Source organism: Coenobita brevimanus, chromosome 52 (genome assembly GCF_032717465.1).
Source record: "Coenobita brevimanus isolate Jiangsu-jjx chromosome 52, ASM3271746v2, whole genome shotgun sequence".
In the NCBI taxonomy this organism is placed as follows: domain Eukaryota; kingdom Metazoa; phylum Arthropoda; class Malacostraca; order Decapoda; family Coenobitidae; genus Coenobita; species Coenobita brevimanus.
Window position 1 is genome coordinate 34,419,916 of NC_137005.1, and position 72,089 is coordinate 34,492,004.

Genomic DNA, 72,089 nt, shown 5'->3' on the forward strand with positions numbered 1-72,089 from the left:
AGTAAATCAACAGCGACAACGTCCCATGGTTGATGTGGTACTGGGTAATTACCCATCGGTGCAGGTGTGATTGGGTATCCTTTGTGTTTCGCACATGATTCGCATCTATCTATATGATTGTGTATATCTCTTCGTAATGAAGGCCAGTAATATAATAGCTGGGCTTGGTTGAATGTCTTATCCTTTCCAGGGTGTCCTGCATGTGGGCTGTCGTGTATCATTCGTAATACTTGGGGTATCATGTCATTAGGTACTACCAACTGGTTAGTATTTCTTTGGCGTTTTGGTTGTTTAGAGTTAATTTTGTATAATGTATTATTGACCATTGTGAATTGTTCAAGTGGGACATGAAGTTTGGGTAATTGTATGTCATCTCCACTTTCTAACTTGTATATTACTTTTGACCATACTGGGTCAAGTCTTTGTGCCTTTGCGATATCCTCGTGGTTTGGGATATTTCCTTTGAGATCTAACGCCGCGACCTGAATTGTGTTCGGGTTCCTAGATAATGCGTCAGCTACTATATTCATTTTACCTTGTATATAATGTATTTGTACATTGTAGTTTTCAACTGTACATTTCCATCTTGCTCTCCTCCCAGAAAGGAGTTTTTCTTTAAACATACCTACCAGTGGTTTATGGTCGGTGAATAAGTGGATTTCGTAACCATATACCAAATCTCGAAACTTTTGTAATGCAAAAATCACTGCAAGTGCCTCTAAGTCTGTAGTGCTATAATTTTTCTCCGCACCTCTTGTCTGTCTGCTGGCAAATGCAATTGGTTGATTCTTTCCTCTTTTATCTTCCTGCATCAGTACAGCCCCTAATCCTTTAACTGATGCGTCTGTACAAATAAGAAATGATTTCGTGTAATCTGGATATGCTAAACAAGGTGCATTCGTTAGTTTAATTTTTAGATTGTTAAATGCCCTTTTTGTTCTTCTTCCCATTGGAATACAGCATCTTTTTTGAGTAGTTGGAATAGAGGGAAGGCTATATGAGAGAACTGTGGTACGAAGGACCTATAGTACCCAGCCAGACCTAAAAATTGTCTAACTTCGTCAGTCGTAGTGGGTTCAGGAAAATCTCTCACTGCCTGTATTTTGTCATCAGTGGTGTGAATACCATCAGAACTTAATTTGTGGCCTAAGAAATTTATTTCCTTAAAGCAAAATTTGCATTTAGAAAGTTTAATTTTTAATCCAGCATCACTAAGCTTTTGTAAGAGTAAGTCTAATTTCCTGAGATGATCCTTAATATTCTTCGTTGCGATAATAATATCGTCAAGATAAACAAATATTCCTTGTCCTAAAATTCCGGACAATACGTAATTCATAAGACGCTGGAACGTACCGGGGCTGTCCTCAGTCCCATTGGCATTCTTGTATATTGATAATGGCCTCTGTTTGTTGAAAAGGCAGTGTATTTACGTGACTCCTGAGATACCGGAATCTGATAGTATCCGTTTAGGAGATCGATGGTCGAGAATATATTATTCTCAGGACCAATATTCTGTAGAACATCACTTAGCAATGGCATGGGAAATCTGTCTGGGATGGTGTGATTATTTAGTTTACGGTAATCTACTACCGCACGCATTTCTCCATTTCTCTTGGGCACAAAGAAAAGGGAGCGTTCCACGGAGAAACTGAAGGCTCAATAATTCCAAGCTTTAACATTTCATCGACATACTGATTTGCAAGTGTACGTTGGGAGTGTGGTATGCGATAAGCTGGTACGAAAATTGGTGGTGTTTCTGGGTGCACATTAATCATGTGATTAATCAAGTTAGTACACCCTAATTGTTCTCCGGGCAAGGCTACGGTGTCCCTGTGTGTTTCAGCAGGGTTAACAAATCATTTTCTTCGTCAAATTCACCTGAGTGAATTAAATTCTCTTTTATTCTTTCTCTATCCGTAGATTTGATCTCACTTGTTAATCCACCAATATTTATTTCATTCACAGGGTCTAAACATTTTTCAATATTAACTATGCAAGTTCCCTTCTTCAACTGAACTTCCCCATTCATGTGATTAATAATGAATATCTGAGTTAGCCCTTCGTCGTTCGTATGACATAATGCGTTTTCTACTGACAATCCTTTTACTTTACATAATTCTTCTAAGACAAGAACAGTACTATTCCGTAATTTGCTCTTTATGGTAACCTTCATGTATGAATTAGGTGGTATAACCAAATCATTAGTGAGATGGGCTGGAAAAATTGATAAATCAGTACTGTTATCTGAGTCACTAATTCTGGAGGATGGGGTTGCTGGTGTAAGTGGATCTATACACTCATCTGTTTGTGTATGTTTGTTTAAGCCTTTAATATTACCAATTCTTTTTGGCTCTCTTCTACCAATCGGTGAGGGCTCTGAAGTTATTTCCTCTATGAATTCATTATCAAAGTCTATTCCATTCATTTGTGGGAGTATAGTTATGTTCTCAGTTCTCATGGATCTTAAGCCCAGTAACATATGAGCTTTAATTGCTAAGTTTTCAACGATATAGAACAATGCAGAGAATGGTCTTGTAGTTTCTGTGAAACTGAGATTTAATCTTATCATACCTTTTACTGTAATCTCTTGACCATCTACTGTGTTTAATTCTAAATCAGCTTCATCCAGAAAAGTTACTTTCTTTTTATTTTTAAGAATTCTATTTAGTTCTTCATGTGTTATTAAGTTCACTGGAGAGCCTGTATCTAAAAATAAGGAAACGTTTTGATCCTCACATACAGCTGGTATCAAGATACACTCATTTCCCAACATGCCTCCTATGTGAAGTTTAACCTTGTTCTTCTTTACGTTTGTTCGTTTTTTGTCATGACTTGGTCTTCCCCGATTTGAACATAGACACAATTTTTTCTACTGTTTTGCAATCACTAGTCCAGTGCCCTTGGTATCTATGATGCCTACAGTAAGGACCAAACCCTTGTGTCTTTTGATTATCCTCTTTTGCCTTGATAAAGCATTCATACCTTGTGTGTCCTGGTTTTGCACAGTAATGACACAGAATGGACCTATCCCTTGACTGTGACCTACGAGGTGATTTCCCATAAAAAGTGTTGTTTATAGCGCGAGACCTGCTCGGGCTGCGCGAAAAACTTATGAAACTGCCTGTAGGAAGGCGTGTGGGAACGAGGTCTAGGCGTCTTTGTTTGTTTGGGCTGCCTCATTTCAGGTCGCGATCGATTTTGTTCTCTGTTTGGGGTCGGTGTTGATGTTTTCACAGCTGATACTGTCTCAGGTACCCTGATTCTACCAGAATGTGCATGTGTGTCGACCACACCTGCTTTACTGCACTGCATCTCTACCTCGTTCATTAAGTCTAGTAAGCACATTCCCGGGGTGTACGCAATTGTTTTGGCGATCTTCAGGGTTCTATCAGGTAATTTACACAAGGCAGCTACATAACCAATGATGTCCACGACGAGGTCTGGGGACATCTTTCCATCATCTGTTATCCACTTAGAATTCTCCAGAGTAGCTAATAGGGTTCTCTTGATTGTGGAGACATCAGCAGTTATTTCACTGAGCACATGGTTTGTAGTGTGCTCCCTTACAAGATCTACAATTTTATGTAATTCTGGAATTATACCTGGCAAGAAGTTCATACCTCCAGAAAATTTCTTCAGAAATTCAGTTTTAAATTCATCATATGTCCTAGCACGATGTAGCTTATCGGAGCGCAATAAATTGCTTGCTGGACATCTTTCCTGGCTTATGCAAGATGAAAAAATAGCAATTTTCTCTTGTTCATCTAGTATGTGGCGCTTGATGAACATTTGTTCGCACTGACTGATTAATGAAATGACATCAATGCGATCCTTGTCTGTGCCAGAGAATTTTGGGGCAGTCTTATCCTCGTGATACACAAAAACGTGAGGTGTGGTTTTTAGATCAGCAGTATTTGTTTCTTGATTCATATTTAATGATTGCCCTGTTAATTCAACTTGTACGAGTTTATCGTTATGTGAGGGAATGGTAGAATATGTATGACCGGACCGGTGAACCCTGTTAAGTATATTGGCATACGTATTTAAGGCAGCTGCGAAGTCGATACTCTCAACGTCTGAAGGGGTTTCCCACTCATCATCCGAAACTCCCGTATTTGTTTCCTTATCTATAACGTGTGGTGTGGGTTGTACAATGGGTGGGCTGTCTCTTAATTGTGAGTCTGATGTTGTGGCAATTTGTGTGTCATCTGGTATTAACGTGGGTGGTTGCGAAAATATTCCTGTCATTAAGATATGATGTTATGAAATACGCCTCTTGTTTATTTATGTCCTAGCAAACTAGATGATTAAATAAGTTGAATATAGCTAATTTTAGCACTGAGAAGAAATGAGCAAGTATAATTTTACCCACTTGATACAGATCGTAGAGGTGTGTCGATACAAAAGTCGATCTCGGAAGAAAATACAGGTTTGATTGAAGATCTCTTGATAATTCTAGTGGTGTGTTGATGGACGATATTACTCAGGAAACTCCATGGCCTGGTATTTGTAGTGGTTAACGGCTGTCCCAGGCAAACCTCAACATAGAACGTCGAATTTCCAACTTAACTGTGAAAATAAGTGAATATGAGTAGGAGCTATGTGAATAATGAGTAATGAGTAGTGGGTGAGAAGTGCCTGGTGTCAGTCACACGTTGCTTGGCATGGCAGACTCGCGTTGTGATGTCATCTCAGCACATGGTGACGTCGGCTTCCCACACTGGTAGCTGTGGTGAGTGAATGAGTAGCGATGAGTAACTTGAGTGAAGACGAGTGAGTAAGATGAGTTGTAAATCGTGTCTCACTCTTCGTTTGTTTGTTCCCTTTATTCTATGTGGAAGTTTTCTCTGTCCTTTTCTCTAGTGATTTATTCGTTGTGGGATGAAGACTGCCGCTACTTGTAGGTGCGTGTAGAAGATTAAACAGACGACGTAGAGTTGTTAATTGTAGTTGATTGTAGATGGCTGTAGTTGATTGTAGATGGCTGTAGACTTTGTAGAACTGAAGCTAACCTTGTAGTCTCGGTTGCTTTTGTAGAAATTTGCTTTTAATTCGGAGACGATGTCCGCAGATTTGCTGGTTTGTCGTTAAGCTACTTGCAAGGCGTCGAGTGATCTCTTGACCTCTGCATCAGCGTAATGATCTGGGAGACGGAGGGGGCAGGAGCTGATATTGTTGGTTGTTGTCAATCTTGATATTTTGTAGGAATTTAATGTTGATTCGTAGACGAGGTTCGTATACGTTCGCTGCTACCAAATGTCATAAAGACTTTGTAGTTACTTGTAGAGAAGTATATTTTAGACTTGTGGTCGAGCGGCTTTTATATCTTGTAGTAGTTTCCCCACCAGATGTCATGTAGTGACGGGAGAGGTAAAGAATAGTATGGGACTATTTTTATTTGTCTTGGAAATATTAAACAGGTATAATAGTATAAGTCCTGGGTAGCTACCTCCCTGTCTCGCTATCTCTCTCTCTCTGTTCTAAGGCTAATCTCCGTCTCGACCTCTCTCTAGGGTCGCTTGTCTCCTTCTAAACTCTCTTTCCTAAAATCTGGTGTAGTAGGGTGTGTGTGTCACGTATGTTCCTCATGGCAACAGAACTTTCTCACGAGAGGACTGCTGACAGCTAACTGCATCATCTCCTTACTGGCCGCTGTCGTCAGCTTTCCTCCGTGTAAGCGTTTAGCGCTGCTCGCTTCTCGCAAACACAACACCTTCTCATCATTTGACTTCCTGCTTCTATCTGTCTCTCTATCTATCTCTCTATCTATCTATTTATCTATCTATCTATTATGTAGTCCTATAGATGCAGTTCCAGCTTTATGGTGAATATTTCTTTGTTTGGATGCAGATCCATATCAAAGAGTGGGTTGGACACTCACGTTCAAAGGCCTAGGAAGTGTTAAGCTACTACAGTATATTTTCTTGATGGATGGTCTGCAGTGCATTTGTGGACGTATGACTAGCTGCAGTTTGGTGACTATAAGGTTATAGTCTGTGGAGCACTCAACACCTCTCATAGCTCGGGTTATAAGAACTTCTCTTTGATCTTGCTGCCCTACAATGACAGTCAATTAGGTGCCAATGTCAAGATCATGGACACATCCATGTACTCTTGTGTTCTTTCTTGAGTTGGAAGATGGTGTTGGTGATGACTAGATTGTGTTATGAGCATGAGGAAAGCAGTCTAAGACCATTGCTATTCATATTAACAACACCACATTTGCTTATAATACCTTGCCAGTGGAGATTATCTTTTTCTTCTCTGGCACTAAAATCTTCAAGGAGGATCAGTTTGTCATTAAGTTGTATTGAACGAATGCTAACATCCAAAGAGTCATAAAAGGAATATTGGAAAGTGTCCTCAGAAACAAGCAGTGCAGCATAGGCACTGATGAGTGTTGTATAATCGCCTTTAGAGAGTGGTATATATCAGGATATCAGCCTCTGATATATCCACATGTGTTTCTTGGATATTCTGTAGGAGGTTGCTTCGGATTACATAACCAATACCATGGTTTCTCCTTACAGTGTCTGGTTATCCCCTAAAGAAATAGGTAAACCCTTCTTCTACTTCTCTAAGGTTGCCCTCTCCTGAAGGGCGAGTCTCAGACAAGGCAACGGTGTCAATATTATATCTTCTCAGTTCACAGGCAATAAGGGCAGGTTTATGGTGTGGTCTTGTGTAGTGGTCAGTATCAAGGAAGGTTCGTATATTCCAGATAGCAATGCAGTGTGGGATGCATTGACAGAAGCAGTTATCTGCCCACATGGTGCAGAGCAGCAAATGTTCAGGTTACCTTTTCTATAACTGTCTCCGTCAGGGGTAAGCAGTTGGGCATCCGTTTCTGGCCGTTTCGTCGCACTGGATGCTGCTGAAGGCATGACCCGCTCCTTTGCCATCATGCCAGCGACCACTAGGCCAGTGCTGCCTATCTGCAGGACTCAAGCTAGCGACTTCCAGCCACATACATGACCTGTCACTGTCACCCTATCCTGTCGCCATAGGTGTTTTGTTTTGGTGAAAGATGAGATGGGATGTGAGTATAGCAGTGGGCTTGCACAATGGATGGATTTCATGTGATGGTAAGGGTGCACCGTCCTTACCACCAAGTGACTTGGCACTTCCCAGCCTGTGACAGTGGCATGAAGATCCACGACGACCAGCTTCAGAGCAGGGTTGCAGGAGCCTGCCTGGAGCTCTGTCTGCCGAGCCCCACTTTCCGTGGGACTCCACTGACGGATTTTTTCATTCGGGGTTTACTCTCGTAGCCTTGACCCAGCAAAAGGCAATCCACAAAGAAATGGGCCTGGGAACATTTAGTTTGTCCCCTTACTGATGACTCCTCCAGCATGGGTAACCTTGTCCTTCTGCGAGTCCGAGGGAGGTCTCCCTCCGCTGGCACGACCCACCAGATTTGCTGGGCACGCAAGCCCCCCACAACGACAAGGTGGTTCCAGTGGAGGGACACACACACACACACACACACACACACACACACACACACACACACACACACACGCACAGTGGGGAAAGGTTGATAAAAACGAAAGACTAATTAAAAAAAAACTAGGGGAAACGGACAGAAGGTTTAGGAAAGATAGAATAAAATGAATAATAAAATTGGGGAAAAACAAGTACACAATTTTAATACAAATTTGCCAGAAGAGGAAAGCGATGAAAAGTTTGCCAATAACAGCCACAACACAATGGAATTTCAAGGAGGGACAACAGAAGGAAGGCAATGCAATAAATCGGAAGCGGTGGAAGGATATAGAAAAGCCAGAAATGGAAGTTATTAAAAGCAGGAAAAAGGTTACAAGGCCAACATAGAGAGAGAGAGAGAGAGAGAGAGAGAGAGGTAACAAGGGAAATAACTAAAAGGAGACGTAGGAAAGGAAGCTCCATTGATATTTCTCCTTCCTAGTTGTAGGAGCTCGCTTACAATTCCCTTGTAAATTATTTTCACTGACGGGGGTCTTGTTAAGTTCGTTTGTAAACAGGTAATAGTTCCCTAGTTTCTGTCCCTTCTGCTTTTGTCTAGGATTTTTTTTTATTGCTCTCTCTCTCTCTCTCTCTCTCTCTCTCTCTCTCTCTCTCTCTCTCTCTCTCTCTCTCTCTCTCTCTCTCTCTCTCTCTCTCTCTCTCTCTCTCTCTCTCATGTATGTAGGTAGATAGATAGATAGATAGATAGACAGATAGACAGATAGATAGATATAGATATAGAGATATTGTTATATATATATTCTCTTTTGTACCACTCTCCCATTCTCCTCTTCCCCTCTCACTCACTTCTCGTCCCGCTTCGCCTATCCTCCTCACTTCTTCCCTCACCCCTGTCCCTTTGGTTTCCTGTGCTCTCCACATCCCTTTCTCTCCTCTTATCTCTCTCTGGCCTTCCTCTTTTCCTCTTCTTTTCATCCCTTTATCTCTCCTTTCTCTCCGTCACTTCTCCCTACTTTTCTTCATCTCTCCATCTTTTCTCTCCGTTACTGGCTCATTTTTCTTGCCACTTCATTTTGTCGTCATCCTCTTCTTCCCTCTTTCCTTCTTCACTTCCTTTCTTTCTCTCTCGTCTTCCTCTCTCGGTCTGTCTTTTTCCTCCTCTCTCCCCTCTACCCCTCTCACTACCTCTTTTAATTCATCTGTCTTCTCTTTCCCTTTCTCTTTCTTGTCTTCCGCTTTCCCTCCTTCCATCCCTTCTCTTCTCATCATCCCTTCCTCTCTCTCTCTCTCTCTCTCTCTCTCTCTCTCTCTCTCTCTCTCTCTCTCATTATACATTTCATCTCACTCTCCTTTTAGCACATCTTGTTTATCCGCCTTCTTTAACTCCATTTATCTTCATCTTCTCCTTCTCCATGGTCTCCTTTTAGTTCTCCTCGTCCTTTCTCTCTTCTCCTCCCTCATCCCCTTCTTCCTCCTTCTCTTCCTCCTCTGCTCCTCCCCTCCTCATCCTCCTCTCCCCTCATCTCCTTGTATATTATCAATTTCTCTTTTCTCCCTTCCCCGCTTTCCTTCTCCTGTTCCATCCTTTCCTTTTCGTGTCTCCAAACCCCCTCTTTTTCATCTTTGTGCTCCTCAGCTCTTCTTCTTTTTCTTGTTCTTCCTCTCTTCCCCGTTCTCTTCATCCTCATCCTGCTCCTTCTCTATCTTCTCTTGCCTAGTCCGGTTCTCCTCTTCCCCTTCTTACTTCTCCTTTTCTTCTCCTCTGCTCCTTCCACTTCCTTTTCTTTTTCTTCATCCTTCCCATACCTTATTCCTCTTCCTCCTTCTTTGTCTATTCCTCTTCTCGCAATGGCTTCAAATCATTCCTCGTCCTCTCCATCTTCCTACTTGTGGATTCTGTTCTTTCATCCTCGGTCAGCTCTCCTCTACTCCACTCTACTTACTCTTCTTCTTCCTTTTTCTCGTCCACTTCCTGATCTTACTTCCTCATCCTGCTTCCTCTTCCGTTCCCCAGTCCTTCCTAATTCCTTCCTTTCAAACTTTCATTACTTCCTTCTTTGTGCCCAGTTAATCAGTTCTCTTGCACCGTGTTTATCCTTGTGTCTTAATCTTCTCTTCTTTTCTCTTCAAAATCTACTTTTTTTCCTTTCTTCACTTTCTCTTGGTCTTTCTCACCCTTTCTTCTTCCTTTTACCTTCTTCCTCTAAGTATCATTTTGCTCCATCTTCTTCCTTCTCGTCCTCATGTTTTCCACACGTTTCCTCTTCTCACACACTGCTCATCTTCTTCATTTTCCTCTTCCCCTTTCCTGCCATATTTCTACCTCTCATCTTGCCACACCCTCCACTTCTTCTTCCTCTCCCTACTCCTACTCTTCGCTCATCCTTTGTCATCTCCTCTTTTGTCCCTCCTTATGCCTCTATCCTCCACGTTGTTGCTCCTTTTCATTTTTTCCTTCCTCTCATTCTCATCTTTCCTTCTTCTTCCTCACACTACCTCTTCTTCCTCCTCCTTCCTCCCTACCATGGCTCTCATTTCACTTCTTTGATATTCTCATTATTGCCTTGTCTTACCTCCTAATGTTCCTTTTTATTTCTTCTCTTCTTGTTCCACACATCCCTTTATCTTCTTTTCCCTTCCTCTTCTTAGTCTCTCTCAGTCTCTTTTGCTCCTTTCTCTTCGTCTTTCTTCGTTCCTCCTCTTCCTTTTCCTCACTCCTTTTCTTCCATATGATCACACTCTCGTTTTTCTCTTCCTCCTGTTTCTGTCACTCTTCCTTTTCCCTTTCCTACCTCTTGCCTCATCCTTTCTTCTTCTTTTCTTCTCCTCCTTTTCCTCACGCCTGTTCTTCCACTTGATCATATTCTCATTTTTCCCTTCCTTCTCTTCCTGTCACTCATCCTTTTCCCTCTCCTGCCAATTGCTTTCTTCTTTTCCTCTCTTCCCTTTCCTCGCATCTCTTATTCAGCTTGATCACATTCTCATTTTCCCATTCTTCTCTTCCTGTCACTCTTCCGTCTCCCTCTCTTCTTGTTCTTCCTTTCTTCTCCTGCTTTTCTTCTCTTTCCTTTCCTTACACCCTTTTTCTTTCTTTCTTCCTCCTTCTCTCACTCTTCCTTTTCCTCTCCTTGCCTCTCCCCTCCACCTTTCTCTCTCCTCTTCTTTCCTTCCGTCTTCCCCTCAAAGTTTCTCCTCTCCCCCTTTCTCTCACCTTTCTTATTACTCTTTTCCCTCATACCTTCCTATATGTTTCACCTCTTCCTTCCTTTCTTCCCTTCCCATTCCATACGCGCCCTCCTCGTCTTAGCACATCCTCTTGCGTCCGTTACCTTCTTCCTGTCTCATCCACTTCCTTTTTCACATTATGCTTCTCATCACACCATTTTTTCTTCTCCCTGCCTCTCCCTTCCTCTTTCTATTGATCTTCCCTCTATTCTTTCTCTTTCTCACGCCTTTTCTTTCTCTTCCTCATCCTGCTCTCCACGGCAAGGCAGCCAACGTGGCGGTGTATTAAATATGTTAACTTCCTGCCGAGTTTCCTTTATTGTGCTCATTATCCCTCCCTGGCCCTCCCTACACCTTATTCAGTCTCAAATTTCCCTCTTTTACCATTCGAGTATTGTTTCTCTTACTTTTTATCAATCATCATCTCTTTGCTCTCTCTCTCTCTCTCTCTCTCTCTCTCTCTCTCTCTCTCTCTCTCTCTTAATGGTCTCATGTATTTTTTTACCCGTAATCCTTTTTCTTTACATACATTTCTCCCCGTTCTTTTGCTAGCGGTCATATTATTTATTTCTCACTGTTGCTTCTCTTCCCTTTCACCTGATTTTGCTCAACATTTTTATTATACTTTTAGTCACATTCTAAGCTCTGTTATGATCGATATAATTTTAATATTGTATTGCAGTTATGCGAAACGATTAGGTCAAGATACAAATGAGTTGTCGGTGACTTAATGTTAGTATTGTCTCACTGTCTCATGGTCGGCACAAATCTCTTATTCTATTCCAATTAATCTCGCAACATCAGGCTACACAGTCACGCCCCTTCTTTGTCTAGCTTTCTAAGACAAAAGTTAATCAGTACTTTCAGACTCTAAATTATACAACTTTCCAACTCTGTAATTGACTTATATCTTTCTTACGCTTGAGATTAATATATGAAAGGCAATGTGTTAGGCATTGCAGAGGGAAATGATCTTGATTTCTGGCTTCCTTTCTATTCAACGATATCTGAATGGGAGAAATTTTGCAGGTTCTCACTCTTGGGTTATTTTCTTTCCTTACCCAAAAAAAGTTTACTCCTTCCTCTTTCTTCCCCATTTTTCATCCTTTCACATTGACTTTGCTTGTTCCTTCTCTTTCGCATTCTCTTCTTCTGTTTTTCATTTCCTCCGTCTTACTTTCCAGCTTTCACTCTCTCTTCACTCTCTCCTCTCTCCTTCCCTCGTCCAGTCTTCCTTTTCTACTTTCCTACTTTTTTCACAGCCTCCGCCTCCATTCTCATTCATTCTCACATTAACTACCATCCACAAATATCCCACCCTTCCTCTCTCTTCCTCCTCGTCCCTGCCCCCATCCCCGCCTCTCTCTTCCTCCTCCTCCCTCTCCTAACCCTCCACTTCTTTCTCTTTTCGTGGACCAATATTATTTTTTTGTATGCGGTTCATCGCTGGCGAAGTAAACTCTCCCTTTTATAGGCCTTTTTTAACCCTCTCTTCCCTCGACTCCCCATCCCCTTCTCCTTCCTTGACCCTCTCTTATTCTTTCTTTTCCTTTCCTCTTACTATCTCCCCCCATATTTCCCTTTAGTTTCCTTTCCTCTCGTTTCCCTCTTTCCCTCCACTACCCTTACCATATTCCACCATTACAGTGTATCTCACCTCAGTTCTTCCTTGATTCTATACTCCCTTCCTCTATTCCTCCTTTCTCCCCTTCTCCTTCTCTCTCCTCTCACCCCTTCCTCTCACCCCTCCCCTCTCCCTCCCCACTTTCTTTTATTCTCCCTCAAGCCTTTCACTCCCACGCCTGGATATAGCCTAATCTCCTTGATTCTCTCCTTTCGTCTTAGCCCGACCCCAGCCCGTTTACTAACCCTCCTTTCCTTCCTATTCTTTTTCCTCCCTTATTCCTTTCACTCCTATATCTGTATCTCACCTTATTTCTTCCTTGATTCCCTCTTTTACTCAGCTTATTGCTCTTACGTCTCTTCCACCTGCCATTATGTTTTTTTTTTTTTCATTTTCACGTCGTCCTTCCTGCCCGATCCTTAATGGCGTACTTAGTCGCACTTTTGCTTCCGCCCAAAATACGTTCGTTTTATTACTTGACTCCGCCTACGTAAGTTCCTCCCCACTCCCCTTCCCCACCCTCTGCTCGCTTTCTCTCCACCCTCTCTTTTATTTTTCTCCCTCTTTCACCCTGTCACCGACTTTACTTTCTCACACCTCTCACACTCCCATCTCTCGTTTACGTTGTTTTGAATCCTAGTTTTCTTTATCCCTTCCCAATCTTTCATCATCTTTCCCGTTCACTCCACTCAACCATTTCTTCTCTCCCACATCCCCTCACCCTCGTTTACTCCTTCTCCCCATCTCTGTCGCCTATCCTTTACTTCCTTTCCCCTCTTTCATTTCTCTACCTTCGTCCCTTCAACCCATCCCCTCCTTTCTCTTCCTTACATTCTTACCCCTCTCTCCTTTCTCCTTCTCACCCATCCCATTACTTCCATTCCCTCCCATCCTTACTTCTCTCCCTAGCAGCCGTCGTTCCTTAATTCCCATTCCTCCTTTTCTCCTTACCTCATTCTTTTCCATCCTTCTCTCATCTTCCTCAACCCTTCTTCACCAACCCCCCATCCCTTTCACTCGTGTCTCACCCTTTCTCATTCTCAGCATCGTAACGCCTCTCCATCATTACCTTCCTTTTCTCCGTTTTTCCCTTTACCCTTTCCGTTCCCATCCCCACCCACATCACCCCTTCCTCTCGACTCCTTTCCTTTCCGCCCGTTCTCATCTATACCAGACCCAACCTTCCGCCTCTTCTCACTTTACTCCACCCCCTCATTACCCTCTCCCCTCTTCACCCTTTCCTTCTAGCGTCCTTCCTCTAAACCTGCCTTATTCCAGAACCACCACGTACCTCTTTTTCTTCCCCTTCAACCTGCTTTCTCACTCCCCTTTCGTGTCGCCTCCCTTTTCTCTTCATCTCTTTTCTTTTCTTCTCCCTACCCCTTCCTCACCCCCTTACCTTGCCACCTGCTTTGGCTGACTCCCGCCTAACATTCCTCTCCTCCTCTTACCTTCCTTCTCGCTTTCCCCTCCCCCATTTGACCTTTTGCAGCTGATCTTAGGAACTCTTAATCATCTCAGTTCCTTTTACTTCTTCCTACTCGTTCCTCCTTCCTAGACTTTCGTATTATCAGCCCACCCTTTCTGTCTCTGCGATATTTTTTCCTCCTCCCTCTTCTTATATCTTCCCTCTTTCCATCTCTCTATGCATCTCTCTCGTCTTTAGTAGACCTTTTCATCTCTTCTTTTGCTCAGTCATCTCTTCTTTGTTCCCTCTCCACTCTTCTCTTTATCCCTGTCATCTTTCCTATTTCATTCTTTCTCCACGCTTTTACCATCCCTTTACCCTCTCTAAGTCAGCCTGTTCATGTCCGTCTATTTGTCACTCCTGTCTACGTCTCTTTATATTCCTCCTTTCTCAATTCTCCCTATACTTTCTCCATTTTTCTCTTCGCCTGCTTTCCTTTACCATCTTTGCCACATCCTTGTCTTCCATTCTAGATCATCTTTTAAATTCTTGAAAAAATTTTCTGCTGGTGCCGCGCGCTTGTACCACTTCCTTCTTGGTGTTTTTGGTATCACTCTCATTTTGTTTTGTTTGATTCTCGCCAGTACCTATTTTTTCGCTCGTCTTTTGCATCTGTCTGTGTGTGTGTGTGTGTGTGTGTGTGTGTGTGTGTGTGTGTGTGTGTGTGTGTGTGTGTGTGTGTGTGTGTCAATCTATCCCTCCCTCTATCAATCTATCTGTATTCATTCATCCATCCATCTGCAGTATCTATCATCTCTGTCTCCCAGTCTCTGTATATATCAATCTATCTGTCTGCCTCTCTGTTTATATACCTGTGTTCCTTTAGTTTATTTTCTTCCTTCTTTAGGCCCATCTCTTTTCTCCCTTATTTCTCCAGCCCTTTTCATGCTCCCTCTCACTCACTCTCTCTCTCTCTCTCTCTCTCTCTCTTTTGGGCAGACGTTATAAGTGGCTTTTCCAATGATACTGTGTTGAGCCCGTTATTGATTACGGTGAGCTATGTGTTGAGTGAGGAGCCTATTATACCTTTACTTCCTGCAGTGACACCTACTAGTGGTTCTGCACTAAATGTCAAGCCGAAAGTTTTCATGTATTCCATAATCAAATAACCAGTCACTGGGTTATGTAAGAAAGAATGCTGCCTTCCGTAATCCAAGGGACTCTGAGGGCAGACAGAAGGTGTATGAGATTAGAGAGAGCCTTATCTCGGGTCTTAATCTTTGGCAAAGGTTTAAAAAGCCTTGAACATTGGATCCGTACCTGAGCAGAGTCAATGTAAATAGGTAGATTCGTGTGTACATTTTGAACGTAAAATGTGCAAATGAAGGATGTAAGACTGGAAGTAGTGAATGGAAGGTATCGTACACAATTATGGGGTTGTAGGTACACGTACACGTACACGTACACACACACGTACACGCACACACGCACACACACGCACGCACACACACACACACACACACAGATACACACACACACACACACACACACACACACACACACACACACACACGTTCCCACACACACACACACACACACACACACACACACACACACACACACACACACACACACACACACACACACACACACACACACACACACACACGCACGCACACAGCTCAAGTCTACATTAGTGGCCCAGTCTGGTTTTCCTCTGAAGGTGGACTCAGCATAATTGTCTCACTCTCACACACTCTCTCTCACACACACAACCACCTCCCTTCCCAAATCCTTCCCTCACCCCATTATTTCCCCGCTTTTTCCCTCTCCCTCCCCCACCTCCTTCCAACCCCATTCCTTCCTTCCACCCATCGGTTCACCTTCTCAATTCCTTCCCTTCCTCCCACCCCAACTCTTCCCCTCTCCTTTCGCCATTCCCCTCCCCACCAAATCCTCATCCCCGGCCCTTCCTTTCCTCTCCACAACCCCACGCAGTCATGTCTCTCCCTTCCACTCACAGTTCCACTCCTAGTCCTTCTCTTCCCTCATCACCACTCCATAAACATCAGTTATCGCTTCTCCTCCATCCTATAATACCATATATCCATTAACCCTTGCCCCTCCCCATCATCCACACCTCATCTCTTCCGACCTAACCACCCCTTCCCCCGCGGTATCATTATTGTTTTACCCTCGATTTAGCTCCAGTCTCACCAACCCTCCCTTCCCCACAACCCTATCATATTGTGTCACCACCATTCTCTTCCCGCTCTTCCATACACCATCTTTTCCTTCCCTCTCTCACCCACACCACCACCATCCCCTTCCCCCTGGCGCCCACAACGTTCTCCTTCCCCCTGCACCATTCCGTCCACATCACACTACCCAACCACACCGCTATTCCTCCTCCTGAACACTGCCCACACCACATTCACCTCCATCCCCCACCATACCACACCATCCATCTCTACCTTTCCTTTTTCCAACCTTTCCAACTCCTTTCTCCTTTGTACTTTGCACACCACCGCTACCACCCTTCACTAGTCCTATCACTCCCTTTCATCCCACATCACTGACACAGTCTTCACTGTCAATCCCAATTCATCCCTCCCACAGCATTCCACATTATCATGATCTTTATGACCCACCGCATCAGTCATTTCCTTCAGTCCCCTTTTAACCTACACTGTCACCATTCCTCCCTATCCACCGCACATCAACACCACCCTACCAACAACTTTCTTCAGTATCTATCCCTCTTTTTCCACATTCCACGCCACTAAGAACATACCCTCACCACCTTTCCCCATCCATCCATCCATCCATCCATCTCCACCCCAGATTATCAGTACCATCCTTTCGCCCAGCTCAACCTCAAACCACAACCATTATCCCTCCCTTTCGCTCCCTTTTCATTCCACAACACCACCACCATCCAACCATTATGCATCCCTTCTCACCACCCAATACTATCATCGCCTTTTCACCTTCCTCTCCACCCCAGTACCCACAGAAGTTCCTATCCATCAGTCTCTTTCCTTCCTTCCATCCCATCTTGTCAACCTCACTCCATAACCATGACTTTCGCCTCTTATATTCTCGCCTTCACCCTAGAATACCACCACTCACCCCTCTCTCTTCAACCCTTCCTCCACTTCATTCCAACTTCCACAAACTTCCCACGGCCCTGCATATCTCTTCTTTCATGTTCCTTGATTTTGCGCCTAATGGTAACACTTACGGAGGTACTCATACACTTTCTGTGGTTTTCATTTTGTTACCTCTTGCTGTGGTTTGTGTGGCTGAAGTTTAGGACTGTAAAGAATTATTACGCTAATGGGTGTTGCAGTTCGAAGCTTTATATCTGGTCATTACTCCTATAAGTTTGGCATACTTCTCCTGCACCATTTTCTTTTTTGGTTGTTTCTGGTAAGTGAAGGTTCCCATAATTCACAGTGTAATGCCCTGTGCTACTTGCACTACTTTCATGACAGGCACCCCTTCCCATACATACATGGCCAGCACAGGGAAAGGTTCATATGGGGTATCATTGTCTTCCCAAGAAGGTACGATCCTACGATGCAAGTCGTAGTACCGCTGCAGATACAGAAGCAAACAGAATAGCGACTGTGGAATATGCCCTTTTCTTTTTTCCATTGTTTTTCAAAACATTCATTGCTCCCTCACTCTGATTTGTGAGGCTCAGGTAGAGGCAAAGAATAATTAATGAAGAACTGTGCTCTGAAGCCGTGTAGTGATGAATCCTGGTGAAGTGCATTTAGTATACCCTTACTGCTTCATAATGGTTTTGCGCAACTTAGGAAAGGCTCCTCTTGCTGCTGGGTACATCAAACCTGTACAGTTCGAATCAAAGCTATATAAAGTCGTGAGGAGATGGAAAGATTATAACGAAAAATAGATCTCCGGGATCAGTGAGTTAATTTTCACACCAAAAACGGCACGTCATTTTAATGCTATTCATGATGATTTTACTGGACTTCGAAACTACAATGATTATATATATATATATATATATATATATATATGTGTGTGTGTGTGTGTGTGTGTGTGTGTGTGTGTATGGAGTCTCTGTGGTACAGTGGTAGAGTGCGCGTGCGTTTTCGTACAAGAGAGAACGAGGGTTCGCGCCCTACCAGGGTAATAAATTCTGGGAGCGTTCTTCCGGCCACGTACTGCTTTGGCAGACATAAGGAGTGCTGTGCCTGAACCACTATCGCGTACTATACAGTAGTCGGCTTGTACGGGCAGATTACACTTGGTTCACAGACTACACACACATCCAAAGCCACTCCAACACTACAGTCGCACTTACAAGCACTTCTCACCCTACAAACACTCTCTACCAGACAGCCTAAGCCACTTGGTAGAGATACATAGGCTATATCGTCCCCACTTCGGTCAGGATGCGCCCCGGTCCTGCAGTGGACACTCAAACAGCTGATGATTTTTATATATATATATATATATATATATATATATATATATATATATATATATATATATATATATATATATATATATATATATATATATTGTTACGGAACAGAGAAAGATAATGTACACATTAAGTGAGAATACTAAGAGTCACTACTGTCCCGTAAAGTTCCAGGTTCAAAACAAAAGAGTTAGGTAAAATTACAAGTTAAAGTTTAATGCTCAAACTACCAACAAAACATTCAGGACTCATAAGGATAATGTAATGGCAAAAAAAATGGTTAAATATATGGTTAACTGCAATAGCCTCTATTAACACGAAATTAGCAAGAGTAAATTTATCTAAGTCAGCCCTGATAAAATGAAAATACACTGGGTAATGCTCAGTTAATGCAAGATAAATGATTACAGATATAAACTATTATTAATGATGACTGATAGTAAAACTTTACACTAAGCACACAAACCTCACTAGGCCTACAAATTAACATCTTATGTTATACAGTACAAGAACAAAATGTAATAACATATTCAAATTACACAGCAGTTAGATGGCTGGAAACTTCCTGAGCACTCACAACAATAACTGTACAGGGGAGGACAGAGATGTGAACAAAATGAGGAGTAGATCTAAGTGGCAATAATGCAGAGACTGAGCTCATTATATAAGGGCCAGCAGAGCTTGATACAACATGTAAGAAGGACGCGCAAATGAAGCCATAGGGGACAAAGAGCTGACAATCCTACTCTGAACAACAGAAAGGACGACTTACTCTACTATAACGGTAGAAGGGGGGAACTGAGGCAGAACACGCTCGTGATCAAACATGCAGCATACTGTGCGTTAAAATTACACAAAGGATGATGAAATCATAGGCTATGTAACACCTCCCCACAAAGAAAAAGAAATTTACAAAGGAAATTTCTTATTACTCTAAAACAATCTGTCTAAAGTCTAGATAGGCAATCTGCAATAACATTTTCTTTCCCCTTGACATGTTGTATGTCTAATGAATACTCCTGAAGAAGTAGACTCCATCTTGTCAATCTCTGATTTTTATCTTTAAACTTACTAAGGAATTTCAGTGGGTTATGATCGGTATAAATGACTATGGGGTCAAAACCAGAACACAAATAAAATGAAAAATGCTGTAAACCCAAAATCAAGGCCAAAAGCTCTTTCTCAATAGTTGAGTAGTTCTTTTGAGGTGGAGTGAACTTCTTACTGTAATAAGATACAGGGTGTTCAATACCCTGATCATCCTCTTGCAGCAAAACAGCCCCAGCTCCTGTATCACTTGCATCAACAGCCATCTTAAAAGGCTTGGCAAAATTTGGAGTAGCGAGCACTGGCTGACTTAATAGAATAGCTTTAAGTTTGCTGAAAGAGGATTCACAGTTATCGGTCCAGACAAATTTAACTCCCTTTTTCAGTAGGTCTGTAAGTGGTGATACAAGAATTGAAAAGTTAAGAACAAATCTCCGGTAATAACCTACCATTCCCAAAAATCTTTGTAGCTCTTTCCTACTTTTAGGTCTGGGTAGATCACTTATAACCTGAACCTTAGCTCCTGGTGGTGCAACATGTCCATCACCAATTACGTACCCAAGGTACTGAACTTTAGCTTGACCAAACTCACACTTTGATAAATTAGCTACAAGATTAGCCTGAACCAAACGCTCAAGGAATTTACTGACATGGCATAGGTGATCTTTCCAGTTGTCACTGAAGATTAATACATCATCAATATAAACAACACACCCTGCCAAACCCTCTGTTACAACATTCATGAGCTTCTGAAAAGTGGCTGGTGCATTCTTCATACCATATGGCATTACAGAACATGCAAAAGTCTTTCCTAGTGTTACAAAACATGAGATCTCCCTAGCACGTTCAGTCATAGGTACTTGCCAGTATCCCTTTAACAAATCAAACTTACTTATGTACCTAGCCTTTCCGATCTTGTCTATGCAATCTTCCACACGAGGGAGAGGGTAAGTGTCTGTTTTAGTTATCTGATTAACACGTCTGTAGTCAATGCAAAGCCGCTGTGACCCACCTGGCTTAGAGACTAGAGTGACAGGAGAACTCCACTCGCTCTGACATGGCTCAATCATCTTGTGGTCCAACAGGTAGCCAAGCTCCTTCTGGATGAGAGGAACTTTCACTGGGTTCACACGGTAAGGAGGCAATTTAATTGGCTTTGCGTCTCCAACATCGACATCATGCATCAACACAGTGGTTCTTCCTGGAGTAGCACGGAACACTTGCGGGTACTCCTGCAGTAATGCCGAAAACTCCTGCCTTTCCTCGGGAGGTAGATGGGAAAACTTAGTCTGGAGATCATTCATGATATCAGGATTCTTCCCCAAACTATCACTCAGGCTCATACTGCATGGGAGAGCTTCACTTGCAGACTCGGGTGGAACAGCTACAGTGCAGACTGGATTATTTTCATCCTGCCTGTGATATAACTTTAGCATGTTGATGTGACATAGTTGCTTGTTCTTTCTATGATCTGGTGTGGCGATGACATAGTTGACATCACTGAGTTTCTTCTCCACGAAATAAGGACCACTAAACTTGGCTTGAAGAGGTTGCCCATGAACTGGTAGCAGAATCAAAACCTGATCTCCTGGCTGAAAGTGGTGTAACCTGGACTTCTTATCATACCAAGTCTTCATCTTCTCCTGAGCAGCTCCTAAATTCACTCTCGCCAGCTGTAAAGCAGTGGACAGCCGTTCTTTGAACTTCATCACATACTCCAGCAGGTTGATGTCATCTTCCTCCGACAGCCAGCATTCCTTGAGTAATTTAAGGGGTCCTCTTACTTTATGGCCAAACAGTAGTTCAAAGGGTGAGAAGCCCAGTGATTCATTTGGAGATTCTTTTACGGCAAATACAACGAATGGAAGACCTTTATCCCAGTCTTTCTGATGTTCCAAACAGTATTTCTTGAGCATCGATTTGAGTGTTTGATGATATCTCTCCAACGCTCCTTGGGTCTGGGGATGGTAAGCTGAAGACATGATCTGGGTGATGCCCAACTCTTTCAGAGACTGCTTGAAAACGTTTGACATGAAATTACTTCCCCGGTCTGACTGTACCTCCTTGGGCAGACCAAACTTTGTGAAGAACCCTAGCATTTCCTTAACCACGTTCTTTGCTGAGATATTTCTAAGTGGAATGGCTTCAGGATAACGAGTAGCCATATCAATCAGGGTCAACACATAAGAAAATCCTGAAGAAGTCCTAGGAAGAGGGCCCACAATATCCACCAACACACGGGTGAATGGCGCCTCAAAAGGAGGAATGGGAACTAGAGGTGCAACCTTTTCGGTCTTATTACACTTCCCCACAACTTGACAGGTGTGACAAGACTTACAATACCAGGAAACATCCCTGAAGATACCTGGCCAGTAGAAGTGTTTCAAAATGCGTGCCACAGTCTTCCTCACTCCAAGGTGTCCTGCCAAATTGGAATCATGAGCCACTCTAATGATATCCTGCCTACAAACACGAGGGATGACAACTTGATGTACAACCTCCCACTCACAGTCGGCTGATGCTGTTGGGGGTCTCCACTTCCTCATAAGTACTCCTGACTTTATATAATAACAAGTAGAAGCACCAGCTGACTCTTCCTCACTGCAAGCAGAGTTAGCTAGACCTTTCAACTCAGGGTCAGCAACCTGCAACTCAACCAACTCTTGACGAGACAAATTATCAACACTACGGGGTACTGCCTCATCTGGTGAGTGGTCCAAATTAGCAAGAAATGTGTCAGCTAGGATAACATCATCATCATCATTATCCTCTAAATCACCAGTAACTTTAGACTTAGCCCTAGTGACAGCACATGCAGGGAACACATCAGGGACATCACAATCCTGGGTCGCAGCCACTGGCTCACTAGACAACTGAGGAGCTGGACACACTTGACTTCCACCAATATCATTTCCAAGTAAGAAAGTTACACCTGACATTGGGAGTGTCTCAACCAACCCAACCATAACGGAACCATTAACAAAACCAGACTCTAAATTCACTCTGCACAGAGGGACAGAGAAGTAATTATTCCCTACACCTTGTAAGATTACAGTTACATCAGAGGAATTAACATTAGAGCCTAGAACACTGGTCAGCATAAGGGATTGGCAAGCACCTGTATCACGATATATTTTAACTGATTTCCTGTCATTACTGTCCAGAGGACTGACAAAACCATCAGACAGGAAATTAGCACATGAACTCTTGAGAGTGTCACCCACGTTACTGCTCAAAAGAGGAGCTCCATCATGAGAATTTAAGTTACCCCTCAAAGCAGGTTCAGTTAACTCAGTTAAAGAATTCTGGGAACTCTCAAGAGTGGACACTAGACCAATTGACTGAATATTTAAAGACTCCTTTTTGTTCACATCACGCTGTCTCCTGAAACATTTCTCCGTAGTATGACCAAGCTTACTACAATAAGTACATTTACGTTTCTGAAATCTAGAGGTGAAGCTGGTATTTACTTCCTGAGAAACATCATCTTTATTCTCTTTCCTGTTACCTGTACTCTGAGTAGAGGCAACGTACTTACTCTCAGCTTTCCCTCTTTCTGTAGAATATCTCTTGTGAGTGAGAACATATTCATCAGCTAAAACTGCAGCATCAGACAAATTACCTATTCTTCTCTCATCAAGATATAGGCTTACATCTTTACTAATACACCTTTTGAAATCCTCCAGCAAAATCATCTGCTTAAATTTACCAAAATCAGAATCCACATTCTTAGAATTTAACCACTGCTCTAACAGATCTTCTTTGATTTTTGCATACTCAACATGGGATTGCTTATCTTGCTTGTAAGTTGTCCTAAATTTTACTCTATAGGCTTCAGGAACAAGCTCATAAGCCTTAAGAATCAAGCTCTTAACTACATCATAATTATCAGATTGATCCTGAGGCAAAGATGCATAAGTTACTTGAGCTTTACTGGTGAGAACAGTTTGAAGGAGTACTGGCCAATACTTTTTGGGCCAATTAAAACCTGTAGCTACCCTCTCAAACAACTGAAAATACTTTGTTAAATCAGATTCATTAAAAGGAGGGACAAGTTTAACATTTTTAGCCACATCAAAATTATCAGAGCTAGATGATCCAGTTCCACCTTGTTTCATGCGATACTCATGGTCTGCCTGAATCCTGGCAAGTTCAACTTGTGCCTGTATCTGTGCCTCCTGAATCCGAGCCTGAGATTCAGCCTCCTTAGCATTTGCTTGAAATTCAGCTTCCTTCATACGAGCCTCCTGCAGGGCTAGCTGTAACTTAGCTATTTCAATCTGTGTTTGCTCATTTGGAGGAGTTACATTAAACAAGCTTTCATTAATCTTGTCAACAATTTGATCTTTAGAATGATGAGAGCGAACAGCAATTCCCAATTGTTGAGCAACAAGCTTAAGTTCATTCTTTGTTCTGTTTTTTACATCACACACTGTTTGCACATTTGACAAAAAATCTTTGGCTTCATCAAGTGTAGAAATAGTAGACATCATGAATAAATCACAGTCACAAAATATCAAGCAATATCCTTTTGATAATATCCTGAATATCCTGATAAGAGGTCGCCAAATTTATGTTACGGAGCAGAGAAAGATAATGTACACATTAAGTGAGAATACTAAGAGTCACTACTGTCCCGTAAAGTTCCAGGTTCAAAACAAAAGAGTTAGGTAAAATTACAAGTTAAAGTTTAATGCTCAAACTATAGTAGGACTCGCCTACGTTTGCGGCTGTGGTGTAGCCCGCACCTGTGTACAGTGTTGCCACGTTTTCTATACCGTTATCTCTCTCTCTCTCTCTCTCTCTCTCTCTCTCTCTCTCTCTCTCTCTCTCCTGGCGGGAAATGTGAGCCACCCTGAGAACTTTTGATTCTTTTATAAGTTATTTATAATTGTGCTTTCATTTGTTAATTTGGTTTTGTTATATTTAGTGATGCCGACAATGCATTCAAAGCATGCCCCTCTCCTGCCTCTCTCTCTCTCTCTTGCTCTCTCGCCGACTGGGTGTGGAAGTGTTGCCGCTCGCGAGTGAATATTTTTTTTTTTTTACTTCGGTACTGGCATATGCCTACTATTTTCTCCTACATATTAGCTTATGATTATAAATGTGATTATTCCTCGTCCTTAAAATTATGGTAAAAGCCGATAAATGTGAGCATTTTTCCCTAGCAACACCTGTACAAGCTATGGTTGGGTTTACGAAGGTACTTTACCGTAGGCCAGACTGGTAAGTGTTGCCACTCAGAAGAATTACATGAATTATTTCTTTTACTTTGGATATTGGCATATTTCTTCTTTTTTCAGGCTCATTATCTTATATCCATAACTGTGATAGTATTACCCACCCTAAAACTACGCTAAAAAACATTAAAAGTGACTACAATTTCTTTTAGCAACACTGTACAATATGTATGCCATGTTTCTGTGTTACTGTATAAATATTTTATGCATAATAAGATTACTGTTGATTCATCCATCAAAATACACAAGTGTAAGTTTTATTCATCTGAATTTATCGAATTTGTGATGCCTTGTACATAAATAGCTTCCGTTTCACATCGCAAGTTGGGGAAACATGGCACCATTGTACACAGTTGCGAGCCACACCACAGCCGCAAACGTGCGCGAGTCCTACTATTCAGGACTCATAAGGATAATGTAATGGCAAAAAACTGGTTAAATATATGGTTAACTGCAATAGCCTCTATCAACACGAAATTAGCAAGAGTAAATTTATCTAAGTCAGCCCTGATAAAATGAAAATGCACTGGGTAATGCTCAGTTAATGCAAGATAAATTATTACAGATATAAACTATTGTTAATGATGGCTGATAGTAAAACCTTACACTAAGCACAAAAACCTCACTAGGCCTACAAATTAACATCTTATGTTATACAGTACAAGAACAAAATGTAATAACATATTCAAATTACACAGCAGTTAGATGGCTGGAGACTTCCTGAGCACTCACAACAATAACTGTACAGGGTAGGACAGATGTGAACAAAATGAGGAGTAGATCTAAGTGGCAATAATGCAGAGACTGAGCTCATTATATAGGGGCCAGCAGAGCTTGATACAACTTGTAAGAAGGACGCGCAAATGAAGCCATAGGGGACAAAGAGCTGACAATCCTACTCTGAACAACAGAAAGGACGACTTACTCTACTATAACGGTAGAAGGGGGGAACTGAGGCAGAACACGCTCGTGATCAAACATGCAGCATACTGTGCGTTAAAATTACACAAAGGATGATGAAATCATAGGCTATGTAACAATATATATATATATATATATATATATATATATATATATATATATATATATATCGTTTATTTTTTAATAATTTAAAAAAATTCCCAATAAAAGTAAGCGAAAACAATGCAGACTTTCAGCCAGAAATAACGAGCAGATTTCAAGCTCTAGGTAATGCTGGATGTGACATTGATGAGCTGAATGATAAAGGAGACTAACAAAAGCCTCAGAGAATCAGTGGAGACAGTAAGGAAAGCTAATAAAACAAAAACCAGCAAGTATTCGAAAAAGACACTCGAGCTCATGAAAAGAAGAAAGGGAATGGAAGTAAAAGCAAAGAAAAATGAAAGAGAACGAGAGGAATTCAAGAAGCTTATAAAAAGCGAGAGAGAGAGAGAGAGAGAGAGAGAGACATGAATCAGATAAAAGAAACCATCAAAGTGAAATGAAAGTCTGAAACTGGTCATGAGTAAAATGACACTAGGAAAGCAACAAATAATATCACTGAGAGACAAATATAGTGACGTCATTAAATGTTAAGATAAGAAGATGAAGAGAGCTGAAGAATTTGACAAAGAACTGAATGCATCAAAGACAATTGATACCAATAGCTAACTTTTCAGTTGACACAAGTGAAATGATACCTGAGGTAACACCAGATGAGGTAGACATTTCTCTGAAAAATATGAAATGATGGAAGGCCCCAGGAAAAAATGGAATAGTAGCAGATTTACTGTTGGATGGAGGAGTACAAAAGAGGCTCGCCGACTTATTTACTCAGTGTTTAAAAAAAAAAAAAAAGCTGAAAAGAAAATTTCCAACACATTTTGTAATGCAATAGTCATTTTAATTCATAAAAAGAGCAACGCAAAGATCTAAATAACTACCTACTCTTTAGCTTGTTATCAGTTATCTACAAACTTTTCACTAAAGTTTTTATTAACAGAATAACAACAAATCTGGAAGAAAACCAACCTCGTCAACGGGCAGGATTCCAAAGTGGACAGCCGACTACTAATCATCTACACACAATGAATCAACTAGCTGAGAAAACTACAAATTCCAGTAAACCACTGTGCTTACGTTTTGTTGATTATGAAAAGGCTTTTGACTTAAGGGAGCACATAGCAATGATATAACTGCTTAAAAACATGAATAAAGAGGGAACTGCTTCGGTTAAATTACATAATAACTCGGAAAAAATTTTGATTGAAAAGAGCGTGTGTCAGCGAGGTACGATTTCACCAAAATTATTTACAGCATGCCTAGAAAGTATTTTCAGAAAGCTAGACTGGGAAAATAAAGGAGTAAACATAGGTGGAGAAAAGCTTCGGCATTTAAGATTTGCATATGACATTGTCCTAATCTAAGAAACAACAGAGCCGTTGCAAGAAATGTTAAATAACTTGACTAGAGAAAGTCTGAAAGTAGGGCTAAAGATAAACTAGAATAAATGTAATGTTTAATCCACATACGCCAAATAGCATCATCAGAATAAGCGAAGAAATTCTTGAAGAAGTCGAAAAGTACACTTACTTGAGGCAAACACTAAATTAACGAAAGACCATGAGAGCGAAACAAAAAGTCGCATTATGATTGGATGGAAAACATTCTGTAAACATAGAGACATCATGAAAAGTAACTTAGCAATATGTATGAAACGAAAAGCATATAACAAATGTATAATTCCAGCTCTGATGTACTGTTATGAGATCTGGAAACTGATAAAATCGATGGAAAATCAACTAATCCGTTCTCAAAGAGCAATGGAAAGGTCTGTGTTGGGAATATCTTTATGAGACAGGAAAAGATCAACAGTGGGTGAAAAAGCAGACTTACGTCAAAGATATGAAAGAAGTTAAGAAAAAAATAGAAACGGATGTAGGCAGGTCATGTAGCCAGAATAAGGGATAACCGATGGAGTGAGAGGCTGATTGAACTCCAAGAGATTGTAAGTGTAGCAGAAAAGGGTTGAACAGGAGGTGGAGAAGCTTGTAGGCAAAACGCCTGAGTCAGTCAAGGAATTCATGGGGAAGGTGTGAGGAGCCCTTTGTTCAACAGTGGACTTGCAATGGCTGATGATGCTGAAGGTGATACAATTGTATATATATATATATGTATATATATATATATATATATATATATATATATATATATATATATATATATATATATATATATATATATATATATTATTACGATCCATGGGGAGTATTTAACTGTATCTACCCTATGAAGACCCATGGAAAGCAATAAGAAAAGAGAAGGATCATGAACACTATGCAACTAGACAAACTACAGGGTAGATTGATAATGATTTGGTTGATTATTCATTTAATTTAACAAACTAAACATACAATAATTACAACCCTAAACCTAACTAAACCTAAGAAAAAAACAATATAAATACCTAAAGCCATTCACCATCAGAAGATTAATGAACTAATGCAAGGAGAAAACTGATACTCATGGTTTACAGCAAAAGAAGGCGTTGAAGATGGGTTCCCTATAACACAGGCTTCCAGGTAAAGGTCAGGAGTGGTTCACTAAGATATTCCCAGGGCAGAGGATGAGTGTGAACTGAACTTGCGCGGGAAACCAGATAATCAGGCAACCTCGCTTCACACAGAAAAAGGGAGGGAAAGTCAGGTGACATGTTGGGAAACTAGTAGTATCAAATCCAGTCAACAGATGGAGCGCTGGTAGCGTGAGGTGGACGAGTGCTTGACTTCAGTCAAAAGATGGGAGTTCACGAGGGATGAGGCGGAGGAGTAATAATTATAGCCGTAACACCTCCCCCACAAAGACCTACGCAGTGGAAGCACGAAGGAGGTAGATTACTCTGTAGCCTCGATGGGATGTCTCGACAGGGTATCCGCGAGAATGTTGTCAACACCCCTTATATGCTGAACTTGAAGATTAAATGGCTGAACAAGCAGGGCCCATCGTAGAATCCGTTGATTGGAATTCTTCATAGTCTGGAGAAATACAAGAGGATTGTGGTCCGTAAAGACAGTAGTAGGATGAGGATGGTGGCGAAGATAGCACTCGAACTTCTTGATTGCTAGCACGAGAGCTAGAGCCTCTTTCTCAATTGTGGAGTAGCCCCGTTGATGTCCTTTCAGCTTCGACGAATAGTAGGCAATAGGATGGAGAACACCACTCACTGGGTTGGTTTGCAGCAAAACAGCACCAACCCCAACTCCACTAGCATCGATATGAAGATGGAAAGGTTGATAGTGGTCAGGAGTTCTGAGGACAGGTCTGCTGGCAAGAAAAGTTTTCAGACGTTGAAAGGCAGTCTCGCAGGCAGAGGTCCACTTGAAGGGGGTTCGAAGTGCGGTGAGATCAGTCAGTGGAGCTGCAACACTGGAGAAGTTCTTACAAAAACGACGATAGAAACCGGCCATCCCCAAAAACCTCATGACTTCCTTTCTGGTGGTTGGAGTTGGGAACGCTAGAACTGCTTCCACATTGGCCTCCTTCGGTAGAACTTGCCCCTGTCCCACAACATGTCCAAGATATGTTACTGTAGAGTCTCCAAAAGTAGATTTAGCTAAGTTGATGGTAAATCCTACTTCTTTTAGTTTGTTGAAGAGGGCATGGAGACGTGTCAGGTGTTCGTCCCACTGGTCAGCCATCACCACAAGGTCATCCAGATAAGCTGAAGTCCCAACCAAATCCTGTGTGATGAAGTTGATGATCCTCTGGAATGTGGCCGGAGCATTAGATAACCCAAATGGCATTACAGTGTACTGATATAACCCAAATGGGGTTATGAAAGCAGATATTAGTTTAGCTCTGTCTGTCATACCTATCTGGTAATAGCCTTTTTGGAGATCTATTGTGCTAATAAATTCGGAGTTTCCTATGCAATCTATTAAGTCCTCTATGAGTGGTAGGGGATAAGAGTCAGAGACAGTGACCTTATTGACTTTACGATAGTCTGTACAGAACCTGTGGCTTCCATCGGGTTTTGGAACTAAAAGGCATGGGGAAGCCCAAGGAGAAAAACTTGGTTCTGCAAGGTGATTAGCAGTTAAGAATTCAACTTCCTTTTTCATTACTTTCATTTTTAAAGGATTAAGACGATATGCTGGCTGTTTAATTGGACTAGTAGCATCGCTAACCAACCGTATGTCATGTTTTAAGAGACCACAAAACCCTGGTAAATCAGCAGTAACTTCAGGATAAGACTTCAATAACAATTCTAGGTCATCCTTTTGTATGTTGGTCAAACTTGATAGGTAATCACATAGAGATTCCATGATCATGCTGTTAGGTAGGTTACCAGACGGTTGGGGTAGGTCCAATTCTGGGTTTGTCAAGTCTGAAGTCTCTGGCTCTGGCTCTGGCTCCGTTCCCACAAACAGTACAGGGTTCATCTCATTTCTCTCTGCATAGTGCTCCTCTGGGCATCTAGTAAAATAAGGTTTCATTAAATTCACATGAACAAGTTGAGAGTCTTTACGTCTATCTGGGGTGTGTACTACATAATTCAACTTTGATAGTTTTTTGGCAACTACATATGGGCCAGTGAATTTACTCCTGAGGGGACTACCTGGAATGGGAAGAAAGAGCAAGACCTTGTCTCCTGGGGAGTAACTGTGTGCAACAGACGATGGATGTTGAAGTCTTTCCATTTTACACTGAGCCTTTAATAAGGTATCTTTAGCAATCGTTCTGACTTCTGATAATCTAGATCTTAAATTATCAATATAGTGAGATACAGATGGACTTTCTTGAGTAGTGCTGTTAAACCACTGATCTTTCAGAAGCTTCAAGGGACCCCTTATTTGTCGTCCATATAATACCTCAAATGGAGAATATCCTAAAGACTCCTGAGGACACTCCCTTATAGCAAAAAGAAGAAAGTCTATGCCTTCATCCCATTCCTTGTGGTTTTCCAAGCAATACTTTTTCAACATTGATTTAAAGGTCTGGTGGAACCTTTCTAAACAGCCCTGGGATTGTGGGTGATAAGCCGAGGAAGTGACATGTTTAACCTCTAGTTCCTCCATAACTTTTTTGAAAAGCCTACTGGTAAAATTCGTCCCTTGATCCGATTGGATTTCTTTAGGGATGCCAAATGCAGTGAACAAATGAAGCAGGGATTTCATTATAGTTTTAGAGGTGATATTTCTGAGGGGATAGACTTCAGGGTATCTTGTTGCAGTATCCATGATAGTAAATAAGTACTGGTTACCTTTCTTTGTCCTAGGTAGAGGTCCCACACAATCAATAACTACCTTTTCAAAAGGTGCTGTCACTACAGGAATTGCATGGAGTGGAGCAGACTTAAGCTGTTCATTAGGTTTACCAGCCACTTGACAAACATGACAAGTTTTTATAAAAGTAGAAACATCCTTTCTAAGACCTGACCAATAGTAATGTTGTAGGATTTTTTTGTAAGTTTTTAAGACCCCTAGGTGACCAGCTATCCCGTCATGAGCCAGTTTAAGGATGGATTGTCTGACAGATTTGGGAATCACAACTTGGTGGATTTCTGACCAGGTATCAAGATGTTTTAGTTCTGGTGGTCTATAAGCTCTCATCAAAACGCCATCATGGAAGTAAAAACAAGGCAATGTATTTAGGTCTTTACCTTCGACTGCAGCATGTCTCAGGGTAGCAAGTGATGGATCAGCCTTCTGAGCTTTAATTAGGTTTTCTTTTGAGATAGTCTGATCCAGCAGATATTCCTTGGGAGCAGGTGGTGGTAATGGATTGATTTTGTTCTTTTTAGCCTTCTGTGACCTAGTTACAACACAGGAGGGAAATAAGTGGGGAGCAACAGTATCTAGAATCTCAGTTGGGCTCTCAGTTAAAGGGTTTTCAACCACTGAAACCATAGGCACAATGAGTTCTCCTGCCAAATCATTTCCCAATAGCAGATGAGATCCCTTGACTGGCAAAGGGTCTTCTCTGACAGCTACTTTAACATTTCCAGATAAAAGGTCACACTGGAGATAAACTTCAGCTAAGGGATAGGAGGGATTAGATGAAAGGTCAGACAAAATCACCTTCTCCCCAGTGAAGGCACTAGATACACAAGGAATAGCATTTCTGACCAAAATTGATTGAGATGCTCCAGTATCTCTCAAGATAGTAATGGGATATGACTCATCATCTTTATTCAGTGAGACTGTACCCTGAAACATAAAAGGAAGGAAGGAATTCTGATGAGGCTTATTTGAATCATAAGTCACTACTGGCTTTTCAATTTCATGAGGAGATTTTTCTTTGGGGTTAAACATGTTTTTTGAAGTTTTACAATTAGGGTGTTTGCAGGACTGGATAGAATGACCTGGCTTTTTGCAATAACTACAGGATATATTGGAGATATTTTGAGTCCAAGGCATCAAGTGTGAAGAGCTCTGCTTACCACCCACCACACCGGAGCTTATATAGGACTACATAATAGATAGATAGATAAATAGATAGATAGAGAGACAGATAGAAGCAGGAAGTCAAATGATGAGAAGGTGTTGTGTTTGCGAGAAGCGAGCAGCGCTAAACGCTTACACGGGGGAAAGCTGACGACAGCGGCCAGTAAGGAGATGATTCAGTTAGCTGTCAGCAGTCCTCTCGTGAGAAAGTTCTGTTGCCATGAGGAAGATACGTGACACACACACCCTACTACACGAGATTTTAGGAAAGAGAGTTGAGAAGGAGACAAGCGACCCTATAGAGAGGTCGAGACGGAGATTAGCTTTAGAACAGAGAGAGAGAGAGAGATAGCGAGACAGGGAGGTAGCTACCCAGGACTTATACTATTATACCTGTTTAATATTTCCAAGACAAATAAAAATAGTCCCATACTATTCTTTACCTCTCCCGTCACTACATGGCATCTGGTGGGGAAACTACTACAAGATATAAAAGCCGCTCGACCACAAGTCTAAAATATACGCCTCTACAAGCAAATACAAAGTCGCTGCTTTATGATACAAAGTCTTTATGACATTTGGTAGCAGCGAACGTATACGAACCTCGTCTACGAATCAACATTAAATTCCTACAAAATATCAAGATTGACAACAACCAACAATATCAGCTCCTGCCCCCTCCGTCTCCCAGATCATTACGCTGATGCAGAGGTCAAGAGATCACTCGACGCCTTGCAAGTAGCTTAACGACAAACCAGCAAATCTGCGGACATCGTCTCCGAATTAAAAGCAAATTTCTACAAAAGCAACCGAGACTACAAGGTTAGCTTCAGTTCTACAAAGTCTACAGCCATCTACAATCAACTACAGCCATCTACAATCAACTACAATTAACAACTCTACGTCGTCTGTATAATCTTCTACACGCACCTACAAGTAGCGGCAGTCTTCATCCCACAACGAATAAATCACTAGAGAAAAGGACAGAGAAAACTTCCACATAGAATAAAGGGAACAAACAAACGAAGAGTGAGACACGATTTACAACTCATCTTACTCACTCGTCTTCACTCAAGTTACTCATCGCTACTCATTCACTCACCACAGCTACCAGTGTGGGAAGTTGAGGTCATCATGCGTGCTTGCTGAACAGACGCCACGTCAGTCAACACACCACCTGCACCACCACTCACACCATTTCCCACCACGGTAAAAATTAGTAAGTTACATAGTTACTTCATTTATACAATACACAGTGATAGACAATAAGCTTCTGCACAAACATATAAAACGTGCTGTATAGTTACAGTTTAAATACACATACTTACTTCAATTATCTTCATAATTCAATCATTAAATACTTGCACCAACAATAAACATTCTACACAGTATATATTCATTCATTTGTTATAATATTTATTTACTACCAACGAGTGTTACCATTTATACCTACGTAAAATACGTGTTTCATACATACAACTATACATTATTATATCTACAAGCGATAAAGAAGATATACAATCACAGTTTCTCAGTGAGCAATTAAAAGAACTGTATTAAACATTTATTAATTAAAGCTACCTAGTGGAAACTTATAAATTACGTTACAAGGTAAACTAGAAAGGGAAAAAAAAAAAATGGCCAACACAAATGCCGTTAGCAAGAGTGAACATCTTCAACACAATCGTGAAGACAATGATTTCCACACAGTGCTGACACACATATTACCCACGATAGGTACAGGTGAACAAGTCAGTGTGTATAGTTAATACTGTATATATGTATATATATTTTTTTATATAAAATAACAAAATATGGGACTATATAATATCATTTTATAGTATCTGTGCAATATAAACTAAACTTTGAAAAAGTATCCCAAGGAAATTAGCCAGTAATTATGTAACCATGAACAACATGGAAAAAAGCGTACACAAGCAAAGAAAAACAAACTATAGAAAAAAAAAAAAAGAAAAAAAAAAAGAAGAAAGAAAGAAAGAAAAGTAAGAAAGAAAAAAGAGAAATAGAGTAAGATCACATAACAAACAAATGAAAATAAGTGTAAGTGTTACTACATAAGTCAAAATACCACATAAACTACAAACAAAAAAAGCAAATTGTTGTCTCCACATACAAGTGGCACGACACATCATCACTATCATCGACCGCAGCATATGTTAGGACTGCAGTTATTACAATTATGTTACTCCATATTATAATTATGTAACGACAAACGATTGCATTATGTTACACTTTGCCAATTATGTAACAGTTGCATTAACAAGATGTAACTTTTATGTAACTTTAACAACAATTATGTACCTACAAACGATATGTAACAATTATGTAACGACAAACGATTGCATTATGTTACACTTTGCCAATTATGTAACAGTTGCATTAACAAGATGTACCTACAAACGATATGTAACAATTATGTAACGACAAAACAGTTGCATTAACAAGATGTAACTTTTATGTAACTACAATTATAAGGCCAACACAATTATGCATTAACACAATATTTGGTAACAATTCATAAAATGTTACAATTATGTAGTACCACAATGTTAGTACAATATTATAAGTCATACAATTATAGCACAATTCTATATTACCAGTATCATCATACAAGTTAGGTGAAATATTAGACATTACTAAAGTGATAACTCAAATATGTAATGTATAACCTAGCAGTATTACCATTGCACAATTATATGCGTACGTCTGTTGTACATCCACGTCTTACAAAGTGTTATACAACAATCATTGCATTTATTCCAATATGCATTCAACTTATTTAAAATGTAATATTACTGAATAATCACTATTTACTATGAATAATATATGTCTACAATATTCATACAATTATGTTACTTTACAATATTATGTATTTCACTTAATTAGCTTATAAGTTCATTATAATGTGCTTGAAAGGGTACAGCAGGGAAGAAAGGTTGCTGGTTCCTTGAAAGCAGTGATAAGAAATAGGGAAGTGAGCATGGAAGTAAAAAAGTTACTACATGACAGTATTGTGATACCAACTCTAACATACGGAAGTGAAGCTTGGACATTGTTGGAAGGACACAAGTCAAGAGTGAGAGCAGTGGAAATGAGTTATTTAAGAGGAGCCTGTGGAGTCACGTGGAGAGACAGGCTGACGAATGAGGATATAAAGGAGCGTTGTGGTGTGGATGTGGATGTGATAGGAAGCGTTGTGAGGAACACACTGAGGTGGTTTGGCCATGTGGAGAGGATGGAGGGTGAAAGACTGACGAAGAGAGTGTATATGAGTAAGGTGGAGGGTGGAAGAGGGAGGGGGAGACCGAGGATGAGATGGAGGGATGGGGTGGAGAGGTATATGAGAGAGGGGGGTGTGAGTTGGGAGCAGGGCAGTGAAATGGCGGGGGACAGGGCGACTTGGAGGCGATTTGTTTGTGGCCACCCCAAACGGGATTGAGGCGTCTGGCAATAGATAGATAGATAATGTGTATGTAGTATGTATTAATATATTATAACTATTAAATGTCGATGGTACGTCATTTTCGCGCGGCCGAGCAAATATAGGACTACATAATAGATAGATAGATAAATAGATAGATAGAGAGACAGATAGAAGCAGGAAGTCAAATGATGAGAAGGTGTTGTGTTTGCGAGAAGCGAGCAGCGCTAAACGCTTACACGGGGGAAAGCTGACGACAGCGGCCAGTAAGGAGATGATTCAGTTAGCTGTCAGCAGTCCTCTCGTGAGAAAGTTCTGTTGCCATGAGGAAGATACGTGACACACACACCCTACTACACGAGATTTTAGGAAAGAGAGTTGAGAAGGAGACAAGCGACCCTATAGAGAGGTCGAGACGGAGATTAGCTTTAGAACAGAGAGAGAGAGAGAGATAGCGAGACAGGGAGGTAGCTACCCAGGACTTATACTATTATACCTGTTTAATATTTCCAAGACAAATAAAAATAGTCCCATACTATTCTTTACCTCTCCCGTCACTACATGGCATCTGGTGGGGAAACTACTACAAGATATAAAAGCCGCTCGACCACAAGTCTAAAATATACTTCTCTACAATTAACTACAAAGTCTTTATGACACTTACACCAGAGGAGTACTTAACACCTGAGATGGAACCACTCCTGTTATTTAGAGATCCCATCAATAAATCATAGGCGTCAGCCAACTCCGCTGCTTTCATGAGATCCTTCTGTCCTTGCTCCTCCACATGCTTCAGGATGGTGAATGGCAACTTACTCTTCCACTCTTCCAAAACCATGAGATTAACCAGGTCTGAAAATGTTGAGGTGTTAGTTGTTTCAAGCCATTTCTTAAACTGTCTTAATTTATCATTTGCAAACTCCACATAAGTATGAGAAATTGATTTTACATGTTTTCTGAACTTCTGTCGATATCCATCAGGAGAAATTGAATATGCACGAAGAATACTAGTCTTTAAACCATTATAATCATTTTTATCATCAAAACTATTATAAACTCTCTGAGCTTTTCCGATCAGCTTTGGGACCAAGACTGATATCCAGTGTTGTTCAGGCCACTCATTTTTCTTGGCAATGTGCTCAAATGTGTTTAAAAATCCATCCACATCATTCTCATCAAACTGAGGCAATAAAGCAGCTTCCTTGTGTGGTTTAAACGCAGTTAATTTCTCTCTCAATTCAATTTCCTTTTCCCTAAGGTTTGAATTTGCATTTGCTTCAAGCTCTCTTATTTGTAATTCTTTCATTTTTACTCTCTCTTCTTGAGCTAATTGTTCTGTTCTCATTCTCTCTTCTTGAGCTAATTGTTCTGTTCTCATTCTTTCTTCTTGAGCTAATTGTTCTGTTCTCTATCTTTTCTTGAGCTAATTGTTCTGTTTTCATTCTCTCTTCTTGAGCTAATTGTTCTGTTCTCATTATCTTTTCTTGAGCTAATTGTTCTATCTTAAGCTGATATTCTAATCTTAATCTTTCCATCTCCACTGGGTCACTGTGTCCTTGTTTAGTATGAGTTGAATAAGGATTATCAACCCTAGTAGGAAAGGAATAACTCATAGGAGTCAAAACATCAATAGCCTCTGTCCCCAGGACTTCCCTTTGAACTAAAGACTCTATAATTGTGTTTTTTAAGACCTCTTTTGTCATACGAGATTCAATTTCTATTTGGAAGTAGGTAGCAATGCTTTTCCACTCATCTTTCTTTAAGTCTTTTAATTGCTCATGGCTAGGATTTTCAACAAATTTTTGAAGGTCAAACATGATTAAAATGTATGAGAAAATTATGGTAAGTTATATTTTAGACACAGATTACAGGAAGAAAACTCTTTGAAGTCCTGGAAACTTCCAGAGCCTTGACCAAAATATTAACTTACGAAAGTCGTTGTCTATGATTAAGAGCAGAGGATGACGGCTTTTAGCATGATCCGGATTACCCCTGATTATAGGATAAGACAAAACAACTTTGATTCTTGAATAATCTGGGACTTGGAAGAGTGAGTGTATCAAACTAGCCACTTGCCCTATCGCAACTAGCAGATGTAGACCTCACTGGAGCGTGGGATACGGCATTATAAACGATCCGGATATATTCCCCACATTTGATAGAACTTATAACGACCCTGTATTTCGTTAAAAATGAAAGATAAGTTCTATGAAGACTCCTGAACCTATAAACCTATGTGCTGACAAGTTCACACAAATACCAAAATGTTTATTGCATCAAGGATTTTAAATCGAATGGAAACAAGTTTCACACTAATACCAAAATGCTAAATACATCAAGGAAAATTTAAAATCTATGGGAACAAGCAACAGCAACCCCTCAAAACACCATTACTGTAAATGTCTGTCTAGCTGAAATAGGTCCTGTCACGGTCGCCATTTATTACGATCCATGGGGAGTATTTAACTGTATCTACCCTATGAAGACCCATGGAAAGCAATAAGAAAAGAGAAGGATCATGAACACTATGCAACTAGACAAACTACAGGGTAGATTGATAATGATTTGGTTGATTATTCATTTAATTTAACAAACTAAACATACAATAATTACAACCCTAAACCTAACTAAACCTAAGAAAAAACAATATAAATACCTAAAGCCATTCACCATCAGAAGATTAATGAACTAATGCAAGGAGAAAACTGATACTCATGGTTTACAGCAAAAGAAGGCGTTGAAGATGGGTTCCCTATAACACAGGCTTCCAGGTAAAGGTCAGGAGTGGTTCACTAAGATATTCCCAGGGCAGAGGATGAGTGTGAACTGAACTTGCGCGGGAAACCAGATAATCAGGCAACCTCGCTTCACACAGAAAAAGGGAGGGAAAGTCAGGTGACATGTTGGGAAACTAGTAGTATCAAATCCAGTCAACAGATGGAGCGCTGGTAGCGTGAGGTGGACGAGTGCTTGACTTCAGTCAAAAGATGGGAGTTCACGAGGGATGAGGCGGAGGAGTAATAATTATAGCCGTAACAATATATATATATATATATATATATATATATATATGTATATATATATATATATATGTATATATATATATATATATATATATATATATATATATCAATCAATCAATCATTTCCTGTGGCACCCTCGGGGATGCATAGGGCCTCGATGAACTCACACCACCACATCCTATCTTGTGCTAACTCCTCAAGATCTCCCCAACACTCATCTCCAGCTTCCCGTCTCATTGTCCTCACCCACGTCTCTTTTGGCCTTCCTCTACCTCTCCTACCAAGTGCCACCCACCCTGGTGTATCTCGTACTATTCCCTGTCTCCTATACACATGTCCTAGCCACTTCCATCGTGAGAATCTAACATATTCATCGATCGGCTGCACTCCCGTTATTTCTCTAATTCTACTATTTGGTATCCTTTCCCACCACTTAACTCCTAATATTCTTCTAAGTGCTTTATTTTCAAACACCAAGAATTTTTTTTCCATAGTCACTGTGCTGTACCAAGACTCGTGTCCATAAATTAAGATACTCCTAACCATTACCTTATAAAGTTTGATTTTTGTATGCACAGAAAAATTGTTATTATTCCAAATATTTTTAAGCATTCCCATTGCCTGATTAGCCTTCTTTAACCTTTCCTCGAATTCAAAGTTCAAAGAACCATCCTTGGCTAAATAAGTACCTAAATATTTAAACCTATCAACTTGCTTTACAACCATACCTCCAATTACACATTCCTGAGCATTTTCCATATTCATATTGATTATTTCAGTTTTTCCACAATTAATAACCAAACCCACCTTGCGACCTTCACTCACCAAACAGTCCAACACTCTCTGCATCTCTTCTGGCCCATCACAAATCAAAACTATATCATCTGCTTAATCTAAATCCAAAAGTTTCCTATTCTCTCCCCAAAGTATACCTGCACCGGTTTCTGTTCCAACGCGTTTCATAATGTAATCAATGACCAATATAAATAGTAAAGGCGATAGAACACCACCTTGAATTATTCCGGACTTGACTTCAAACGAATCACTCAGACAACCATCAACCATCACTTTACAAAATGTGTCCTCATGCATATTCATAATGACCCTCACAAACTCCTCTGGTATTCCATAATGTCTCATGATCTTCCCCATAGTCTCTCTCGAAACACTATCAAAAGCCTTTTCAAAGTCAACAAAACAAAGACTTAACGGTACTCTCATTTCATTAACTTGCTGCATCAAATGCCTAACTATAAAGATCTGATCATTGCAACCACGTCTCTTTCTAAAACCAGCCTGTTCATCCCTCAGAATACCCTCAACCACCGGCTCCAACCTATTTAACAACACTCTACTGAAAACTTTCAAAGCTATCGGTGACAAAGAGATTCCCCTCCAATTACCACATTCACTCAGGTCTCCCTTCTTCGGAACTTTAACAATTACACCATTCTTCCAAACTGATGGTAGTAACCCCGTCACCCATATCGTACTGAATAGCTTGGTCAAGATCATTATTAATCTATCCCCCTCCACTTTAAACATTTCCGGAAATAAACCATCCTCCCCTGGTGCCTTGTTATTCTTTAACTGTTTTACTGCTTTCTCCACTTTTGCAAGCCTCAACTCTCCTGTTTCTATATGTAAATCTTCCTGAGCAGACGGTATATCCTCTTCTGGTGGTATTGGTCTATTAAGAACTGTCTCAAAATGCTCTTTCCATCTATTTTTAAGATCTCCATCTTTGGTCAATAAATTTCCTACCCTGTCTCTAACTGGTATTTCCTTGCGTTTACCTGCATTACCACTCAGTTCTCTAATCGATTAATATGTTATTCTTTGACTCTGTCCATCATTTTTGTTTATTAAGATTTCAGTCTCTGCAACCTTTTCATCCACACATCTTCTTTTATCTCTCCTAGCTAACCTTCTTACTTCTGAATTCAAACTCCAGTACGCAGCTCTTGCTAATTCAATCTCTCGTTCATCAACGCATTGCATCTCACTTCTCAATTTAGCCTCACCTCTCTTTGTTATCATATCCCACGTTTCCTCTGATATCCATTTCTTTCTCCTGAATCTATGTCTCCTTCCAATCGTACATTCAGCAGTCTCATGCAAAACTTTGTTCACATCCTCCCACATCTCATCTACACTTCTCTCCCCCTCTTCCAACGTTTCCAACACCAAAAACCTATTTCTGAGTTCTAATCTGAATTCCTCCTTTTCTTCTCCTTCCCTTCTAAGCTTAACAATATCGTATCTACCAACACCAGATTTTTCCTTCTTCTGATTTTTAAGTTTAAACCTTATTTTTGCAATGCTGAGTTGATGGTCACTACCAATATCCGCTCCCCGTTTAACATGAACATCTAGCAGAGAACTTCTATGCCTCCTACTGATAGCGATGTGATTAATCTGATTTTTATATTTTCCACACGGCGACACCCAAGTTGTCTTGTGTATATTGCAATGCTGAAAGAGTGTGCCCCCGATGACTAAGTCATTTGCTAGACAGAAGCTTCCAAACCTCACTCCGTTTTCACTCATCCTACTACCAACTCCCATCTTACCCATACATGCCTCAAATCCCTCATTTGAACAGCCCATTACTGCATTAAATATATATATATATATATATATATATATATATATATATATATATATATATATATATATATATATATATATATATATATATATATATATTTATATATTTATACAGTATATGTACAGTATATGTATACAGTATAGACACACACACACACACACACACACACACACACACACACACACACACACACACACAAAGGAGCCGCATTGTATCTTTGTCTGTTCAGTCATGCCCAAACCAATGATCCAGAAACCCCCACACCCATACCGGTATATATTCTGAATCAGGGTTACCCAAGGATGGTTTTAAAGGGGTCAAAATTCAGAACTGGGTCATTTAAGGTCACCGGAGGAGCATTGCCTGGGCCCAAAAAGTGAACACTCCTCCGGTGTGTTCGCCTTTTTGGCTCGGGCAACGCCGGGTACCCCTGCAGCCTAATTTTTGGCATGGAGACTCACATGTCCTCTAGTTCGGACGTAGGCTATATGAGATTGACCTCCGAGGTTATTTGAGGTCACAGATCGGAGGTCATTTGAGGTCACCGGTAATACATGCGCGAACGACTGGACCCAGCAGCCCATTTTTGGTATGGAGAGTAACATGACTTCCAGTTCGGTCACAGGCTACGTGAGGTTGACCTCCGAGGTCATTTGAGGTCACTCGTCGGAGGTAATTTGAGGTGACTGGTAATAGTAAACAAGTGAGCACAAATACTGTGCGTTTGTCTTCGAAAGCTGAAATAGAAAGTTCCTGGACGTCTTATAATACCTCTTCAAAAACATAAGAGAGGTACATGGTCTCTCTGGAGTAGAAAGAAATATTGAACTAGAACAAACAGGATTAGAATATTTGCCTTTTTGGCCCGGGAAGGCGGGATAATGTGTGTGTGTGTGTGTGTGTGTGTGTGTGTGTGTGTGTGTGTGTGTGTGTGTGTGTGTGTGTGTGTGTGTATATATATATATATATATATATATAAATGACGAAGCAACGTGTGGTGTATAGAGAGGCAACCAGCATGAACCGTTGTATTCCATGTCCCCTCGAGATAATAGGTTAGTAGACGGAAGACACTCAGACAGAAACAGATGGGCAATTAGATGTGTAGAACGATAGATCGATAAATAGATAAAGCAGGTGGGGGTGCCTAACATTCTCTCATTTTATGTGGTGCTTCCTCTAGGGAACTCTACACTGAGTGAAAAGTCAACGGGCTTCATGTATGCCATTTACTACATTTGGTAGTAACTGTATGTTCAAAAGTAGGCCTGATGGTATTGTGGGTTAAGGCGCTCCGATAGGGTGCGGTCCAATAAGGGCGGTCCATAGGGGAGGCGGTGGCTCAATCAGTAGAGAGGTGGCCTGCAGTCCTACCGGACCCAGGATCAAATCCCACTGGGGCAGGGAACAGTTTAAGGATTTGAATTTCATAAAATCAGACTTTACTGATCTACCAGAAGACCCGCCGACATGTCGTAAAAATACCCCCGCTAATACCAGTACACCAGGCTTGTATGAGAAAGCCCTAACATGTATTCAATATGGACGGTGGGTGTTAACGCCGAAGTGGTGACATGTAGAGGTGTATGGCATGTCGGAGGACTACTGGGCATTGAGAGCAGGCTGTTAAGCCTATGCACAGAGTCGGACACATAAAAAAAATTATAACATCTGGGGAGTGGTTGAGGCTTACTGCACACGTAATGCAGTCAGAGGGGTCGACTGATCACCCTCGCCTTAAATGGCGGAAGTGAATGGCATAGCTCCTGACTCTGTACTCCTGCTGGGACAAAGAATAACTAAATGGTAAATTGACAGACAGACAGCTAGATAGATAAACACATAGATAGATACATAGGTATATGGACTAATGGGTAGACAGACAGACAGACAGATACATAGATATGGCACCCGTCTATCAGCAAACTCTCATCCCTTTTCTGCCCAGCTCTCCAATGGAAGAGTTAACCGCTACTCCCAGTCCTTCATGTATGCAATAGGTTAACTCTGGAATTGTCTCCCTCTGTCTGTTTTTCCTACTGCCTACGATCCCCAGTCCTTCAAACGCAGTGTGTCCAGGTATCTCGAAAAGAATGGATCTTGAATTTGGCTCTCTGTTATCTTGCTTTTTTTTTTTCCTTGGTGAGAGCAATTTGCAGGCCCCTTAGCCTTTTGTTCTTTCTTCCTTGCATTAAAAAAAAAAAAATAGAAAGATAAACTGATACAGACGGACGGCCAGATAAAAAGAGAGACAGGCCGGTAGATAGATAAATAGACAGATAGGTAAAGAGACACAAGATAGAAGAACATAGAAAAAGATCCAGGTAAGTAGACAGGCAAACATATAAAAAGACAGATAAACAGGCAGGCTGATAAATAGCTTAGGTATACAGATAGACATATTTAGTTACTGACAGACAGAGAAACATACTGAATGAGGGATGATGTACAGTAAGTCAGAGTAAAAAATCGAGACTTCCTCTGCTGGTTAACCAAAATACGGTGCTTCATGATCCAACCACTGTCTGAAATTAACTGTTCCCATTGCATGATTGGATACGCTAGACGATTTTATTAAGCTTTAAGAAAGACCACCAGTAAAGACAGGGATTTCAGAAAGGTTCAGGACAACCCGATCTAGCCTCTCTATCAATTGGTGTGTCAGTATAAGGCGGTCAAGGTTAGGGCCATCAATTCAGGGATGGGAATGACTGTGCGAAAGGAAAGTTAGATTGTCAGTGACAGGGTTATCCTTGGCTGACTGGCGTGTGCTGGAACTGGGATAAACCCTGTCCTGTCTCTCAGTTAAGGAGAGTAAAGTGATTGCTTTCCGTGGACATCCAGTCATAACAGACTTCTTTTCATCCATTCTTTTTCTTGTATGCCTCTTACTTTGTTCAGTTACCTGCCTATATGAAAAAAGGCGTCTACTTTCTCTTTGTTTTCTCTAAAGTGTTTTTACCATGGAAGTGAAGCCTATCTGAGTAGAGGTTATTGTCTCTAAGAATATGTAGCTTAATATCAGTGTTGGGTTGGGAGAAGTGTGTGTGAGGTCCCAATAAAACTTCAGTGAATGCATGATGGAAGTTATGAAGTAACTTTTTACTCGAGCTGAGGAAAGGGGGAGAATATAATAACTGATTGCGAAAGTTAGACTATGTCATATCTGATGTATGGTGTTGCTGTGTTGCTTGATAAGGGTGACCGGTCCTTTGAAGCCTGGTGCCGTATCTTGTGAATGTTTGTGACTGTAGTGGATTAAAGGTAATTACATGTTTTACATTAGTGAGAGAGAGAGAGAGAGAGAGAGAGAGAGAGAGAGAGAGAAGAGGGGGGGGGGAAGTTGGGAAGGAAAGGATGTCGGGGAGGAAAGGTGGTGTTAGAGTGAAAGTCGTGGTGGACGTAGGGTGGAAAGGTGGGGATGAAGGAGGTGGGAAAAGAAGGAGTTTGGGAAGGGAAGGAAGTGAGAGAATGACTGAGGTGGTGAAGGATGGAGTGAGAAGTGATAGTTGGGGGGGGGGAAGGGAGGAAAGTGAGATAAGTTAGAGGTGGGGTGCAGAAGGAGGAAGGAGGTAAGAGACGAGATAGAGAGGTGGGGTGGGGCGCAGAAGGAGGGAGGTGGGAGACAAGGTAAAGAGGTGAGGTGGGGCCTGAAATTGGACGAAAATGGATCTGACCAAAATAGAGGAGGGCAAAAAATTACAAGAACGTGGTGAGACAATTATTGAAGAGAATACCTGAAAAGGAGAGGAAGAAATGGAGGAAGCGTGTTTCATAAATTGAGGAGGAGATAATGGAAGATTAGAGTTTAACTGAGTCAATAAGGTGATGTCTTTTCCAATATATTTTTTTTCTAATTCCATACGATGTTCAGCTTAGGAGAGACTATTCGAAAAGTAGTAGCATAATATGGCCTACATTAAGCCCCTCATTGCTGGAGGTTTTTACAAACTGCACAGTGCTGTCGGGTAGCAGCACCAAAATGAAACTTATATCTTCGGACTAATGAAATGAAGAAATTGAAGAAGTCAGGACGGAAGAGATTTAATATAGGTGCAGTGAGAAAAATAGAAGAGCCTAAGAAATAACGACCAATAAAGGAGTGCAGGGATAAGTACAGCAGAAAGGACAAACCAGAAGGGTTGGAAGGTATAAGGAAGTGGATAAGAAAAGAGATGGAGAGAGAATGGATAAGGAATGGAAACAGAAGATGACGACGAAGAAGTGGTTGTAGCCATTTCGATACGGTGATGTCTTCATTATATACAAGTTACCTCCTTATGACATTTCCTTTACCATCCCATGGGCAGACGTAGAAACGCCAATGTCACTGAGTTCCTTACTAACTGAATGACTTACTGAGAGACCAGTTTGAAGTGACCCCTTTGCAGCTCCCTTTGATCCTCCAGGATATTTAATGGAATCTTCTTAGGATCCCGTTTGATGATCCCCAGAGGTTCATTCTATTAGGGTTTTGAGGTCCTTTTGTGGGTCTTTTTAATTTAATTGCTTTTTTTGGCTAAATGTCACATGAAATGCAGTTAAACTTTCCAGCATTTTGATTACCCGTCCCTGTCCCGAAAGGGCTCCAGGACGGGTATCGTTTTCACTCGGTTTGTCTGTTTGTTTGTCTGTCTATCTGTCTGTTAACAACTTTATGCGAAAACTACTGGTGCGATTTTGACTGAAATAACGGGGATGGTGGCCTATGACTATCTGATCACCCGACAGATTTTGGGCCAAATTGGGCCAAGGCCCAGGCAGTAGGCCCTAAAAATGTAAAAAAAGAAAAAAAAAGAAAAAAGAAAAGAAAATAAGTACACATTTTTTTTCGTTTTTCCACCATAGCTCCTTTCAGATTAATCATATCCATGTAATCAAAACCTAAAGGTGCATCTGTCAATCTGCATCCTATAACATGCTTCATTACATCAGCGGGGTTGCCGCCCAGTTAGCGTTGGGGGGGGGGGGTCAATGTCCTGTGGGTCGGACCTAAAATTTCAAATTTACATCAAATCAATTTTCACCCGATATTCCAAATTTGATATGCGACATCTTTGACTCTCTGTTGTGTTTATACGTCAGCGCTAACATGACTGTCGGGGACTGGTTTGCTGTGCCTCGGCACCGCTTCTTTTTAGTATTATTTTACTCGTACATGTTGTCTTCTTCGTTAACATTGGTTTGGGTAAGCCCTTTCACCGAGGGTGCTGTAACAGGACTTTTCTAGTTTTTAAAGTCAGATAAGATCTCACACTGGATGGGTTAATGAAGGATGTGTCTGACCCCTACAGATCAAAAACTCTCTCCAAAGCTGAATAAAATTATCTGCTGAAAATAAGAACACAATACGATGAAGGAAATGAGGAAGTCGAATCAGAAGAAAGGCGAAAAGAATCACTGTCAACAAGAACGAGGTGGGGGAAAAGGGAGAAGGGAAGAATAGAAGAGGTAGAGAACAAGTGAAGAGGGTGGAGAGGGGGTGGGGGAAGAACAAACGTGGGGAGAGGGACAGGAAAAGAATAGACAGGGGAGGAGTGTGAAGGAAGAGTGTAAAGTTTAATATGATGGAATGTTATTGCGTGTAGTAATACAGTACTGTGCAATCCTTCCAACCTCGGATTTTCTCTCCCTCGTTCCCTTCGCTCTCCATTCTTTTCTTCCTCCTTCTCTCCTATCACCTAGCCTTCCACATCCACTCAGTTCCCTGTCTCCCGTCTTTTATGACTTTTCCTCCTTCACAATCCCTCCCACATTCTTTTCTTTCTTCATTTTCCCTGATTCCCTCAACCTTCCTCTCCCACCAGTAAAACCTGCAACCATTGCATAAATTGTCACTGTTCTATAAGTTTTGTATATGTAACTTATTCTTGTTCCAATATCTCTTCCACGTACTGATCAATATTACCGGATTCTTTTTCTCTGATAAATCCTTGCAGTAACCTTGGATTTCAGAATGCCGCGGAACACTGTTTGCGTAACCTGCTCTGGTAGTCTCACTGGATTCTTTTATACAGACCGCACCTTTGTTTGCAGGATGTGCAAACTACGTCAGAGCCTGGAAGACAAGCTGACCGAGGCTACAAACAAAATTAAAAGCCTGACCCGAAAAGTTGATGTTGAAGGAATTCATTGCGAGTACTGTCGGACACACTGCAGAGGATAATGTCACTGCTAGGCCAACTGCAGTCCAGGTTGACCATTCTCCTCCTGCTGTAGTTACTTCCCCCACCGTACAGAATGAGTTCCAGCCAGTGCGGAATGGTGCAAGGCTTGCAAGGAAAAGGAGAATCATTCCGGTAACAACATACAAGTTTCAGATTCTCGCAGAAGTAGAGGAAGAGCCCCTTGAGGCACGGGTTGTAGGGGACTCCATCATCCGTGGTCAGTTGGTTGAATTTTGCGACAGGGCATCCTCTAAATGAAAGCGTTTTTGTATCCCAGGTGCAGGAGTAGACGACGTGACGGAGGCTGTGAATAATGTCTTTGAGAATGCGGAATATGACAGCCTAGTTATCATTCATACAGGTACAAATGATGTCATACGGACCCTATCAGAGGAGCTGATAGAGAAGTACAGGAGGATGATTCAACGCTACAAGGAGAAAACTAACAACATCTTAATTTCAGGAATACTCCCAAGGATTGGTACAGGAAATGCCTTCTTCAGTAAAGCTTTCAGTATAAATAATAGGGTCAGGTTACTTTGCCTGCAGGAAGGAGTTGAGTTCATCGTCACATGGAACCAGTTTTACGAGCAGCGAACATTATCTGTGAATGATGGAATACACTTGGATGCCATTGGTTTTGCCCATCTCGGTCGTTTGCGTAGTGATACAGTAAGTTTTTTCTGGAGAGAAAACAAGCATCAAGGGAGGCAAATGTAGATGTCATACGATCTGATGAATCAATACGTAATGGAAGCTTCACACATCGGAAAGGAAAACGCATTAAAGCTCTTCTTGTAAATGTGCATAGTCTGCGTGATAAATTTTCTGATTTAGAGGCCCTTGTCTTTACTGAAGCTTATGATGTAATTGGTATAACAGAATCGTGGCTAAATACTGAGCAGAGAGAGTCTCTAGCAGAGTTTAATTCACCAGGCTATCACATTTTTAGTAGTGAAAGGAAGAATCAAGCAGGGAGTGGTGTGTTGTTATATATTAAATCAGGATTTCATTCAGTTGTAATTACCAAGCCATGTACTGAAAACATAGACACTATTTATATTCAGCTTAGGAATGGATCTTGTCATGAAATCACACTTGGGTTATCGTCCACCTGGTCAGCCACGCAATATCGATAATGAAATCTACAATCAAATTGCCGAAATATCTTGTATGCAAAGCACTGTAATATTTGGTGATTTTAATTTACCAGTTCCAAAATGGGGAGAAGCGCTATCCTCACACACCGGGTTAGACCTATATACAAACTTGCAGGAAACTTCTCTGTATGAATTTGTAAATTATCTGACACGTGTAGCTAACATCCTAGATCTTGTCTTAGCCACATCAGATAACGCAGTGAGTAATGTTACCGTAGGAGATGAATTTAGTACAAGTGATCATCACACAGTTACATTTAACATTAAATTCAGTGAAGACAGTGTCAGGGCCAGTTGTGGGAGAGGGCTTGACTTTAAGAGAGCAAATTTTAAGAAATTAAAGTCAATTGTTGGTGCAGGTAACTGGCATCCTATTGCCGAAACTTTAGATATCAATGATGCGTGGAATTATTTTACAGAAACCCTCAATAGTGTTGTCAGGTTATGTATTCCAATGCACAACAGAAGGCCTGCCAAAAATTTCTAAACCCAATTGGTGGAACTCCAATGTTAAACATTGTCTGGAAGCAAAAATCTTGCATATAATAATTATAATACCACAAAGAGTCAGCATGATAAAAATAAATACGATGGCCTTCGATGGAAAGCAAAAAAATTAATTAAATGCAGTAAGAAAAACCTTGAGGCGCGTATTGCAAGTATCAGTAAATCATATCCTCCCAGACTGTTCAGTTACATATGAAGCAAAAAGGTAATAACTCCGACAATCGGTCCCTTAATCACAGATAATGGAGAGCACACTGATGATGAAACTATGATGGCAAAAATTCTCAATACTTTCTTTGCATCAGTATTTACAAAAGAAAATATACATATGATTCCTGCTGTTTCCTCCATTCCTACAGAAGAGAACAACATAATCACTGACATTACAGTTAGTGATCGCAACATACTACTTGCAATTAGCAAATTAAAAGAGAATAAAACCCCAGGACCGGACAAAATATTTCCATGTGTTTTGAAGGAACTACAGAATGAAGTTGCAAAGCCTTTTTCTGAACTTTTTAACTTATCACTTAAAAGCAGTAAGGTACCACATGAATGGAAACTTGCTAACGTAGCCCCAATATTAAAAAAAGGCAACAGAGCACAGCCAGAAAACTACCGCCCAATTAGTTTAACATCGGTGATTTGCAAATTGCTTGAAACTATTATCAGAGATAAGTTTGTGAAACACTTAGAATCAAACAATCTCATCAAAGATTCTCAACATGGTTTTCGTAATAATCGCTCTTGCCTCACGAATCTGCTGGACATTTCAATGATATACTGAGCATGTATGACGACACTAAATCTGTTGATGTTGTGTACCTTGATTTTCAAAAGGCTTTTGACAAAATTCCACACAAAAGACTCCTTCAGAAGCTAAAGGCTCATAGCAGCAGTGTTCTCAGGTGGGTTGAAGATTGGCTCACAAGATAAAGGCAAAGAGTTGTAATAAATGGAAGAGAGTCAGACTGGATAAATGTTACAAGTGGAGAGCCGCCAGGTTCAGTGTTAGGTCCTATTCTTTTCTTAATATATATCAATGATATTGATGAAGGATTATGTTGTAAAATTTTAAAATTTGCTGATGATACTAAAATAGGTAACAGAGCAGATACAGCATTGCAAAGGCAGGCAATTCAGACAGATCTTGATCGACTGTTCAACTGGGCCCAAGTTTCGCAAAGGGATTTCAATATTAATAAATGCAAAGTGCTAAACATTGGCAGTAAAAATGTAAGAGCTAGTTATGGCATGAATAATGTCCAACTTGATAGGGTAAACCATGCAAAAGACTTAGGAGTTATAATAACAAACGATTTGAAACCAAGCGAGCAGTGCACAGAAGCTGTGAAAAAAGCCAATAAATTGATTGGATTCAGAGGTAGAGCATTGGAATATAAATCCGATAATATTGTCCTCACTTTGTATAATTCCTTAGTACGCTCACACTTGGAATATTGCATTCAGTTTTGGTCACTGTATTTTAAAAAGGATATGGAAAAGCTTGAAAGAGTGTAGTGAAGGATGGCAAAGATGATACCTAGACTGAGAAATAAACCATACTAGGAACGTTTAGAAGCCCTGAATCTATTTACCCTAACTAAACGGAGGTTATGAGGAGATCTAATTCAAGTATTCAAAATAGTCAAAGGACATGATAACATGGCTGTTGATAAATACTTCACAGTTGTTCACTCGAATTATACTAGAGGCAATGGGCATAAAATAATTGGCAAACGGTTCCAGTTGCATGAAGCTAAGCATTTCTTCATCAATAGAATTTATGGAATAAATTGCCCTTCAATGTAGTAAAATCTAATACAGTATCGACCTTCAAAGGTCGCCTGGATAAGTATTTGGCATCTAACCCCCAGCTTAATATGTTTACTCCTGAATAAAACACTTGTGTATGTATAATTTTTTTTTATTTAATTTTATTTAATTTTATTTTTTTAGAGTCTGGATCAACTTATTGAATGCAGATATAGTATATGCACAGACTAGGATATGCACAGATAGCCCTGAGTTAACGGTCACTACACATACTTTCGACCTGTGATGGGCTGTGGATCACTGAGGGTCCCTGTTAGTCAAGTGACCACCATGGGGATTTTTTTTAAATGTACCAGGGGTCTCTGCTTCAGGAGGTGACTTGTGTGCTTGTCCCACATGGGAACGCTCCTAGTCTCAGTGGAATGAACGGAGCTGGGGCCTGATTGACTGCTGCCTACCTTAATAGCGCCAGGCAAGGCTGCTGCACCACCCCTGAACATCCACACTGTGCACTGTGCAATTTCCACGCTGTGTCTGCAGACACCCCGTTAACTCAACGTACCCGTACATGGTGTCATGCATTATTTATTTATTTGATTATACATTTTACTTTACTGCTTTCTGTTTCAAGTTATTCATACTGGTAGCTTATAGATAAAGTATTATAGAATGTAACTTTTCCTTCTCAGTCCTTCCTATGAAATTACCATGTCAGTTTTTCCATGCTGCATGGTGGTTTTTCTCACTTTTTATTACCAGTTTTAACTGGAGGGTTTGGAAGTGGGGGGAGCCTTCTTGCTTTACTATCCTTATCTTTCAGCATGTAGAGTTAGACCTCATAGTCATAGTCTACTCTGTAACAAACAGCCTCGAAAGGACCATAAGGTCTGTTGCTATTTGCTTTCCTTTGTACTCCTTTGTACACTCCCCAGTTCACCAACCACTCCGGTCTGTCTTTTCTTCTTCTCCCCATTATCTCTCTCTCTCTCTCTCTCCATCTCTCTCTCTCTCTCTCTCTCTCTCTCTCTCTCTCTCTCTCTCTCTCTCTCTCTCTCTCTCTCTCTCTCTCTCTCTCTCTCTCTCTCTCTCTCTCTCTCTCTCTCTCTCTCTCTCTCTCTCGTTCCCTATTTCCCCTCTCCCCGTCTATCATCTTTTCTATTACTCCCTCTCCTCCTCATTTTCCCATCTTACTTCTCTCGCCTTTCTCTTATTTCACCCTATCCTCTCCTATTCTCTTCTTCCTACCTTCCCCATCCTTTCCTTCTACCCTTCTCTACTCTCTCTCCTCTCCTTCCATCCCCTTTCCTTCGATTTCTGCTTCCCTCTCTCTTCCTTCCTCCATTCTCCCTCTTTTCTTCCTGTCACCTCCTCTCTCCTCCCCCTCCCCTCTCCGAGTCCTCCAACTCCCTCCTCCCTCAACATTTCCTCCTTTGTTTCCCTTTTCTTCCCTTTCCAATTCTTTGCCCTCTTCTCCGCTTTTCCTTCTTTCCTCCTATCCCCTCCCTTACCCCTTTCTTCCTCGTCCCCTTCCCCATTCAACTCTCTCTTTCTATATCCTCCATTCCTTTCTTTCTTCTCCCTCCCATTCTTCCTTCTCCCGCTCCTCCCATCCTCTCCCTTCTTTTCCTTCCCGTCTTTTTCGACTTCCTAATTACCCTCCCTCCTCATGATTACACATTCCTGACCTCCGTTCATGATCATTTGCAATTATCGGGCAGCTCATAATAAACAGATGGGAAGGATGGCGCAAGAGTGTGTGGGGAAGGGGGAAGGGAGGGATTGGAGAGAAGCAAAACCGAGCAATAGAAAGAAACACCATGAAAATGAGATATAGTGGTAGCAGTAGTAGTAGTAGTAGTAGTAGTAGTAGTAGTTGTTGTTGTTGTTGTTGTTGTTGTTCTTGTTGTTGTTGCAACTCCAGGTTCATCTGAATGTGAAAACGGTGGACTGTAGGCTGATGTCGCCCTATACTTTTTTCTTTTTTATGCGAGGAAGAAGGAACCAAAGGCTGAGCTCGCAAGACAGTTCCTTCCAAGAAAAAAGAAATACAAAAGAGAGCCAAATTCAAGATCCGTTCATTTCGAGATGCCTGGACACACTGCGTTTGAAACACTGGAGATTATAGGAAGTAGGATATTGGAGGTATGGTTGTAAAGCAAGTTGATAGGTTTAAATATTTAGGTACTTATTTAGCCAAGGATGGTTCTTTGAACCTTGAATTCGAGGAAAGGTTAAAGAAGGCTAATCAGGCAATGGGAATGCTTAAAAATATTTGGAATAATAACAATTTCTCTGTGCATACAAAAATCAAACTTTATAAGGTAATGGTTAGGAGTATCTTAATTTATGGACACGAGTCTTGGTACAGCACAGTGACTATGGAAAATAAATTCTTGGTGTTTGAAAATAAAGCACTTAGAAGAATATTAGGAGTTAAGTGGTGGGAAAGGATACCAAATAGTAGAATTAGATAAATAACGGGAGTGCAGCCGATCGATGAATATGTTAGATTCTCACGATGGAAGTGGCTAGGACATGTGTATAGGAGACAGGGAATAGTACGAGGTACACCAGGGTGGGTGGCACCTGGTAGGAGAGGTAGAGGAAGGCCAAAAGAGACGTGGGTGAGGACAATGAGACGGGAAGCTGGAGATGAGTGTTGGGGAGATCTTGAGGAGTTAGCACAAGATAGGATGTGGTGGTGTGAGTTCCACGAGGCCCTATGCATCCCCGAGGGTGCCACAGGAAATGATTGATTGATTGATTGAGGATATACAAGCAGAGGGAGACAGTTCCCGACCTAACCTGTTGCATAGATGAAGGACTGGGAGTTACGGTTAATTCTTGCATTAGAGAGTTGGACAGAAAAGGGATGAGAGTTTGTTGCTAGACGGGTCCTATGCACTCGTCGTAGACGTGGAGGGATGCAAGCAGACGGTTATGAAGTAGCGATAGAAAAGAGATAAAGAGGCAACAGTGCTGGGAAGAGACAGAGGTTGAAGGGAGCCAGTAAGAGGAGAAGGGTTCATGAGACGAGAAGCCTTTGACTCTACCCTATTGAGAAGAGATGTATGTGGGGAGCCTTCCCACACATGAGAGTTGTACTCTAAACAGGGGCGAATAAGGCCTGTGTATAAAGTCAACAACTGTGCAGGGGTAAAGAAGGCATAGAGTCGGCTTATCACACCTAAGCTCTTGGAAGCAGATTTTACAACAGATTCGATATGATCTTTCCAAGATAAGTCAACGATAGTTAGAGGGTTGGGATTGGTCACCCTTCTTTGGGACTGGCTGAATGAGAGCAAACTTCCAGCAAGAAGGAAAGGTACAAGTTGAAAGACAAAGGCTAAAGAGTTTACCAAGGCAGAGTGTCAGCACAGAAGCACATTTCTTGAGGAAAACAGGAGGGACTCCATCAGGCCCATGTGCCTTGTTAGTATTGAGGCCAGTGATGACAGAAAATACATCAGCTGAAGAAATTTTAATGTCAGCCATGAGGAAGTCAGAGGGGGGAAGTGATGGAGGAACAGCACCGGAATCGCCTAAGATGGAATTGGAGGAGAAAGTCTGAGCGAAGAGATCAGGTTTATCAGTAGAAGAAATAGCTACAGAGCCATCAGAGTAGAAAAGAGGAGAGATGGATGATGAGGTGAAGTTGTTAGAAAGGGTTTTGGCAAGGTGCCAGAAGGAGCAGGAAGAAATTGATTTGGAGAGTTGAGAGCATTTAGTACAGATTAATTTATTTTTAGCAGAGCGAAGAACAGACTTAGCACAATTCCGGGCAGAAACATAAACAAGATTTGATTCAGGGGTGGGTTGGCTCCGGTGCCTATTATAGGTCCTCTCCTTGTTGTGGAAAGCATTAGAACAAGCGTGGTTAAACCAAGGCTTTCTTTCGTTAGTCAAAGGATTAGGGAAAGGAATATATGCTTCCTTGCCCAAGAGAATAACATCCATAATGCGCAGGGCACACTCAGATGGCTCCCGGCCATGGAAGCAATAATCATTCCAGGGAAAATCAAAGAAGTACTGCCTGAGGGCCTCCCAATCCGCAGCTCCAAAGTGCCACAGACAACGTTCCTTTGGAGGGTCCACAGGCTGTACTGGAGCGATAGGACAGGTTAAGGTAATAAGATTATGATCGGAGGAATGCAATGGAGAGATAAGGTTAACAGTGTAAGCAGAAGGATTAGTTGTAAGGAAGAGGTCAAGTATGTTGGAGCTCTCTCCAAGGTGGTCAAGGGTACGGGTAAGGTGCTGTACAAGCTGCTCTAGGTAATTAAAGATAGAAAAGATGTAGGCTTATTCACCAGGTGGATCAGTGAAAGGAGAGGAGAGCCAAAGGTGGTGGTTTACATTGAAATCTCCTAGAATGGAGATTTCAGAGAAAGGAGAAATGGTTAGAATGTAAAATCTGTTTCCAAGAGATTAGATGTGCTAAGCCAACTCTGTACCTTCTTTACCTCTGCACAGTTGTTGACTTTATACACGGGTTTTATTCGCCCCTGTTTAGAGTACAACTGTCATGTGCGGGGAGGCTCCCAACATACAGCTCTTCTCAATAGGGTGGAGTCAAAGGCTTTTCGTTTCATCAACTCTCCTCTTCTCACTGGCTCCCTTCAACCTCCGTCTCTTTGCCGCACTGTTGCATCTTTATCTCTTTTCTATCGTTACTTCCATTGTCACTGCTCCTCTGAACTGTCTACTTGCATCTGTCCACCTCTACGACGGGTGTGTAGCACCCGTCTAGCAACAAACTCTCATCCCTTTTCTGTCCAACTCTCTACTGCAAAATTTAACCGTTACTCTCAGTCCCTCATTTATGCAACAAGTCAACTCTGGAACTGTCTCCCTCTGTGCGTATTTCCTATTTCCTATGATCTCCAGTGTTTCAAACGCAGTGTGTCCAGGCATCTCGAAATGAATAGATCTTGAATTTGGCTCTCTTTTAAATTGTTTTTGTTTTTTCTTGGAGGGAACGGTTTGCAGGCTCCGGTCCTTGGTTCCTTCTTTTTTGCATTAAAAAAAAAAAAAACAGCACAGATATATTTAGTCAGAGAATGACAGGAGAGTCGAAGCCAGAGAACAGAGAATTCAGAAGAATCAAGTTCAGGAACACAAGAGCAAAATAGGTCGTTGCATACATATACACAACAGCCACCTTTGGCCTTGGAATGAGTATAGAGAAAGTAGGAGGATACAGAAAAGGGTTTGCTGTCATTTACCTCAGACAGCTGAGTCTCTGTTTAGAAGAGGAGGTGAGGTTTAGAGGAGGAGAGGTGATGTTCAACAGAGAGAAAGTTAGAGGAAAGACAGCGAATGTTGCAGAAATGAAGTAGAAGTGAGTCAGACAGTGGTCCCATGTAGGTAGAGTCATCATTGGCAGAGGGGCGGATGGTGGGGGCATTTATGGTCCTCCCCCCCTCTGGGCACTCCTAGGCATAATTAATTGTGACTATTTTACTCTTTTTAATTTTGAAAAAGGTAATGTAGTGTGTACTGTGCATGTAGACTAGTGTTGACAGTTAGAGAAACTTGTATTGGAGAGCATGCTGGCCTACTTTCTGTGTAACTGAAACATTGAAAAAGTTCAGCAAAGGGGGATGGTCAGTAACAAGTCCCGAGGGCTGATGAAACAGGAGCTCCAGTTCTCCCTGTCATCAGCTTTCCATCCACGTTGTGAGTAGTGCCCTGTTCGACTGGTTCTCCAGTCTACTCCTGCAGTCACTTATATTCCTTTCGAGGAAGAGAGAGAGAGAGTTGAGGGATGTTTGTATGCCCAGGCAGTGGTGCCACCTGGTCATATCGCTGACACCACGTAGAGACGCCCCTCCACAGCACTAGGAATAATTTAAAGAGTATGTGAATAGCCTTAGCATGAGGGTATAGTAGAGAATTCTAAAGCGTGGACAGAAGAAGCCTTGAGAGAGACACCGGCATATGTAGAGAGAAGATGTTATTGCAAAGCAATAGTAACGAATATCAAGAAGAAAAAAAAATAAGTGAAAGATAATGAAGGTGAAGGATAATAGAAAGACACACACACACACACACACACACACACACACACACACACACACACACACACACACACACAAAATATCCTAAGGCATTTTTATATCCCAACAGATTCTCTTCCCTGTAAATAGCTGCTGGCCTAAGGAAATGTCCTCTTCCATGCATATATAATATAAAAAATAGTAAATTAGATAAAAATTTAGACAGTTACCAGAATCGAGGATCCGATGGGTGTAGAAAAGACAGGGAATATTGATTTTGGTGGAAGGGTTATACAAATGCACGAAAGGAGCCGTTAAGCAGCGACTGACAAGCAGGAAATAATGTGATAAATATTTAGTGAAGGAGACCAGCATCAATCATACTCGTATGAACAGTTTAGGAGAAAGTTAGGAAAACAGCAGTAAGCAATTTGAAAACGGTTAAATCAGAACTGGATGAAAGTACTGAAGAGGCGGAATGATATCTGGGAAAAGAGGTAAAACATTAAGCAGACTGGGATATAACTCTGTACTAAGTAAAAAAATCATTGCATATTACTTGAAGAGAAGGATAATAATCAAGAAAGTGAATACCAAAGGAGTATAATTAATGAGCTAAATTTGAAATTTACTAGTAATAACTTAGATGGAAGGTGGCAATAGTATAGGGAAAGAAAACTGTAGCCAGATATTTAACAACTGAATGAACAACTGTTACATTGCAAACATCTGATAACCTACATTTTCCAACATGTTCTGCTGGTCGTGGGTGGATGAAAGCTGTGGAAAGAAATTACTGGAAAAAAAAAAAAATGGAGGAATGTTATTCCATCTTTCATGTGTTGGTCCAGCGGTGAGTATCACCTTTTAACCAGCTTTGTACAGAAGAAAAAGTAGTCTCCACGCTAAAAATATTTCTTGAATAACTATGCATTTACATCTTGCAATATAAATTTAGGACCATAAGATGAACTGCTACAGGAGTAGAGGCATAAATAATCAGGATAAGTTGCTGAATAGTTCCTGATTGGTTGGCTGGCAAGAAACATACCATGGAAGTCTCTGAAGTATTTTTTTATGGAAGCGAAAAGGAACCAAAGACCAGGAGCCTGAAAATTGTTCCCTCCAAGGAAAAAAAAAAGAAAGACAAGAGAGCCAAATTTAAGAACCGTTCATTTTGAAGATGAAGTAATACATTCACTTGGCTTGAATAAATTCAGCTCTAGATATTTTCAACAGTTATTTAATGCAAGCAATGGCATAAGGAGACTAAATCATAATTTATGCCTAGCCCATGCAGTATACTGTATATTGCTCGTAAATGCATTCTCCAATGCGTTCTGCCGTCATTTATTTTTTCAGTTCTGGCACATATATACCGGTACATATTTCCCAAATAAACCCTCTGAGGCACAGGTGGTTTGGGTCGTTAGATTGTTTAACAACCTGTAAAGCGCACCATGACAGGAATCGGATAAAAAAAAAATATGACACATCGGCGGAAAACTTGTGTCCTTTGTTTAACACGACGTGCGTCGTGGTGCGTTGTACAGGATGGTATTTAATGACTCGATTCGAGTTCGTGCCTGAAAGGATAAATATAACAACTTAGAATGGGTGAGCGATGTGTCTGGTTAGTTAAGAAGAAGAAACAGTAAAAATTCACGCGTTGTTAGTACTCATGCAGTGTATTCTCGACCAATCCAGTCGATTCTCCTGGCATTCAAACTCCTGAGCTGGGTTTCGTCAAGGCCGGCGATCCAGATTTTTAATAATAAAGATGACTAACGCTCAGGAACTTATGATGACTGAACTTCGCCGTTCGACCGCCTGAACTCATGATCTTTATGGTACAATTCTTAGAAGAGTAACAGTCTATCAGTCAATCAGGCGTAATATTCATGTGTTACAGTCTCTCTCTCTCCCTCCCTCTCTCTCTCTCTCTCTCTCTCTCTCTCTCTCTCTCTCTCTCTCTCTCTCTCTCTCTCTCTCTCTCGTTTTGATTTTATATACATATATATACATCTGAAACTTTTTGTGTTGCATCAAAATCGAATGGACATTTCTGATGATACTGTATAAAGTTGCCAGTACTGAGACATAACTGTCCAGAAGCTCAGCTTTAGGGGTAATTTCATTACTTTTGTAAGTACCGCTTCCAGGGAGTGGTACAGGAGATAATAATATTGAGAACATTTTTAGAACGATGTAGGAGAATGAGAGAGGGTAGTGTGTTGTGTTGGGAAGAGGAGTCATTACTGAACAGGGGTATATACGCCTGGGAATGCTTTGTCGGGGAGGCAGCCCTTCAAAGGATGCGATGTAGAACAATAGATAGATTGAAAACATGCAAGGCTGATGAAAAGAGGAAGGGATCACTAAAGAATGAGGTGCAGTAATTCTAAATTATTCAGGAGAATGGTAAGAAGAAGGGAATGGGAGGCAAGGAGGGATGGGGAAGGAGAGGGGAAGGGGAGTATGGAATGTAGAGAGTGGGAAGATCAGGGAAGGAGAGGAAAAAATAAAATGGTTGGAGAGGGTTGGAGAGGGGAAAGGGAGTATGGAATGTAGAGAGTGGGATGCTTGGGGAAGGAGGGGAAAGAATAAAATAATTGAAGAGGGTTGGAAACAAGAGGGAAAGGAACGAGCAATAAATGAATGAATGAATCGGTGTGTGATATTCCGAGAGGAAGAAAGGGAGCTGAAGAGAGAGAGATTGAAGATGATGTGGGAGGGTTACGGAGAGAAAGGTGTGTTGGAAAGTGTAAGAATGCCGCACAGAGAGAGAGAGAGAGAGAGAGAGAGACAGAGAGAGAGAGAGAGAGAGAGAGAGAGAGAGAGAGAGAGAGAGATGTTACAGATGGTTTAATGATTTGTTACTCGTTTACTGTCAGGACTGGTTCAAATGTCCACTGGGTTTTCATGTCTTTATTATGGATTAGTTAATAGCAAGCAACGCCCGCTGTGAGCTCCAGTGCTGCACTAACTGGAAAAGCCGGCGCACTCCTATCTCCCTCTGAACCAAGACGACAAAGTCAACAGAACTGTACTGGTGCCACAAAGCTCAGCATGCATTCTATCACGTAGGTCTATTATGGCTACACATGGCTATACAAGGCTATACATTACACATTATTATACATACACTAGCATTTATATAAGAATGAGCAAGGTAAACAAATAATGTAATGTGTAATTTGTAACGGATCATCAAATCATCTGTAACAAAGAGAGAGAGAGAGAGAGAGAGAGAGAGTAGAAGCATGGGTAGGTAGATAAAGAGAATTTGGGAAGGTTGAAGAAATGTGAAAGGCAAGAGGAAGGTTGTGAAAGTGTGAGAAGGAGGTTGAAAGTTCTGGAAGTGTGAGAGGGAAGTGGAAGGTTGTGGAAGTGTGAGAGGGAGGTGGAAAGTTAGGAAAGAATGAGAGGGAGGTGGAAAGTAGAAGAAATGTAAGAGCTAGACGGAAAGTTAATGAAGTGTGAGAGGGAGGGGGAAGGTGGAAGAAGTGTGAGAGGGAGGTGGAAGGCATAGCAGGTGTGAGAGGGAGATGAAAGGTTGGGAAAATGTGCTATGGTAAGGGGAACGATTGGGAAAGTTTGAGTGGGAGGTGGAAGATTGAGAAAGTGTGAAAAGGGAGAGGGGAAGGGAAGAGAAGGGAGAAGGTAGGAGTAAAGAAGGGTAGGGAAAGGAGGGATGGAGGGGGGGACATTGGATCGAAGAATATTGTGCCTTCAGTGTGGGTGAAAAGCAAAAAGCGGCCATTTAGCGCACCTGCCAATGACGGGCAGGCATGATACGCTTTTTCTTTCGTTTTTTGTCCTTTCACCATTTTATTACGGTGGCTTTGTTTAATAATTTACTACTACTACTACTACTACTACTACTACTACTCCTACTACTACTACTACTACTACTACAGTGCTACTACTAGACGACTTTATCTTTTTTTTATTGTTTTATAATAGGAGGATGTAGATAGAGTCTTCATTACTCTCTTCGCTGTTGAATGTCTATCATATGTTGAATAAAATAGTCCGGCCGTTGCAAGGGGTAAATAAAGAAAAAAATAACGGATTTCGTGAGCTAACTCCATCAATCCAGTGATGTCATATATAATTTTAGTATTGTTGCTAATAAACAGCAATATTCGCCTTTGGACAGTTCGTAAATAGTGCTCTATGCAGTTGGAGACGTTTTTCCTAATGTGACTAAAATCGACTAGAGATAGCAAACAAAAGTCTGATCTCTGGGTTGACTATGAGATCTTTGGGTAGAGTCCCTTTTACTCCCGTCTTTTCGCATGTAAAGTGAAATAAAGACCTGAAATTGTAAAGTGATGATCGCACGTCATAGTCTGTTGGAATGTTCAAGAGATTCTTTCCTTGTCAGTCAAACCTATACAAGTTCGAGTATGCCCTACCCACTTAATTCTACTTAAGCATGTTAGGTTTATCCCAACACTTGTTCTTTCTCCTGAAATTCACTTCCTCATCATCTCACCCTTCCTCAGTCCCTCTCCTTCCTCCTTACTTAATGGCAAACCTCACAACACTTATTAATTAATGCTTTCGTTGTTAGATATGCTATGTGTATAGACGCATGTTAATATAGCTCTCTTTTCTCTGAATAATTCGGTTAATTAATAACCGATATGATAACTTCCTGATGAGAGGCACAATTTTACTGGATATCCTGTATATAGTCGAGTCGGGTGACGCTGCGTGACGAAACCTCCTTGCAATACCAGCTTTCATTTTTCACCAAACCAGAATTACAATATATAGTTTTCATTATTATACACCTGGAGAGTTGACAGACATGGTTGCATTATATGTGATGAAATGCTCGGATGTTAAGGATGTACAGTGCCCACAAAAAATGTCCTAATTCAGATGGTGCATGGTTTCACAATGAACTCCATTGCTGTTCGCTTTCGTTTCGTGAAGAAAAATGTCCGAATTACAATCTGTCTGTCCATCTATCTATATATCTATCTATAGCCAGGCGTTTTAATCTCGGAAGAGGTGGCCAAACACGATTCGCTTACATGTCACTCTATCCACCGCCATCAGACAGCCCTCTCTCCAGCTGTTTCCCTCTCTCTTCTGTCTCCATCTCATACTGTCTCCTCTTTCACTTCGCCCACTACCTAACTCACGAACACTCCCCTAGTCAACCTATTATTTTCATTCTTCCCGCATACCCAAATCATCTAATTTTAGCTATTCTATGTTTTCTAGAATATCCACATCAACACCTCAACACCCCTTCACTTCCGTATTTATTTGTCTGCCTCTCCACGTGACTCCATTTGCTCCTCTCAGATAATTCATTTTCACTGTTCCCGCTGTTGAATTGCGTCCTTACAATGAAGTCCAAGCATCACTTCCAAACGTTAGAGTGGGGATCACAGTCCTGTTATGCAGCGACTTTTTACATCTGTATAAAGTTCAGTATGTATTCTGATTTAATAGAAACAACTGGCGTATGCAAATATAAATTTACTAGGGAATATTATCAAAATTTCACTCGATGTCTCAAACCGTTCAGGACAGAATTATAAGAATACTTTTTCAAGGCATTATATATGTACAAAATTAACTGTCTTGTTAAAGTCTGGCGGATATATCACAGAATCATTGAAATATGTGAGGCACGCATTAGTTCTAATTACTCGTTATTACGATGAGGCCTTTTAAAATATATTCTAGCTAGTCTCGAACGACTTCATTCAGCGATTTCTACAACTGGAAGGGTCCATCTGGTCTGAAAAGTTTGTCCTAAGCCAAATAAAATCGTCTAGTAGCAGCAAGTATTAATTACAAAAGACGTTATCGTTATGAGAGAGATAAAATATTGGCTGTGAGATGCTAGTTTTCAATACTTCAGACAACACTGGGATAAGTGATGCCACCATTGATTCTCAGTGCTTCACAACGTTCAACGAAGGACTTCAATAAACTTACAGTATATGAACCCGGTAAATTTATATAGCTCATTCAAGCCTGACTGTTTCCCTGCAACTGAATGATAATCAGAATAAACTGGTTAGTTTCCAGGACTTCACAGCGCCATGAATTATCCACATAGAAGACCTGTACCCTGATATGGAAGCCGTTAATTAAGGAATTACAAAAGTTTTGGTCTGACTTGTACTATCTTCAGAGATGCGGGGTCAGAGACGGTCTGATCGCATCAAGACTGTCGTATCTTCTCAATGAACACAATATTCGTATATGCATATAACCCTTTCAAAATAATGAGAGAGTGTTCTTTGTCATAACGGGATACTGTCGAACATACAGCTTTTTGTACAACCTTCGCCAACAACACACACACACACACACACACACACACACACACACACACACACACATATATATATATATATATATATATATATATATATATATATATATATATATATATATATATATATATATATATATCTACCTATTTATTGCCAGACGCCTCAATCCTGTTCGGGGTCGCCACAAACAAATCGCCTCCACGTCGCCCTGTCCCCCGCCATTTCACTGCCCCGCTCCCAACTCACACTCCCCTCTCTCATATACCTCTCCACCCCATCCCTCCATCTCATCCTCGGCCTCCCCCTCCCTCTTCCCCCCTCCACCTCACTCACATACACTCTCTTCGTCAGTCTCTCACCCTCTATCCTCTCCACATGGCCAAACCACCTCAGTGTATTCCTCCTAACGCTTCCTATCACATCCACATCCACACCACAACGCTCCTTTATATCCTCATTTGTCAGCCTGTCTCTCCATGTGAAACTCATTTCCACTGCTCTCACTCTTGACTTGTGTCCTTGCAGCAACGTCCAAGCATCACTTCCATACGTTAGAGTTGGTATCACAATACTGTCATGTAGTAACTTTTTCACTTCCATGCTCACTACCCTGCTTCTTATCACTGCTTTCAAAGAACCAGCAACCTTTCTTCCCTGCTGTACCCTTTCAAGCACTTCACCCTCTAAACCTCCATCCTTACTCATCACAGTACCCAAGTACTTAAACGTACTCACATTTTCCAGTTCCTTCGCCTCTCTCATCTTATTTATTTATGCTCACCACTATACCACTTGGTGGTAGGTGGGGGCGCTCAATGTAGTGTTGCTTTGTGTGTCTGTCCTTTCCTCTCGTCTTTCCTTCCACTTCTGTCCTTTCCTTGAGTCTTTCCATTTCTGCCTACAGGTGACTTTACACTACCTCTTCTATCTTTCCTTCATTCTTTCCCCTTCCTTCTGCCTGTGGGCGACTCTACACTGAGTGACAAGCCAAAATGTGTTCCTGTACACCAGGAAACCATTTATTACTCCGGGTGGGAACCATATAACCAAATTCTGGCGACTGGTGGTTTAATGGGTAATTAAGGCCCTCCGGTCGCATTGATCCTGTGTAGGTTTATATCCAAGGGATGGTCGGGGTTTATTGCTCACGTAATGTCGCTCAGGGATAACTGAGGCTGGTCTCTCTCATCTTAAATGTCAGGACCAACTTGCCTAACCCCGGGCTCCTCCGCTCCTCATGGGACAACATGAGATTGGATGATGGATGGATATATATATATATATATATATATATATATATATATATATATATATATATATATATATATATATATATATATATATATATATATATCCTGTCAGTTCCCCTGCTCACGATCGTCCATACATTGCCTTCTGTCTTACTCTTCGCCATATCAGTTTACTCTCTTCTTGGTTTGCACGTGTCCTCCCACCTTCAGATTCACTCAGATATACCATTTTCACAACTTCATCAACCGTAAGCCCGGTCTCCCCATATGACCATACCATTTAATTTCAAGCACACTCCCTTCTACCCTATTATCAGCTGACTTTCTTACTCGGTTTTATTTCATATACACCACCAGTCACAGTGTTTCTTATCCTGTGCACTCTGTACATTCCACACACGTTATTTAATGGTCTCATTCCACTTCTCTTTCTCTTGTCTTTTTCTTCTTATGTCATACCAAACTCTCACACCCATACAATAATTGGGAAGTAACACGCTTTCATGAATTCATTTTGCATAGTGCCGTCTGAAAGGGTTTATCGGCTTCACTCTGGTGGCATTTTTATTATGTCAGCATTTCTGTCTCCAGGTCCTGAAGGGGGACGCCATCACTTGGTGGGACCGTAGTGACGGGGCGGTGGAGCTCCCCAGTTATACAAACGTCCTTCAATCCCCTCCAGTCCCCTGAAAGGAGGGTGGTGGACCGAGGAAGACGGGCATCTTTGGCCTGCAATGCACCGGGTACCAGTACGTATGAGCTGGGGGGGTGCAAATAGTACTACTACTACTACTCTCTATCTTCATTTGATATTATTTTCTTGTACAAAGTCCATTTTTTTTTTCTTCGAGGGGTAAGATATAGCCTTTTTTATCCCCTTAACGACGAGGGAGTCTTCTAAGCCGCATATAATACAGTAGTCTGCACTGAGCCGGAATGAAATAAGACGGGCTCTTAGAGTAGAATTGACGGAGTGGTGGTGGAGGCGAAGATTGTTAATATCAATGTGAGGTTTGCAAAATGCAAAAATGAATTACATACTGTATAGTGTAGTATCAGTTCTTTCGGTTCGGTGACATATTGTTAATAATTTGCCTCACGGGCGCAGAACTACCAAATTTCTTATTATACTGGGAGTATCACAGATTACTTGCTGTATTTCATTGCTTACCACAGATATTGGGCACTTCTGAGGTTTCACCTGTAAGTATATTATGTAAGCAATTAACTACTAATAGCACAAGTAGCCTACCTTTTCTTCAACGAAATTACTACCAACAGCAATGGTTGTTGCCAAACTCTCCTAACACACGTTTTACTTTGGTGCAGTATCGAAGTGCCTTACCGATACGTTAGGTTAGGCTGATTAGGTCAGGTGAGGAGAGATTAGATTAAAACTGAGGATGATTTTGTCTGACATGTATTTTGGGCGTCTAATATTAGGTTTAGTGGCAATACTGGGCAATCAAAATAATGAAGGGTCTAGGTGGCGAAGCTCTCCTCCTCCATTAGGCTAGGTTAGGTTAGGATTCGAAAGGTTAGTTTAGTTTAGGTTAAACTGGGATAATTAGGATAAAGTAGGCTTGATTAAATTAAGTTAGAGCGTCAGGTTTCCTTCATCTGATTAAATTAGTTATGGTTTTTAAATTGAGTATTGTACACATTTGCTTATGCTTATTGCACTGGTGTGTCCAGTCAGCGAGATCGTTGAGTATACAAGCTCAGGCGGATTCCTTAAATACCCCTAAGTAGGTATATATTGTTTGTCCTTTGTACTTTTTGTACGATAGAATAAAGAAATAAGTATCTGTGATGCATATTTTACTAAAATTGTCTTCCTTAAGAGCATGCAATTGTTCTAAGGCACTGAATTTTGCCAATGACTTGTACCTTTTATTCTTGCTGCCACTAGACGATTTAGCTAACCATACGATTTTTTTCGAACTGTAGGGGTTTGATATAGACTTCTTCGCTTCCTTCATTACGAGATGTATTTCCTGAGCTGAACAAGAAAAAAAAAATTGGATTTTGCAAGAAAAAAATGAAAAAAAGTGTGCCCTTGGACTGGAAGGGCCGACAGGATAGTGGTGGTGGCGGTAGTGGCGGTGATGATGGTGGAGTTTTTATTAACGCATTCATTACGAGGGTGCTGTCCTAAACTGAAACTAATCGTCGGGTTCCTGTAAGAATAAAATAGACGTGTTGGCAGTGTGGTAATAAGAGGGTGCATGATGATAGCGGAGATGGTACTAGTTAACGCGACTGAATAAGACCATCACAGCCACACACGAGGGGGTGCACGAAATAGGACAGGGGGAAGGCAACGAAGGAGAAGAGGGAGGGATGAGGTAGAAGGAGGGGGAGGAGGAAAAGAAGGAATATGTGAGGAGGGGAGAGGTAGCTTGTGGCACGGGAGAGAGTGTTGGAAAGAGAAAAGGTGAAGGATATGGGCATTGGGAGGGGAGAATGTGTGGGAGAGTCAGGATGTGAGAAGGGGAAGGGGAAGAATAGGCTGGAAGAGGACGGTGTAGGAAGAATGGAGTAATGGGTACAAGGAGAAAGGGTGTGGGAAGGAGAGAGGAGAGAATGTACGGGAAGGTGAGGGCGTAAGAAAGAGGAAGGAAGAGTGTATGGGTCAGATGGAAGTGAGTAGGTATTTCAAGAGATGGTGTGGGAAGGAGGACATGGGATGTGTGGGGAAAAAGGAATGAGATGGAAAGGAGAGGGGGATGTGTGAGAAGAGGGTGTGGTATGGAGGGAGTGGAGAATGAGAGTGGTGATGGCGCAGGAGAGGGGAGGATTGACTGTAGGAGAGTTGCAGACAGGAGGAAGAACGGGAGGGGGGGGGGGGGGACTGTAGGAGAGATGCAGACAGGAAGAAGGGGAACACAGTGTTAAGTGCTGAAGAATTTAAAAATGACCAAGAGGGAATGTGTGATAAGTAGCAAGTGTGAACTGGAAGGAGAGGGGAGAAAGATATGTATTGGAAGAGCGAGATATTTAGGAGTATGATTAGGGCTCTAGGAAGGGGACGCTAAAGTCTAAAGTAAAACCATTTTGTCCCTGAAGACACGTCCTACTCCGCCACTGAGAAACTGTTATTCCTCTTTCAATACCGCCCACAAATTTATGACACACAACCCCACCTCCACAGCCTATGCCTGAAGGATGGCTGAATATACCACGCTCAGTGATGGAAGCGTCCCCCAGAGTGAGTCATGAAGTAGATGCATGAAGGAGAGGGATGGTTTAAGGAGAGTTTCCAATATTAAATTAAAGAAAAACATTCGTGAAGGAAAGAACTGAGGGAAGAAAATGGCCGTCAGAGTGAATGGTTGAGGAAAAAAATGAGCCAGAGGATGAGCGATGGACAGAGCATCCAACGCTGACTGAAGGAGAGAGATGAGTGAAGGAAAAACCTGAGAGAAAGAAATGTCCCTCAGAGTGACGAGATGGACGAGAGAGATGAGTGGAAATGATGGATGGGTGAAGGCAAGATCTGAGTAAAGGAAAGGATACGCATTGTCTATTGAAAAAAAGCCTCCTTGAGTGAATATAGAAGGGTACTCCAATGCTCAGTTGATAGACTGTCCCTGAGGATTGAATGAAAGAAACGGTTCACCCAATGCTGAATGAAGAAAGACACCTGATACTGAGTGAAAAAAAAAAAAAACTCTTACAAGATAAAGTAATGCAGGAAGGGGTGCCAAGTGCTGAGTGAAAAAATGTCACTTACAACTGAGTGAAGAAAAGAGTACCTGGTGCTCAGTACAGCAATGCTCTAGGACGAGATTCATAAGTTAACGTCATCTGTATAGTGACAACTATTTATAGTGTACTCTTGATGCAATCACAGTATGTCACACAGGTTAGGAAAGCAGCCTAGTAATGAATGGGTTGATGAAGGCTGCATCTAACTATTTCAATTCACATAAGCTCTTATGAGCTGAATAATGTCCTGCGGAGATTGCAAGAACAAAATAGAGAATCCATCATCTGATTCAAGAGACTACATTACTGTCAAACACCTGTAGACCTAAATGAAGCTGTAAACATACTTCGTTCTCTGAAGGACTTCGTTATGAATCTAAAAGAACGTATTGATGAACCTGAGGCAGCAGGAAATACTAAATGCAGACAGAATTGTGATATGAAAGAGACGCTCGGAGAAAGCGTAAGATTAGTATAAAGTTACAACGTCATGACGGGGCTGTTGTAAACACCGTTTTTTTTTTTTTTTCATCAAGCTGATGTTTCAGAATAAAAGTATTTTTACCTATTTGGGATCAGTAGCCAGCAGCTTTATTCAGGGGACTACAGGTCTACTCTGTCCTGAATAATTAGTTTCGCTATTTGGGCAACCTCACCGCAGTGAATGACTGAAATACAAACAGCACAAAGACTACTTCCAATATATCCTCGTGACGGAGAAGTTTTCTGTGAAGAAACTGTCCACTTCAGAGAGTACGTCAAACCTGAGGACGTGGACAGTTCTGTCAGCATAGAACATTCATCTTTAATATCGAAACAAAGAACGGCAGTCTTAAGACATTATTTTCAACTGTTTACATCTGCTTCCGTATTTACGTATGTTTGATGGTGGCCAGTTGTTCAGGAGAGCGCTCCTTCTCTGAGATTGTAACGTAGAAGGCTCAGTCAGCTCGCTGTCATGACCATTGAGTCAGATATCATGAAGACTCTAGATGTGTCAGGTCTAATGAAAAAATTTACCGGAAAAAAAAAAAAGTAGAAAATATCCAGTTGGACAACTGTTGAAACCTTTACTGTCCTTCCGAGATCAAAGTACTTTCAATCTATTGTTAAAAACTCTTATATATGTCAAATATACACAGTTACTAGTTGTCACCAGTAAATCATATGGAAAAGTAATGAAATGAGTGTTAATTTCACACTGATGTTTTTCATTTGAAAATAAAATTATTTTAAGAAGATATATACATTTTTTACTGTCTGTTCATCGCACACTCTAAAAGAGAAATTATTCCAGCAACTCTAACATGTTAATGTATATACTGTACCCAGTACGATTAGGAAGAAGAGAGATTGTAATAGTGAGTACTAAGGCAGAAGGGTTCCAGGATGGTTATCAGCCTACAGCCCAGGGGCCGGATAACCCGTCACTGCCTTATAGATCTGAAAAAGATTAATTAATTGTGATTTATGTTCAGGGAAATTGCCAGCATCTGCGTGAAAGGCAATGTCGGCTGAGGTAGTCAGATTTTTCAGTGGTAAACTCACCATGTTTAGTCATCCAACAAGTCGTGTCTTCGTTCCAAACACCGTAAATATTCGAGAAAGGAAGTCTAAACAGTAGGGATAGCTTCACAAGTCTGGCAACTTTGTCAGACCAGACAGTGGTGGGGGTTAGTGGTCTGGGGGTGGAGGTGGGGTAGTGGAGGATGTGTGCTACATGGATTGTCATGTCTAAGTCAACTTTGATTTTTGGAATACTTCAGAGGCCGGAATAATGATGGAATACGTTTCAAAACGAGTGTTTAGAATTTACTGAAACGTCATGATTATAGTAATATAGAAAAGCGTTTATTAGTTATTACATGAATCTCCCCTCTAGTTCCTGTCGTCCAATATAGATAACAAAATGACTGTAAAGGTATGACTGTATGCTGGTGAGTGTATACCTTGGTTTCATCACCTTGCTTAACACCTGTGGCCAGGTTTCCCTCATCCCATTACCAAAACACTAACTATTGGAGGAAACAAATGCTTTTGCGCGTTATTACTGTGATGCCTCTGTGCCACACCACACATGGTATGTATTGTTCAGCAGGTAAACATGCAGTATATACAAACACAATTGTCTGTCCTTTATTCCAATGTTATGTGGCTCGTTGATACCCTGCCGAGGGGGTGTGGCAGGATAGTGTGAAGGGGACGGGGTAGCACCTGGTCATTTCTGCTAACGCTTGCTTGGCTACACGTTCTAGGCATTATTTCAGGTTGGTGATACCTTTCACTATTTGCAGGTATTAAATCAGGTGTAATATCACATTTAGCACCTTTACTCTGCGATGTACTGTTAGACTACACTGCCAACAAGTAGAATGCACTCAGAGAACACAAAACTCTGCCAATGCCATTGCCATTAAAAAGGATCCGGATCCGGATGGGATCCGTGGAGATAGGATCCGGATGCGGATCCGGATCAGCTCCCAAAATTAATCAATTCTTTCTTGGCCATTGCCTACTCTTCCACAAAATTTCATTGAAATTCATTGAGAACTTTTGGAAATTTCGTCTGGACAAACACACAGACAAACACAGGTGAATACATAACCTCCTCCAACTTCGTTGGCACACACACATCCTCCACTACCCCACCTCCACCCCCAAACCACTCACCCCCACCACCGTCTGATCTGACACAGTTTCCAGACTTGCGAAACTATCCCTGCTGCTTCGACTTAACCCGTTCGAATATTCACGGGGTTTGGAACGAAGACACAACTTTTTTGGCTGACTATTCATAATAATAATCATCATCGTCATCATCCTTAGCAGTTACAGAGAATGGTGTATCCTGGCACATCTTTACGGCCGATGGGTACGCCAGGAAACTGCTAATCTTTGTACCACTTTTAAGCTTTAGTGGGACATTGGTGACATTTAGTAGGTAAGGATAACACAAACCATATTGTAACGCACAACGCAAGGCTGACTCATAAGTTAAACCATTCACACAACACGTCTTAGACAAGGTTAATGCATCCGCTCCTTTCGCACCTACAACACGAACAGACTTTCGTGAATTCGCGCGGCAACAAAACTGTGCACTGTTTTGTAACTGCTCTTATCTCCGCGTGTTGCACTGTATCATTAAGACTCTTTGAGGAAGTTAAATGAGATGTTGAGTCAACCACTGTTGTCTCTGCTAGAGGATATCTCATTTGATACTGCTACTACATTCTCCTCATTACTCTCTACTGGTGACTGTAGAGTAGGAATTACTGTAGACCATGTCACCGAATATACCTGTGAAAGGACAGGATTTGGGTAATCCATACCTTATACATAGAAACCTGTGTACTACACAAGCAGGTATTAGTTTAACAAAATATTGAACCATGGTGTCAGTACCAGTCAAAACATCTGCAGGATACTGAAGTTATTTTGTGACATAGAACTCAGCTGTGAAGGGATCTATTACTTGATCATGTATTTCAGAGTTACCTTGCCCTTCACATAAAACTCTGAGCTTTCAGCTCCCCATAGGCTAATGTCAGGCAGCTCTAGAACCGAAATTCATTCGCTCTTCACAATACTGTCTTGGGAAGATTCAGATATTAAGTTCACAACAAACCCAGAATCCATAAAAAATGATGTAAGAGCTCCTTCACAAATGCTGGGATAACTACACATAAACGAAACAAAGGACCAATCTGGCATATGGGGAGCTCAAAATTTTGCGTCGTTATGGAGGATTCTGTTGGTTCTGGCAAGGGATTTCCCCCCTACCATATGCTGGCAAGGACATCACACACGCTGGTAGAATGATGACTGTTGTGGTAACTTAAAAAAAAAACATGACTTGCTTTCCCTAGAGCATTAGCTGGCACCACAAAATCACATACCGTCTATTACATGCCGTGACTGAGTTGAATTTTCGCAAGAAGGATGATGAGAGAAACGAGCAGACCCTTGCCGTGTATCTTATATTTTTCTGCAAAATTCATTCTTAAACTACGACGGAAGAAGAAAGAGTACAGGAAAGCAGCATGCAGATTTTTCTTATGTCTGCGAGAAAATCTTAGTTACGAGTTGAAAATCAGTCTCTCTCTCTCTCTCTCTCTCTCTCTCTCTCTCTCTCTCTCTCTCTCTCAACCCGTAACTAGATTATTTTTCCGATATCAATTTCTGCACGCGGCATTCCTTTACAATTTTTTTTTTTTTAGCTAAGTTTAAGAATAGACTTTGCAGAAAAAAAAAAAAACATCAAGAGTCTGCTTTCT